This window comes from Saccostrea cucullata, unplaced genomic scaffold (genome assembly GCF_032062105.1).
Source record: "Saccostrea cucullata isolate Sc308-1 unplaced genomic scaffold, CSIRO_AGI_Scuc_v1 ctg280, whole genome shotgun sequence".
Classification (NCBI taxonomy): domain Eukaryota; kingdom Metazoa; phylum Mollusca; class Bivalvia; order Ostreida; family Ostreidae; genus Saccostrea; species Saccostrea cuccullata.
In genome coordinates, this window is record NW_026924102.1 from 54,331 (window position 1) to 126,419 (window position 72,089).

At 33.4% G+C, this 72,089-nt stretch overlaps 5 protein-coding genes across 5 annotated transcripts; 4 read left to right on the forward strand and 1 right to left on the reverse strand.

Moving 5' to 3' along the window:
* Nucleotides 1–5,244: 5,244 nt before the first annotated feature.
* Nucleotides 5,245–9,841, reverse strand: LOC134265709 (uncharacterized). The gene is made up of 5 exons (XM_062747930.1): nt 9,245–9,841; nt 8,403–8,546; nt 7,118–7,247; nt 5,733–5,990; nt 5,245–5,521 (listed from the first exon to the last, which is right to left on the reverse strand). The coding sequence occupies exons 1-5, from the start codon at nt 9,835–9,837 to the stop codon at nt 5,336–5,338; spliced, it is 1,311 nt and encodes a 436-aa protein (XP_062603914.1). The 5' UTR covers nt 9,838–9,841; the 3' UTR covers nt 5,245–5,335.
* A 2,827-nt stretch (nt 9,842–12,668) lies between these two features.
* LOC134265694 (titin homolog) lies at nt 12,669–30,412 on the forward strand. The gene is given in 9 exon segments (XM_062747915.1): nt 12,669–12,756; nt 13,795–13,842; nt 14,107–19,332; nt 28,191–28,195; nt 28,580–28,834; nt 29,236–29,254; nt 29,256–29,407; nt 29,850–30,086; nt 30,259–30,412. Coding segments are annotated over 9 exon segments (6,027 nt in total). The 5' UTR covers nt 12,669–12,738; the 3' UTR covers nt 30,326–30,412.
* Nucleotides 30,413–37,282: 6,870 nt separating this feature from the next.
* On the forward strand, nt 37,283–37,651 carry LOC134265698 (uncharacterized). Its single transcript, XM_062747918.1, has one exon. It carries the CDS (start codon nt 37,283–37,285, stop codon nt 37,649–37,651), a length of 369 nt encoding a protein of 122 aa, XP_062603902.1.
* A 25,615-nt stretch (nt 37,652–63,266) lies between these two features.
* On the forward strand, nt 63,267–64,409 carry LOC134265699 (uncharacterized). The gene is made up of 2 exons (XM_062747920.1): nt 63,267–63,872; nt 64,194–64,409. Exons 1-2 carry the CDS (start codon nt 63,267–63,269, stop codon nt 64,407–64,409), a joined length of 822 nt encoding a protein of 273 aa, XP_062603904.1.
* Nucleotides 64,410–66,906: 2,497 nt separating this feature from the next.
* Nucleotides 66,907–68,196, forward strand: LOC134265700 (uncharacterized). Its single transcript, XM_062747921.1, has 4 exons — nt 66,907–67,073; nt 67,171–67,223; nt 67,566–67,703; nt 68,072–68,196. Exons 1-4 carry the CDS (start codon nt 66,943–66,945, stop codon nt 68,194–68,196), a joined length of 447 nt encoding a protein of 148 aa, XP_062603905.1. The 5' UTR covers nt 66,907–66,942.
* The last annotated feature ends 3,893 nt before the right edge of the window (nt 68,197–72,089 follow it).

Genomic DNA, 72,089 nt, shown 5'->3' on the forward strand with positions numbered 1-72,089 from the left:
AAGGTCACCCTATGTTTTGAAAAATTAGTGAAGACGACAGCTTGTAAAAATATCTAAACAATTATTTTTAAAAAATCAAACGTGCCATCCACGTTTGTCTGAAATTCAAAAAGATAATGAGACTTGAATGCATTGCTTTAGACCCTCAAAACTATAATGTACAATAAAATGCACTTGACAAAACAGCAAACGCCTGAAAAGAGCAAAGAATTGCAAGGACAGAAAGACAAATTATATGCTATTTTCTGAAATATTAGTGGTCTTGGTGTTCAAATTCTTATATGGGAGGCAGTTCAATTTCTGGAGGAGTCTAAAAAACATTTGGAGATAAACAGGAAGTTAATGTTTTGTCACAGTGACACACCAACAATATTCGCCAGATCTTTCAACCTTTGACTTGTTTAAACTTTCAAGTACAGAAAATCATAGGATCTGCCATATTCCAGTATACGAAGGGACACACTCAACAATGTGTTCTAAAAACAATTAGAAATTAGATAAAAATATTACGGATATGTACGTATGCCTCTTAAAGATGAAAGATCAAACACCAACCGTTATGACCAAGGTTAATGTTTTTAAAGGTCAAAGTCAAAGATAAAATCAAACACACCTAAGAAAAGGACTTTTCACAAGAAACACACATGTAAAATATAAAAGCTCTGGCACCAACTGTTATATTATGGTCAAGGTTAAAGGGTGTTTTTTTTCAACAAAAAAGCCAAACTTTACGGTCAAACTCAAAATTGTTGATATTGAAAAGAAGGTTTAGTCACAAAAAAATTGACCTGCAAAATTCAAAAGCCCTAGCTCTTATTCTTCAAAAGTTACTGCCAAAGGATAAAGTGTTTTAAGTCTAGGTCAAAAGGTAAATAAATATTCAAGGAAAGGTCTTGTTTCAAGTATTAAGAATTAAAATGATAATAAACGCGTTGATGTCTCCCCCGCATTTCCATACATCCGTTTCCATGGCAACTGCCATAGAGTTACTATCACAAATATTTAAGATATTTTTTAATTTAAAATATTCAACAAGTGTCTTTATTCTCATTTGTAATTTTCAACCAATTTGACTTATAAATGAATGAAATATTAAGAAATTCCACGAACTTTTGGATCAACCCTCGTATTCATTGAAACAAGTCCTTTCGTTTGCAAACTTTTTTTTCGTTTTTTTTCCTTTGGAGATTAATTAAACTATATTCTTACTTCAGTGAAAATAGCAGGATTTCAAACATATTTAATCCTTACTAGTTGTTAATTCTTTTTTTTCAAGATCAACAAGCGTGATGAAAAAGAAGATAAATTATATGGTGAGCATTGTAAGTTGTATCTTAAGCATTTCAAACATCTACACAATATTGAATACGTTTTCATTGTTTGATGATATCCTTAGACAATGTTTTTTTTCATTTAAAAAAAAGTTGTTTGCACCTTTAGATAAAAAATCTATTTTTAAGTTTTAATTTATCAGACTTTATATTGTGTTTATTCTACAATTTAATTTCTTTTTGCTATCAGTTGAAAAATTGATTGATTTTGATCAGTTTTAATGCAAAGATGTAAATAACGGAAAATCCGTTTTAATGATCTTTCTTTAAATATTTTTTTTAAATCAAGACAAAATCAGATTTTTGTCTTGACCTCTATTTTTAAAAAATTCTACATAATGTTTCAATTCTTATAATAAATTTGGATTCTTTAATGCTAATTGAATTATATTCAATTAAATCCGCGTGATTAAAGTCCATACGGAAAACCTCTAGTGAGGAACTATATACCGGTATTTAGTGGCGGAAGGTGATTTTTAAGATAAAAAAAAAAAAAATCAATTTTCCTCTTTCAAAGTATTCAGTAATTGTTAATTTTGGATTCCTTTTTTTTCATGCAGCTTGTACACGGAATAATTTCAGAGTCCTATATATTGAATAAACTTTCATGAATTCTATCATGATATTTGGCAAATATATCAAACATATCGTGAAACATGTGAAAGTACTTGTAATAAATAACCCAATTTAAGCTTTAAATTTGCACTATTTTAGCAATACCTAAATATAAGACTATTAGTAATATTAATATATCCCCAACTTTATTTCATTTATATTTTCAACCACTCTGCTTAAAATGTCATAAATTTCAAATGATTTCAAAAATTTTTAACACTAGAAAAATAACATTTTTTGATTATAGAAAGGTCAAATAATTTACTATGTGAAGTAATTGGATAACATTTTTCTTGTCACAGTTTTTAAATGTGACTATTTTATGATAAAACAAGATGTGTTTGTAAAACATTATGTGCCCGGCGGCAACAAAGTCTGAAAAGCTATTTTTAGCATATAAGTCACAATCAAAGTTACAAGGTCATTGACTTTGATGTTATTTGAAAGAGCTTAATTGGTGGCGTATGAATACCAAATATGAAGTCTTTATCTTTCACGGTTCAAAACTTATGGAGAAGGTTACAGTTGACAAAAGACAGACAAGCAAACAAACAAACAGATAAACAGACAAACAAGCAAACAGACAGACAGGAAAACAAATTTACGCCCTCGATATATCGATCCAGCTCAAAAGACAGTGTTTGATCCAATAATTCATTTGAATAAAAAGGGTCATATAAATTATTCCGTAGTGCTAATAGAAGCGCACTATAACCCCCTTTTTATGCGCCTGGATCGATAGATCGGGGGTGCATATTGTTTTTGTGCTGTCTGTCTGTTTATCTGCCTGTTGTCAGCTTAAACCTTTGCCATAACTTTTGAACTATGAGAGACAAAGACTCCATGTTTGGTATGCTAACTTTACTAATTACATGTATAAGCTGATTCAAATGATACCAAGGTCAATGACTTTGTGACCTTGACTGTGACCTACTAGTATACGCTAAAAATAGCATTTCGGTGATAGAGACTTCATATTTGGTATGCATACTCCACTAATCAAGTTCTTTCAAATGACACAAGGTTAATGACCTTGTGACCTTGACTGTGACCTATATGCTAAAAATAGCTTTTTTCGAAATTTGTTGCCACCGGGTTCAGTGTTTCAAAGACATATCTTGTTTGTTTTGATTTTTTAATTAAGTTATGTGTGTAGATTCTGTTTTTGTATTCAGAATCAGATGACAGATAGCAATAAGACACCTGAGTTTACTCAAGTGACCTTAAAATACAATTTAGTTGGAAGCAGATATGTCAGATATTTTTTTATTTCAAGCTCACAGAGATATATTGTATAGGCATAAGAATGGAAATAACCATTGTTAATTGACAATGTGTCGTCCAGATATCTAAATGTCGAGTTGAAGGCCACAGCAAGTGTTTAATTCTTTTCTTCTATAAGATTTTGGACAAATTCTGCTTTGTATGTCTGAATACAAAAACAGATCTACTAATAACAGGGCACAATTGGTACCCATGAGAATTCCAATAGATTTTCAGATGACCTGGTCTCCAAAAACCACATAAATGTTGTCCATCAGAAACTTGGGCATCTTTCTAATATGAACTTCAGAGTACTTGTGTGTACAATCAGAAAGTTTTTAACAAAATAATTTTGCAAATGACCAATGACAAGGTAAGTAAATTTACAAATTCCATTTTTATTAAAAAAACAAAACAATTGTAAATGACATCAAATAGCTGAATCTATAATATCAGTATTATCACAGCATATATTCATGATGTTTGCAGCTGAATTTAATGTCGGTTGTAGTAGTAACTCCAGTGAAACTCTAACTCCAGAATTTTTTTCCATTTCATAAACATAGGTAATCAAAGATTACGAAGCTCACCTCGACGAATGTTATCAGTTTAAGTAATGCAAATCTCACATCATATTTTCTTAATATTTAGTATTCATCCCAACAACAATTTTCTTGCAAGTTGTGTTTAACCCCTTACATGGCATATACACATTTCTAAGCCTGTAGCGTGAAAAATATGTATATGTATAGTGTAAACAAATATTCATAACTATTAATAATGCAGATATCAAGGTCTTCAAGTTCATTCGGATTGATCTGTAGCCAAAACTTTAACCAAGTCTCTTGTATGGAAAATATAGATCAGATCCAGCATCCGAAGCAAGTCTGATAGTGTCCATCCTTAGATGCATCATCCATGCAAGTTTGGTTTAGCTAGGGCTTATAGTTACTTGGGAATGAAAATGTAGGTCAGATCCAGCATCCGAAGCAAGTCTGGTAGTGTCCATCCCTAGATACATCATCCATGCAAGTTTCGTTTAGCTAGGGCTTATAGATACTTGGGAATGAAAATATAGGTCAGATACAGCATCCGAAGCTAGTCTGGTAATGTCCATCCCTAGATGAATCATCCATGCAAGTCTGGTCCAAACAGGGCTTATAGTTACTTGGGAATGAAAATGTAGGTCAGATCCAGCATCCGAAGCAAGTCTGGTAGTGTACATCTCTAGATGCATCATCCATGCAAGTTTGGTCCAAATAGGGCTTATAGTTCCTGTGCAATGGACCTGCTCCAAAAACTTTAACCTGGTCACTCATCTGGAAAATGAAGGTCAGATCCAGCATCCGAAGCAAGTTTGGTAGTGTACATCCCTAGATGCATCATCCATGCAAGTTTGGTCCGAGTAGGGCTTATAGTTCCTTGGGAATGGACCTGCTCCAAAAACTTTAACCTGGTCACTCATCTGGAAAATGTAGGTCAGATCCAGCATCCGAAGCAAGTCTGGTTGTATACATCCCTAGATGCCTCATCCATGCAAGTTTGGTCTGGGTAGGGCTTATAATTCCTTGGGAATGGACCTACTCTAAAAACTTTAACCTGCTCCAAAAACTTTAACCAGGTCACTCATCTGGAAAATGTAGGTCAGATCCAGCATCCGAAGCAAGTCTGGTAGTGTACATCCCTAGATGCATCATCCATGCAAATTTGGTCCCGGTAGGGCTTATAGTTCTGTGGAAATGGACCTGCTCCAAAAACTTTAACCTGCTCCAAAAACTTTAACCAGATCACTCATCTAGAAAATGTAGATCAGATCCAGCATCCGAAGCAAGTCTGGTAGTGTACATCCCTAGATGAATCATCCATGCAAGTTTGGTTCAGGTAGGGCTTAAAGTTACTTGGGAATGGACTTGCTCCTAAAACTTTAACCTGGGACGCCAACGCTAACGCCGACGCCGACACCGACGCCGACGCCGACGCCAACGCCGGGGGTATAGCATAAGCTCATCTCGACTTCGTCGAGGTGAGCTAAAAAATCTTCACAAGAGTCCTGTATATTTCTTTGTCTGAAAGGAGACAAATGCCAAGGTGATAATCAAAACTTCCATTTTCAAAGGTTCCAAATCTCACTTATGCTGTTCTAGACCTAATCTTATCAATGGCTCTATCATGTTCTCCAAGTCTTCTATTTTTAGAAAATCATATGCTTTTGTAAAAGTGAAAGTAGGTCTATCCTTTTCTGAGCGATTGATGTTTCCATCTTTAATCCTCTGGAACTGGTCATCTGTCATTTTTAGTGCAGTAAATGTGACCTAAATAAGAGGGGAAAATAGGAAATTTAAAATTAAAAAAGGACTAGGATTATCTACTGCAATCAGATTTGCAAAGGAAATATTAGTAAAAAGATATAGATGGAAACAAATATATAATGAAGAATTTCAATAAATTTTATGGTCTCTTAAGATTTTTTCGAATTGCTCATACAAAAATCTCTTGAATTTGAAATCCAAAAAAAAAACTTACATGTGTCTCTTGGACAACCAAACCAAGTATCAAATTACATCTATTTGACTGCTTATAATTCACCAACAATTTTCCTGCATGTTGCCCAATAAGTTGATTTGACAGGGTTGGAAAATCTTTTTCCACTGTTGTAGAGCAAGAAGCTGATGATGAAGATACTTCTTCTGTTGAAAACCGCTTCCTCAATTTTTCTTGTGCTTTCCTGCTTGGAGATTGAGATTTTTGGTGGTCTTTTAACAAAGGTCTTTCTCTCTCCACCTGAAAATGTTACAAGTGAATGAAATTAAGTGGAAAATTATTTGACTTTTCATTTTAAATGGGTTTACGCAATATTTAAGGAGGGAAAGGGGTTGGATGTTTTTTATTCAAAAAAGTTTAAAATATTTTTTTTACATAGCAGTGTAAATTTCCAAACGAAATTTATAAGAAATTTACAACTTCCAACCCCCTGTAATCATTATAACACAGGAAGAACCTCGTCATGGGACAGAAGAATACACAATAAGGAATACTGGACGTGTACATAAATTGGCATATTAAAAATTTAGTGCAATCACTGGGTAGTGAGTGGTTAGTGCATTCATTAATCAGCGCTATGCCCATGTCCCCGCTTTATATTGTATGTACAAATTTATTAGAAATTTACAACTTCCAACCCCTTGTAACCATTATAACACAGGAAGAACCTTGTCATGGGACAGAATAAACAATAAGGAATACTGGACGTGTACATAAATTGGCACATTAAAAATTTAGCGCAATCACTGGGTAGTGGTTAGTGCATTCATAAATCAGCGCTATGCCCATGTCCCCGCTTTATATTGTATGTACAGATGATTTTTTAATGGTATTCATGAATTAGCACATTGTTGTCCACACCAAAGCTGCTAAAATATGAAGCCTGCATTTTAAGTACACATACAGTATCTTTAATCATTGAATCATATAATTGCTCCCATCAAATTTGAGGTAAGAAGATATAATTATACATGTATCTTAATATTTACATTTCCAATGTCTTTGTCTGAGATAAAATTACAAATTGTAAATGTACTTTATTTCCCCATCAATGTATTGGCGCGGTTCCAAAAAAAACACGTGCAGGGTGGAACAAACAGCTAGACAAAAGCAGGCCTTGGAGCATGTGGATTGGCGGAATCAAAGCATGTAAATATAAGGAATAACTGTCTTATTTTTCAATTTCATGACGATGATCAATCGATTGGCTTGCGTGGTAATTTCATGCATAAATGCCTTCGGCGTTTATGCAAATTATCACACAACCCAATCGATTGATCACATCATGAAATCGAAAAATAAGACAGTTATTCCTTAAATGAAGTAAAAAATTACCATAACCAATAAATAAACAAACTCTACAATACCTCACAAGTGGCCACTGTATGAGAATTTCTCATTTCATTCCAACAGTGACTAGAGTAAACAATATCTGGAGCCCCATAAACTTCAGTATCCTTGATATTCATTTTCTGCATCTCAGAGCAAGCCATTAAACTAATGAATAAAAAAAGATAATGAAACCTATTGTTAAGTTTTTAATATGGTTAATTGTAACTATGCAGTACAATACATGTACATGTATAATGATGGTTAGTTAAGTTTACAAATCATGGAAGATGATACATTAACAAAAGCAGCCATGCATTATTTTGGTGAATTTTTAATGACACATAAGACATGAATGTCCCACTCAGGGTTCAATGCAATGTAATAAAATTTGTATTACTGTGTTTATAAAGTTTCCTGAAAATAACTTGAACAGCTTTTTGACTTTATTATGCAATAAATTGTCATCAGGAAGATCAAGGTGAACAAAATTAGGACAAAGTCGATAAATTCTCTCTAAATAATGTAACAGTGATAAGTTTACATAAAAGTATATCTTGAATAGGTTCTTTTCATCTAACCTAAAAACACACTACGACAGGAGGATGGAATACCAACACAACAATCTACTAGAGGTACTGTGAACAACGAGCTCACTAAATGATACACCCCACCTCCCATAATGTCCATGTTTTGCTATATATATTGTTTTACGGTAACATGTAAGAGGAATAACTCATGGTATCTAATGTTATTCAGAAGCCACCACATCTCACATCATAGGTAAGAATATAATGGCAATGTCCATGTTTTGCTATGGTAAACCTAAAATACGTGCCGGATCAAAAAGTAAAATAGGAGGTGCACAATGGCAATATGTAATAAAGATTCTGTGAAAGTTTCATTAAATTTTACTCAGTGGTATAAGAGGAGTTGCGGATAAGAGATGGGTACCCCAACGTGTAACAGACAGACTGACCGACGTACAGCTAGACGGACGGACATACCGATTACAGTATACCATCCCACTTTTGAAGCGGGGGATATAATAATACATGTATACAGTAAAACACACTTATAGCAAATATGCTTATAATAAATTGAGGCTTGCAGTGAAGTGATTTTTCAAGGCATTAAAATATAATTGAGAACCTAACATATAATATAACATGTCAGAAGCAGAGTCTTCATCTCAGGCAGTTCGTTATAAGTGTGTTTTATATAATGTATGCCCCTGCTATATTGAAGATGTGGCATTAAAACATTTCTAAAATCATGTCTGTCATACAGACAAACATGATAAAAGCACCAAACAGAACATACCTTACAAAACTATACATTCCAAACATATTTGTTAATGTTTCAAATAGATGCTGGAAATGACATTGATGATTCTGAATGCCCTCCTCCTTGTTTTCAACCATCTTATGTAAAATGTGTGCAAACATTTTTCCATTTGTGTGAAATCTACCAAAAAAAAAAAAACTCAGAATGTTCACAATACAGTGGATTCCATTTAATCTGATAGCGGTTAAACGAATATTTCGGCTAATCTGATACAATATCAGAGCACAAAACCATTTCTTATATATTCATTAATAATTTCACCTGATATTCTGATAGGAAAATATTGGATTTTCGTTTTATCTGATACAAAAATTTCGCCTATCATAGTGATTTTCATAATAATTGTCTTGTTCACACCTCTACCTTCCGTATGTAAATCCTTTGTTTACACAAGTTTGACACTTTCACTCAAATTACGACAATGAGGGGATTAGTCACGGCTGAACGCATGCCAGCACCTTAAGTAATAGTTTAACTTTCTCATAGTTCATCTTTAGTTATTACACTGTTATCTAGAACTTGATGAAACCGACTTAAAACTTTGAGATAACTGAGTACGCTCAAGATTCAATGTAACTTCTACATATCTGTGCAGGTACTTCAAATATTCATGTAGATCACTATATTTTCGTGACAGCTTATTTTCGCATGTTAGTATTAGCAAGACAAATTTTCGTGAGCTCTGGTATCTGTTATATATTATCTTTTGAAACACAAACATAAGCGAGAATACAATTTTCACGAGCAGACAGTCTCATGTAATTATATTAAATTAAGTTTTCGCGATGCAAATATTAGGTTGGGGAAAAATTTTTTACCTGTAAAACCATAATTTAAGACTCTCTGGTACTTCATCAGGTATAAACGAACACTGGTATCTATCATCTGCATACATGTCTAAACCTCTCAAAGATTTCCTGCTTAGATCACCAAAAGTCACATAGTTTATTTTAGCTAACATCTCCATAAATTTACTTTGTTGGACATATTTAACTAAAGACGCAATTTTTTCCTCTCCTTCATCTGATGCCAGCCTTCGTACCTCACAGATTTGAAGCCCTGTTTTCTGAATCTTTCTGTGTATGAGGTCCAAAGGTGATATATCTGGTCGAAAAGATACGTTAATATTCAGGTTTTCAATGTGTTTCCTCTCCCAGTCACTAAGGTTTTGGGGAACCATTAAGTCATGACCAATATCACAACTGAGTTGCAATGAACCCTGCTGAATGGAGTTCGGTTTACTTCTTTCACTGTCAGTGTCGCTTTCTGGATTTGACAAGTTTGAAGCATCTTTACCTGCAGAGCTTCCTTCCCTAGAATTGAACTTTTGACAGCCTTCAATTTCATTGTAACAAAAGGTTTCTTCTGATTTTGAGCAAACTTGTTTACATCTCTTCGGTTCTGACGCCATCTTTGGTCACTATAACACATGAACAAACATCGGTAAATCCGGAATGAAATTTGATTTTAAAAAGAATGGGTGGACTTAACTGGCCAGAGAAAATGTCGTAAATTTAAGTTTCATGAAATCTTTATTTTTTCCATCATATAAACCCCCGATATCTTAACTGTGTATTCATGGTACGGACGTGAATTTAAAACGATCTTTTCGAAGTAAACTAAATAAATATCGAAGGCATGGTGCATGGAGATTTCTTGAATATCAATAGATAATCAGGGTCACGCGTTTTCCATTGTCTGAACACATAGTCAGCGCATGTTTGTCGGCTGTTCTTACGAAAACTGTAGTTGTATATTGAACAAAATAATGTTATATTTAAAGGAGAAGTTCCGACAAACGTGCGCTCACACTAAATTTTACAAAAAAACATGTTCAAAATAAACTTCTAGCTTCCATTGTTATGACTGCGATTGACCTGTTAAATATTACAATTCATCACGTGATGTCCACCTGCGAGTGTACTCGAGAAAACAGTTACATTGTATTCTTCAACCTGACCTCGATCTAACTCGTGTCTTTGAGCGTGTTTTGTTGCCTTTTTCAGAATTTAGCAAATTATATATTGTTTTAATTTTGCGTGTCATCACATTTTTAAAATATTTTCATATTGACATCGCTGTAATATGCCAAACACGTATTCGAATTTTTGGTTAGAGAGAAGGATAGAGAGAGAGATGTCAACAATGACGCCGATCGATAGCCCCGCCTCCTATAAATATTGATTGTGTGACATAAAAACCACTCCGGGTACATGTCGAATTCCGGAAGACGACACTCGTGTATCGTTGCTTCAATGTTGATACATGACAACAGGGCATTGTTTTAGCACAAATGTTCCACCCAGTATAACCAAGTATATGTAGCCCTTTCCATTGCTCGTAATATATTTGGGATTCACTTCATTTTAAGCTTGGTAGAGGAATCGCAAAAAGATCCAAAATAGGGCGTTAAGTCCACCCATTCTTTAGCAACCAATGAAGATTTTTAAAAAGAAATATTTTGGTAGTTATTGAATTTATTTCAAAATTAGCTAATCTGAGCCGAAAGCTCTGGTGAGCTTTTCTGATCACAATTTGTCTGTAGTACGTCCGTCTGCCTGTCAACTTTTAAATGTCAGAAGGGTCTCATCCTCTTTCAAGGGGAGATAATTATGAAAAAGGGAAAAACTGATGGTATGTTTTAAAAATCTTCTCAAGAACAACTGGGTCGGGAAAGATGTGAAATTTGGATTGTTAAGCGTAAACTTTCTGAACAAACGGTAGATTAAAAACTCAAAATGTTAAGTGCAAAGATTAGTTTTTGAAATTTGAAATTTGAACATTTAAGGTAAAAATCTAAAAATACTAAAATTTTAAAACCTGATTGTAAACCACTTTGAAAATTTAGATTTTTGTTCTAAAACATTACATTTTCAATATACACGTACCAAATGAATACAACTGAGTTTTTGAAATTTAGATATTTGAACTAATATACTAACATTCTAAAAATCAAAATCATTTTAGAAATTTGAATCGTCAAGCGTTTCACGGATCTGAAAAGAAAAGTTAACTTGCATTTTAAAAATTCATTTCTGACTTGAATTAAAATGATTATTTTTACGTGAGCACAAAACTTTTTAAAGAATGAATATAATTAAATAATTCAATCTCCTGACTAAAAACACCCGATAGAAGGTCAACTGCTATCGTTTTTAAGTGTTGTAATTCGCATTTCTTGAAAGAAAAAAAAGAAGAATGAATTTTTTAAAACGATGACAATTCCGTCCCAGAGATAATTTGCATGAATATTTCAGGTAATTTATTTCTCGGTGGACAGATTTGAATTTGAATCAATCTAGCTCTAAAAGTGTACTTGCATTATGTGAGTGCATTATATGTAGATGTATATATCTGACAGTGTTGATACCTCTGACCGAGAGACAATAATTCTCTCTACACAAGGGAATTTTTTTTACAGCCTAAATTCATTTCTGTGATCTGTTTTCAAATTAGACAAATAATTAAGGAATAGTTCATCATATATCCGATCTTCGACAAAATTAGTTTGTTAAAAATCTCATAAATGAACTAAAAGCACTGAGCTCATAAAATACACCCCCCGCCTTACATATTATGATTATAATGGCAAAGCACATGTTTTGCTCTTTGAGATCCGGAATTAATAAGTACCAGATCAAAAAGTAAAATAGGAGGTGCCCATGCAATGGCATTATGTGATAAAGAATCAAAGTATATCATTTAAATTTATTCAGTGGTATAAGAGGAGTTGCGGAAAGTAGTTGTGTATATCCTTCAATATTATAGAAAGAATGACAGTTTCCATGTTTTGTTGTGGGAACCTCAAAATGTGTGTTGGATCAAAAAGTAAAAAAAAAAAAAGAGGTGCACAAAGGTACTATGTAAAGATTCTGTGAATGTCCCATTAAATTTCACTCAGTGGTATATATACCCTCCCACTTTTCAAGCGCGGGGTGGAGGGGGGGGTTATAAAACACAGCATTTCATTGAAGATGATAAATAGAAAGATGTTGGAGTTTATGATTATCAATATCTATATACTATTTGGGGACGAAGTCTTCCTACAATCTGTTGGAATTCCGATGGACACTAATTGTGCCCCTGGCTTGTTTTTGTACTTTATTAAGAAACTTTAGAAATAATAAAAATTCACAAGGAGAAGGAGAGAAAACTTCCGATGCGTCACTGCATTGTGGCTTTATGGGAAACTCATGTGACGTTAACTTCATTGTGACGTCACAGTAGCATGACATCCATAGATAGCAACAAATGTTGGAGTCTTGTCTTGTGGTGACCGATTATTAATTGGTGGAAATATTTCCGAAACAGGATGAATGTTTGCAATCAGGTTAGTGGTTTAATATGTTTGATGAATAAATAATGTTTCCCATAATTAATTTAAAAGCATAAATTTCGGAAGGTGGCGTTTTAGTATAATAATTATTTCTTTTTGGAATAAGTTAAATATTAATGTTTATCAATGAATATATTATAAGTGCGAACGTGCAGATGCAAGAAATTTGCACCCACATTCAAGTACTTAAACTTATCTTTATTAGTATATATGTTACATTTATTTGATTACTCGCGACTTTCCGAATAAAAGTGCTATAATTTTTAAGCATATTTGTCTCTGTGTAAATCAGAAAAATAAAAAAGGACTTCGTTATATAGAGAGATTAATTGGATTTAAGTGTTAGTTTATTTTCTTTGCAATCAAAATTTGATTAATTTTGTTTGAAAGACTGTGAATATGCATTATTACATGTACATGCATATATTGCTACTCAGTTAAGAAACCATAAAAGTATTAACAGACTTTAATGAAGAAAAGTAAGATACCTACAAGCAAATAAGTTGATAACAAAGAAATTTATGGACATCCAATGCCTCCAATATTTTTTGGGGGTGGAGTGGGGAATTCACTTTGCATCTCTAAATTACTAGTACTTACTCATTAGATACTATTACATGTATTTCAAATTTTAAAATCAATTTTGATAGAAAATCACTGATAACTGATTAATCACAATACTTTCAACGTCACAATATCAATTATGACGTCAGAATATTAACACTTATAACAACGAATGGCGGAAAATTGTTGTCTTATAGTGATTCAAGAGTTCTAAGTTGAAAAGCGCACAGGAAAAATATGACAAGTCTTAAACAGGTTAGTTAACAGACAAATCAGAAACAAAGTTTGCTTTTCAAATTTGGTGGGTTAGAGCCAGGATTCATGTACATGACATCTACCAGTAAATATTTTCTAAATAAAATTTGCAGGAAATATTAGATTTACTAACCCACCAAGCCCCTAGCTACCGACACCGAGAAAGCGGCAAACTTTTATTTTATATAATTGATGCATGTCTCTTTTTTGCAGAACGAAAGGGAAAAACTGAATTTGGGGAAAAGGGCTGTTAAAAGTGTGGTAAGTAAATACAAAGGATTTAAACGTGGTTATTATTATATTGGTTATTATATTAAGCCTTTAATTTAATAAACGCAAAAATTCTAATTGGGAATTAGTAACTAAAATTAGTATTATTGTAAAGATGTAGTAACACACCTAAAATTCGGTCAAAGTTAACTTTATAATCAAAATCTATATTAACATACACGTTTTACAGTTTCTCAATATTTGCACGAGACTTGCACGATGACATTCAGTGATTTTCGATGGGTTAAATTTCAGGAAGAACATATGGGGTCTCTCAAGTCAAAGGATGAGATGCTAAAAAAGAAGGCTGATAAAATAAACACAAAATCAGACAAAATCGTAGACCCGAAAGAAGATAGACCGAGGATGAAGAGGACACAATTCAGAATGGATAAAGAGGAGGAAAACAAAAGGAAAAGAATACTGAAGAGACAGGTCGAGATGTTGAAAGTAGAGGTTGAGAAGAGGTTAATGTCGGATTTGAAAACCAAGGAAAAAAGAAGACAGAAATTCGAGAGAGAAGAAGTGAAAAGGGCAGGTATAGAACAAGAGGTGGAGAAATTAGAAACAAGAAAGAAAACAGACACAAAAAGCAAAGAGAGAGTGAGGAAAATGTCAAATTACAAAAAAGAACGAGCAGTGGAGGACATGAAGGACAACAAAGAGAAAGATGTTAACACACAGATGGCAGTAGAGGAAGGGAAGGATACTCCTGAGAAAGATGTTAACTCACAGATAGCAGTAGGGGAAGGGAAGGATACTCCTGAGAAAGATGTTAACACACAGATGACAGTAGAGGAAGGGAAGGATACTTCTGAGAAAGATGTTAACACACAGATGGCAGTAGAGGAAGGGAAGGATACTCCTGAGAAAGATGTTAACTCACAGATAGCAGTAGGGGAAGGGAAGGATACTCCTGAGAAAGATGTTAACACACAGATGACAGTAGAGGAAGGGAAGGGTACGTCTGACAAAGATGTCAACACACAGACGGCAGTAGAGGAATGGAAGGATACTTCTGAGAAAGATATTAACACACAGATGACAGTAGAGGAAGGGAAGGATACTTGTGAGAAAGATGTTAACACACAGATGACAGTAGAGGAAGGGAAGGGTACGTCTGAGAAAGATGTAAACACACAGATGGCAGTAGAGGAAGGGAAGAATACTTCTGAGAAAGATGTAAACACACAGATGACAGTAGAGGAAGGGAAGGATAGTTCTGAGAAAGATGTTAACTCACAGATAGCAGTAGAGGAAGGGAAGGATACTTCTGAAAAAGATGTAAACACACAGATGACAGTAGAGGAAGGGAAGGATACTTCTGAGAAAGATGTTAACACACAGATGGCAGTAGAGGAAGGGAAGAATACTTCTGAGAAAGATGTAAACACACAGATGACAGTAGAGGAAGGGAAGGATACTTCTGAGAAAGATGTTAAGACACAGATATCAGTAGGGGAAGGGAAGGATACGTCTGAGAAAGATGTTAACACAGAGATGGCAGTAGAGGAAGGGAAGGATACTCCTGAGAAAGATGTTAAGACACAGATATCAGTAGGGGAAGGGAAGGATACGTCTGAGAAAGATGTTAACACAGAGATGGCAGTAGAGGAAGGGAAGAATACTTCTGAGAAAGATGTCAACACACTGATTGCAGTGGAGGAAGGGAAGGATACATTTGAAAACGATGTAAACACGCAGATGGCAGAAGGCAAAGGGAAGGATACATTTGAAAAAGATGTAAACACGCAGATGGCAGAAGAGGAATGGAAGGATACTTCTGTAAAAGATGTTAACACACTGATGGCAGTAGAGGATGAAAAAGATACTTCTGAGAAAGATGTTTATACGCAGATGGCAGTAGAGGAAGGGAAGGATTCTTCTGAGAAAGATGTTAACACACAGATTGCGGTAGAGAAAGGGAAGGATACTCCTGAGAAAGTTGTTAACACACAGATGGCAGTAGAGGAAGGGAAGGATACTTCTGAGAAAAATGTTAACACACAGATGGCAGTGGAGGAAGGGAAGGATACTTCTGAGAAAGATGTTAACACACAGATGGCAGAAGAGGAATGGAAGGATACTTCTGAGAAAGATGTTTACACGCAGATGGCAGTAGAGGTAGGGAGGGATACTTCTGAGAAAGATGTTAATACACAGATGGCAGTAGAGGAAGAAAAGGATACTTCTGAGAAAGATGTAAACACACAGATGGCAGTGGAGGAAGGGAAGGATACTTCTGAGAAAGATGTTAATACACAGATGGCAGTAGAGGAAGGGAAGGATACTTCTGAGAAAGATGTTAACTCACAGATAGCAGTAGTGGAAGGGAAGAATACTTCAGAGAAAGATGTCAACACACAGATGGCAGTGGAGGAAGGGAAGGATACTTCTAAGAAAGATGTTAACACACAGATGGTAGTGGAGGAAGGGAAGGATACTTCTGAGAAAGATGTTAACACACAGATGGCAGAAGAGGAAGGAAAGGATACTTCTGAAAAAGATGTTTACACACAGATCGCAGTAGGGGAAGGGATTGATAAATCTGAGATAGATGTTAACACGCAGATGGCAGTAAAGGAAGGGAAGAATACTTCTGAGAAAGATGTTAACACACAGATGGCAGCAAAGGAAGGGAAGGATACTCCTGAGAAAGATGTTAACATATCAATGGCAGTAGAGGAAGGGAAGGATACTTCTGAGAAAGATGTTAACACACAAATGGCAGTAGAGGAAGGGAAGGATACTACTTCTGAGAAAGATGTTAATACACAGATGGTAGTGGAGGAAGGGAAGGATACTTCTGAGAAAGATGTTAAAACACAGATGGCAGTAGAGGAAGGGAAGGATACTTCTGAGAAAGATGTTAACACGCAGATGGCAGTAGAGGAAGAAAAGGATACTTCTGAGAGAGATGTTAACACACAGATGGCAGTGGAGGAAGGGAAGGATACTTCTGAGAAAGATGTTAACACACAGATGGCAGAAGAGGAATGGAAGGATACTTCTGAGAAAGATGTTTACACGCAGATGGCAGTAGAGGAAGGGAGGGATACTTCTGAGAAAGATGTTAATACACAGATGGCAGTAGAGGAAGAAAAGGATACTTCTGAGAAAGATGTAAACACACAGATGGCAGTGGAGGAAGGGAAGGATACTTCTGAGAAAGATGTTAATACACAGATGGCAGTAGAGGAAGGGAAGGATACTTCTGAGAAAGATGTTAACTCACAGAAAGCAGTAGTGGAAGGGAAGGATACTTCAGAGAAAGTTGTCAACACACAGATGGCAGTGGAGGAAGGGAAGGATACTTCTAAGAAAGATGTTAACACACAGATGGTAGTGGAGGAAGGGAAGGATACTTCTGAGAAAGATGTTAACACACAGATGGCAGAAGAGGAAGGAAAGGATACTTCTGAAAAAGATGTTTACACACAGATCGCAGTAGGGGAAGGGAAGGATACATCTGAGATAGATGTTAACACGCAGATGGCAGTAAAGGAAGGGAAGAATACTTCTGAGAAAGATGTTAACACACAGATGGCAGCAAAGGAAGGGAAGGATACTCCTGAGAAAGATGTTAACATATCAATGGCAGTAGAGGAAGGGAAGGATACTTCTGAGAAAGATGTTAACACACAAATGGCAGTAGAGGAAGGGAAGGATACTATTTCTGAGAAAGATGTTAACACACAGATGGTAGTGGAGGAAGGGAAGGATACTTCTGAGAAAGATGTTAACACACAGATGGCAGTAGAGGAAGGGAAGGATACTTCTGAGAAAGATGTTAACACGCAGATGGCAGTAGAGGAAGGGAAGGATACTTCTGAAAAAGATGTTAACACACAGATGGCAGTAGAGGAAGGGAAGGATACTTCTGAGAAAGATGTTAACACGCAGATGGTAGTAGAGGAAGGGAAGGATACTTCTGAGAAAGATGTTAACACGCAGATGGCAGTAGAGGAAGAAAAGGATACTTCTGAGAGAGATGTTAACACACAGATGGCAGTAAAGGAAGGGAAGGATACTTCTGAGAAAGATGTTAACACACATATGGCAGAAGAGGAATGGAAGGATACTTCTGAGAAAGATGTTAATACACAGATGGCAGTTGAGGAAGAAAAGGATACTTCTGAGAAAGATGTAAACACACAGATGGCAGTGGAGGAAGGGAAGGATACTTCTGAGAAAGATGTTAATACACAGATGGCAGTAGAGGAAGGGAAGGATACTTCTGAGAAAGATGTTAACTCACAGATAGCCGTAGTGGAAGGGAAGGATACTTCAGAGAAAGATGTCAACACACAGATGGCAGTGGAGGAAGGGAAGGATACTTCTAAGAAAGATGTTAACACACAGATGGTAGTGGAGGAAGGGAAGGATACTTCTGAGAAAGATGTTAACACACAGATGGCAGCAAAGGAAGGGAAGGATACTCCTGAGAAAGATGTTAACATACAGATGGCAGTAGAGAAAGGGAAGGATACTTCTGAAATAGATGTTAACACACATATGGCAGTAGAGGAAGAGAAGGATACTTCTGAGAAAGATGCTAACACGCAGATGGCAGTAGAGGAAGGGAAGGATACTCATACGAAAGATGTTAACACACAGATGTTAGTAAGGGAAGGGAAGGATACGTGTGAGAAAGATGTCAACACACAGATGGCAGAAGAGGAATGGAATGATACTTCTGAGAAAGATGTTAACACACAGATGGCAGTAGAGGAAGAAAAGGATACTTCTGAGAAAGATGTTAACTTACAGTTGGCAGTAGAGGAAGAAAAGGATACTTCTGAGAAAGATGTTAACACACAGATGGCAGTAGAGGAAGGGAAGGATACTTCTGAGAAAGATGTTAATACGCAGATGGCAGTAGAGGAAGGGAAGGATACTTCTGAGAAAGATGTTTATACGCAGATGGCAGTAGAGGAAGGGAAGGATAAAGATGTTAACACACAGATGGCAATGGAGGAAGGGAGGGATACTTCTGAGAAAGATGTTGACACGCAGATGACAGTGGAGGAAGGGAAGAATACTTCTGAGAAAGATGTTAACACACAGATGGCAGTGGAGGAAGGGAAGGATACTTCTGAGAAAGATGTAAACACAGAGATGGCAGTGGAGGAAGGGAAGAATACTTCTGAGAAAGATGTTAACACACAGATGACAGTAGAGGAAGGGAAGGATAATTCTGAGAAAGATATCAACACGCAGATGGCAGTAGAGGAAGGGAAGGATACTTGTGAGAAAGATGTAAACACACAGATGACAGTAGAGGAAGGGAAGGAAACCCTAGGAAAATATATTAACATACAGATGGAAGTGGAGAACGAAGCTTACCAGAAGAATGTGCAAGAGAAAGAAAGAATGAATGGAATAAGGGAAGAGACAAATGTTGATTTCGATGATGACAATATAATCAAAGGCAAACGACCTGTCTGGTACAGATTCCTGTGTGGATCATCCTGTTTATCCGTGAGTACATTTTTCGCTATATAAAACATGTGACTTGATGTGGTGCCTTTGATTTATAAAATATATACTTGTAGTTTAATTTTTAAACACATTTTTTTTTCAGAAGAAGAAAATTCAGAAGAAAAACAAAAAAATGAAGAATAAATCAGAGAAAACTGGACTTCTGCAGAGAATGAGGTTTTTTTTTAGAATTAATTTTTGACAAATTATAACCAAAGGCAGAATTATATATTTTTAATAATGAACTTTGTCAATTTGAAGTGTTGGATTTGTTTGACTATTTTAAGTATTTTTACATCTGTGTTAATTTAATTTTTATTTATTGCTATAAAGTTATTTCATTAATTTTTCTTTTACGTTTTTTTATAACGACAATAACTTATTACTATATCCGATATTCTTCATATACTAATGTACTTAATAAAGAATTAAAAAATGAATATATTTTCCTTTTTTAGTGGATATCTCTTAGTTCTATAACCATCTTGCAACCAAATTGACGAATTAATTATACTTAAGGACGTTCGATCCTGAGCTTTTGAAGGGATTTTTGGTCCTCTCCTTTATTTATAAAATTCTGGATCATTTAAAAATTCTAACATTAAATCTGAATTCTACAATGCAGATTGAACTATATTCAATAAAAAAAAAAACGCGATTAAATTCCATTCAAGAAAAATTAAGCTAGGGACTACATTTTTTGGCGGAAAAATTTTTTTTTTTAGAAGAAAATGATCAGTTTTTTCCATTTTGAACTATAACAGTACTGTTAATTTAAGATTCTTATTTTTCCATGCTGGTTGCACACAAAGCTGTTTTTTTTTGCAGTGAAATGTGTTATGCTGGTTCTGAAATATCTATTAAATTATTTTTTATGAATTCTTTCAGAGAAGTGTGACAAATATAGTCAATATATTTTGAAAATCCGGGGAAAAAATGAGCCAACTTTAACGTAAAATTGACACTTTTTTTTAGTGATATCTGAAAATTTACATCATATACCCCGAACTCTTGATGTAATTTCTGAATATTTAAGATAACTTTGACTTATTTGCTTAAATTCAGAAAAAGTTTAAGACTTTAAAATATTTTTTTGCTTATTGAATTTTCAGTGCCAGAAAAATCACATTTTATTAGTACGAAAGATCAAATACTTGATTATGCGAAGCAATTTAAAAATGTTTCTTAGTCACAATTTAAAAAGTGTTTTTTTAAAAATAGACTTAGAGTTCACTTTTCATGCTTTAATTGGATAAAAATATTCGGGGGAAAACGTCGAAGATGTAATATTTAATTAAGACACAAATTTCGGTGCAAAAAGGTCATATTAAATGTACTGTAGCGCCAAAAGAAACATACTGACCCCCATTTTTTGATTTGAATTTTAATAAAGCTATGTATGTAGAAGCTAAAAATATACTTGGCAACATAAGTTTAAGACTTTAAATATCAGGATCGACCGTCGTTAGAGAATTTACATGTAAGGACGATGTTTCGTTTTTAAGAAGTTTGGGGGGAGCGTTGGGGGGGGGGGGGGGAGGCAGAGAACAAATTTTAACTTATCTGGAAAAAACATGACAAGCAATGAAACGGGATGGGGAATTGTTCAAACTTAAAATTCTATTTCGTGCAGGGTAGGATAGGTTGGGTTATAATCCAACTTCCGTAAGTAACGAATTTATTCATAAACTACTACTGTAAACCAAGTATTATACGCGTGTGATAAATATCCGCGAGTTCCGCAAGTAACCTCTGCTCGCGGATATTTATCGTCGCGAACCAGTTGTTCATTAAAATTCCCAAGTTATGATTAGAGTTACCAACCCCTTTTTGAATACCGATCCTGACACTTCAAATCACAGATATGGAAGAACTTTATTGCACTAGAAGCAGATAAAATTTAAATTACAAACATTCAGTAAAAAAAAATAAAAACGAAAAAAAAAAACGCAAATCTAAAACAACTTGTCGAAAAATGATTAAAAATGTCAATTATATCAGCTTTTGTCATTATTCATGTGTTGTCACAGACGATTTAGAGAGCCTTGTTACGGTAATCATGTTAATTACGGCCAATTATGGCCAAGCCCTGCTCTGTCCCAACCATTTTTAATAATTGCCCTTTGGCTTTCTAGATCACGGAAAGCGTCGATCACCCAGTTGGCATAAGGCACTTTTACATTTGAGAAATACTTGTGGAGATGAAAAAAATGTGACCTCTTGTTCGCGGAAATAAATCGTCGCGGATTAGTTCTCTAACGGTCAGACGCGAATAAAAAATGACGCGTATAATAATTGGTTTACAGTACATTACTCGTACTAGTAACTGACTATGCTGAAAAGTGGGGGACAGCCGGTGTAACGTTGAATTTTGACCCGGGTTGAAAATTGACCCGGGGGTCATTTTTCAACGTTGAATACTGAGACCAAAGGTGTTGAATTTAGACCCTAATCCGTTGAAAACTGAGCCGGGTCGTGGAATTTTGATCATGAAACCGGTTCAAAATTCAACAGCATAAAAACACATATTTATGATTGGGTTTTCACTATTGTGATTTAATTCATAGGTATGAGTCCCCGTTTTGGTATTTACTGCAAAAAGTAATATCCCCTATTTGAATAAGTGATATCACCTGTTCCAATAAATGATATAACCTATTTGATTTGAATTTGTGATATCACCAATTCGAAAAGGTGATATCACTTATTCGAATTGGTGATATCGCCTATTCGGTTGGGTGATATCACCTTTTCCCGTCGAACAGCTGTATTTTTTTTCTTACAAATTAATTTATTTCACTTATATATCATGTATACAAGAAAATCGTAGAAAATGCATGAAAACTGGGTAGTCCGAATTTTCTTCGTTCCAGTGTAGCATAACATATACAATGTATTATAGGGAGCATTCATTAATGACTGTTGTAAGAAACTCAATTAGGTAATATCACCTTTTCGAATAGGTGATACACAGTGTACCACTTATTCAAATAGGTGATAGCACCTATTTAGCACGAAAAGGTGAGATCACCTTTTATTCTAAGCTCTCTGATTGGCTCAAACTTGATCACATGATTAAGTATATAACAGCATAAAGACTTGAGTTACTATTTATAGAATCTGAAATGCATATTGACTTCATGTTTTTTTATTGTGATCATATAGTTTACTATATTGCAGGAGTCCTTTTAGAAAATTTCATTAAAGTGAGTGACACCCCCCCCCCTCCCTGCCTCGAGATAATTTTTTGTAAAACAGAAATAGTATTAATTTCTCAATTAAAGGAAATACAGAGTATGACTTGATGTTTCTAAAAATAAATTACTACAACTTGTATATAATATTTTTTAATGTTCCGTAATTGATGAGACGTAACAATGCCTTAAAGTCTTGAAATAGGATCAAAATGTACTTTATATTAAAACGTATTAGATATCTTTGTCAAAAATTGATACAAGACATTATCAATTAAATAAATTAGTATTCTGAATAACTTAATTCTCTATAATTACTCCATCAATGTATAAAACGAAACACATTTATTTAATATTAAATAGCAACAGCTTAATTTATGCTGCTCTCTAGTCTCTAAGTCTTGAAGAGAGAAAACTTGTGCATTATTCCCATTATTTTCAAATTTTGTTTTGTCAATCTATGTGATAAAATGTTTTATATTCGATAATAATGTTAAACTTTACATTCCTATTTAATTGAGTTTACAACCAATTCTAGATTATTTTGTCATATTTCCCAGAATGCAATCTTGGCAATTATTGAAAAAGAATTAAAAAAAACATCGCATAGGAGGTCATAGAGATAAAATTATGTAATAAGATGAGAAGTTTATCGAATAGGAATCGTATTTTTTTCGAATAGAAATGATGGTAGTTTGTTTTCGAACAACAACTTTATTGCATATAAACCAAATAATTATCGAATAAAAAAGATAAAATTATCGAAAAGGAATGACAAAATTAGCGACTAGCAACCGATTGTTTTAAATATTAATGACAGCGAATAATAAACGTACGACGGCGTATTCGCGCCATTTTAACAATGTAGAATTTAAAAAAAAAAAAAAATTAACGGTTTCCTAAATTGTTCAAACGATTTATAAAAAACGTACAAACTATTTTGTTAAAATCGTTTGTACAATTTAATAAATCGTTTGTACAATTTAATAAATCGTTTGTACAATTTAATAAGTCGTTTGCACGATTTAATAAGTCGTTTGTACGATTTAATAAATCGTTTGTACGATTTAATAAATTGTTTGTACAATTTAGTAAATCGTTTGTACAATTTAATAAATCGTTTGTACAATTTGTTTGTTAAATCGTTTGTACAATTTATTAAATTGTTTGTACAATTTATTAAATCGTACAAACAATTTTTTAAATCGTACAAACGTTTTCTTAAATCGTAAAAACGGTTTCCTAAATTGTTCAAACGATTTATAAAAAACGTACAAACTATTTTGTTAAAATCGTATGAACGATTTTATAAATTGTACAAACGATTTAACAAACAAATTGTACAAACGATTTATTAAATTGTACAAACGATTTATTAAATTGTACAAACGTACAAACAATTTATTAAATCGTTCAAACGATTTAATAAAAAATTCTACATTGTTAAAATGGCACGAATACGCCGTCGTACCTATTCGTTGTTTTGTAGTAATTTATGGATGCCATGGATTTTGGAAAGTATTTTCAAAAATAAAGTTGTCATGCTTGAAGCAGTGGCGTAGCATCGTTTCGGAAAGTGGGGGGGGGGGGAGCAGCCGGAGAATTTTTTTTTACTTACCTGAAAAAGTTGACAAGCAATAAAAAAAAGAAAAGGGGGAAAAGTTGAAAGTTGCCCAAAGTCGAAAATCCTATTTCTTGAAGGGGGGGGGGGGGGGGTAGAGGCTAACTTTTTTCAGTGTCAACTACTTTCAGTACCAATTCTAATACTTCATTTTCGACACATCACTAAAACTGGGGGGCCAACCAATTCAATTAATCAATTTGCTATAGATACTAGGTAAGGTTGAGTAAAAAAGTGGGGGGGGGGGCTGCCCCCCTGTTGCTACGCCCCTGCGAAGATAACTGAAATCGTGCACTGATCAAAATGTACATATATACACGGGGTGATACTATATGTTTATTTCTATTATTCTTTAAAAGGGAAAAATTGAAACCGAAATATAAATAAAGTGATACTGATAAATCCCGTAAAACAACTTCCCAGCTAAAAAAAAATGTTCAAACTTTGAGGTGGGATCAATATTCAACAGGGTCAATTTTCAACTTGTTGACGTCATCAGGTGTAAGAAAAAAAATTATCAAGCTGTTGAAAAATGACCCCGGGTATAAATTCAACGACTTTTAGTCTCAATATTCAACGTTGAAAAATGACCCCGGTTCAATATTCAACGTTGAAAAATGAACCCCGGGTCAATTTTTAACTCGGGTCAATATTCAACGTTACACCGGCCTTTCAATTAACATTTTCAAAAGTAATGTTTGAAAAAAGGGGGTCCAGCCCCCACACCCCTGATTCTATAAGTGTATGTACCCGACACGTATGTACAGTTTATTCGTATAATAATTATAAGATTTGGGAGAACAGTCATAGGAAAAGTACAACTAAAGACAACACTAGACGAAAAAAGCAAAAAGACAGAAAACGTTAAGAATTTGCAACTGAGAATTAAAAGCCATTTTTAAATTGTTGTTCAACAGACCTAATCACCCCTACTAATGGTCCCCTGCTTTCGTGAAAGCGAGGGAACATTAAAACTCATGAATTCGTCTGTCCTTCTGTCCGTCTGTCACAAAAACTTTAATCTTGGTCATATCTTTTGAATGAGAAAAGATAAGACTTTAATATTAAAAATGTGTATTACCTGTGACAAGACCTTTCTATATGCACTATGATTTTGACCTCGTGACCTTGAAGTCTGACGTACTTTTCAAAAATTTTAACATTACTAAATTGGCCATAACTTTTGAATAAAAAGAGATTGTAAGACTTACATATTAAAAATGTTTACGACCTGTGACACGATCTTTCTAAATACGCAATGAAGTTTTACTCCGTGCCTTATAACCTTAACGTTTGACCTGCTAATTTTATTTCTTCCTTATAACTTTTATTGAGAAGAGATAAAGTTTTCAGATTTGACATGTGCATTACCTGTGACAAAATATTTCCGAGCATGCCAAGCTTTTTAACCCCTGGCCTTTACCTTCATGTTTGATCTAATTTTAAAAAAAATCAACTTTGGTGATAACCGTTGAATGACATGATAGGATGTTCATATTTGTCACAATATTCCATGACATGTCACCCACAAAGGCACCGAAAGCGGGGGACCACAATTCTTTGATAAGCTTGTTTTCATCACAGGGCTTTCGATCGCTTAAAATCGAACTTTAAAAAATGGGGTGGATAAAAGATATTTATAATTTTTGTACACCTCAAATTCTTTTGTAAGCGATCTAAAGACCAATGAATTTCACTAATGATAATTAACACAGTGTATAATTTATTTATATACTAATAACTAAATCATGTAATAAATACTAAACATATCCGTTTAAATAAGTTCAAATTCAATACAATTTTGACGGATATAGATTTATACATGTACTGAGTATACTTCTCATAAACCTGGAGCATTACTGAATGAGTCGTTAACTCCTAGCGGTCAATTTAATCAGAGGAAAAAAGGTAAATATTTTGGTTTTTTTACTTTTGACCAAATTAAGTTTTTTTTTTTTTTGTTTTTTTTTTGCCTATTACCGACCGGGTACTTTTACATGTATAAGTTTTTAAATATAATTTTTTTGGGGAAAGCCGTGAATTCATAGTTACAATTAGGGGAAATTTTAATACTTTCATTCAAGATATCATTTAACTTGAGTTCTTCTTTTCAAAAAAATATCTCAAATACCATAAATACTGACATTGAAAGAACAATTGAACAATTCTAAAAGTTGCCATAAACGTCTTTCTTTAACAAAGGCATTCGGCACATTGCTGCTATATTATTTGTTTTCTTTTTCAGTGAATTATAATGGTTCGTTGGTTTCTTCTAGTTCTTCATTTTGTTTTGCTTGGTCACCCAGGGTTTTGCAAGGAAGCTTTTTCGTGCCTTGTTTTTGTTTACTGATATAGAAAATATAATATTTATTACATTACAAGATTTAGTAAGTCACTAGAAACTGTCTAAAAGTATTTAGAATTAAGTTTATTTTTATTGAAAAATCTGCTTTGAAAGAACATATATTAATAAATTTAATCTATGTAAACTAGAGGGACTGTGAGCAATGAGCTCACTAAATGACACACACCGCCTCCCATATGAATATAATGGCAGTGTCCATGTTTTAATTTGCTGTGGGAAATCCAAAATATGTGAACGGATCAAAAAGTAAAATAGGAGGTGCACAATGGCAAGATGTTATAAAGATTCTCTCAAAGTTTCATCGAATTTCATTCAGTGGTATGAGAGGAGTTCAGATAAAGACATACCTCAAAGCGGTAGAGAGAGAGAGAGATGGACATAGACGGACGGACGGAAGACGGAGGTACAGAACAACTGATTACTATATACACTTCCGCTTTTCAAGCGGGGGGTATAACAAAAACATGACACTAGTCTAGTTTACATAACAAAGGTTCTGAGCTCTAAATCTGTCTTGTAAACGACAACTGAAATTCAAGCTTTTGATAATCATTAAAAATATATATTTGCAATCATAAAAAAAAATAAATGCAACTGAAAGCCACAGCAAGTGGTTTCTTCTTTTCAGGTAAAAATTTTTGAAAAAAAATTCTGCTTTCTATAGAATTCAAAAATAGGTGTGCTAATAACGGGATACAAATGGCGCCCATGGGAAATCCAACAGATTGTTGAGAAACCTGGTCTCAAAAATCAATCAAAAATTTGAGCATTTTTAGATACTGTGAAATCACAAATTTTCTAATGTCCACCTTGAAATGAAATTTTTCACATATCTTATTACTGAAAAATTCTTCAACCACGAAATCAAATCCCCATTACCACTATATTTTCCTTAAACAACGAAAATTTGACCCCTTGAAATATGTTTTTTACAGTATTAACTCTTGAGTACATGTACTTGTTTCTACAGCTATTTAATCAATCACAATTTGTTTTTATTCTAAAAAAAATTAAACATAAACCACAAAATACGTCTTGTATGCACGTCTTCCATGCAGAAATTTATTACTGATGTAAAGGGCAATGGAGCTCTACCGGTACTTAGTGTATTCCTCCACCAAATTTCAATTCTTTTTTTTTCAAAGTAGATATTTACACAAGATTGTTTTTTTCTCATTCGTGTATTCTGATATGTCTGATATGTATAATTATATGATTTTAAAATATCTTTTACGGGTTGGGGGGGGTTTTATAAAAAAGCCTGCGAGGAGCTCAAATATTGCTATGAGTATTATGCATCCATGTGAAATGACGTGGATTTTACCACATGTAACAATGTTGATTCTGATCTCAAAGTCCCGACTTTTATATTGATTTATTGATGCAAGAAAGAAACACCACGTCCATGCATATCTTGGTTATTAACGACTGTACTTTTTCGACACACACAGGCCTGGAAATGAAACAAGGAATTCTGCAAAATTATCCATAGGCCTATAATGGAACTATTTCACAGTTAAATACATTGAGAGAGGGGGAAAGGGCGAGAAAGAGGGACTGAGAGATTATTCATCGCTCCACAGTTCATTAATTCAAACACATTGAGGGAGAGAGAGAGAGAGATTATTCATCGCTCCGAAGTTCATTTATGAACAAAAAAGTATATCCTGTATCTCAGAGGGGGTAAATTAAGACTCATAGTCTGCAGATTCATAAATAGGAAATAAGAACCAAAACAAACACAACAAATTTCTATAGAGAATTTATTTATCGTTGTGGTTATGAAATAACACCCTGAATCACTTAGGCTAGCCGAATCAGAGTCCTTATCTCAGAATAAACAATCGGGCAGCGGGAGGGAGTGACGTCATCCATTTTCAAAATCTTAATAAAATGCGACTCGCACACCAGCTAAATGACACTCAAAAATCCTAAGTTTAATGCAATACTTAATTGTGAAATAAAGTGTCGTTATTTTTCTCCACTTTTTGAAAGAAAAAAATTTAAGGAAGTAAGATATGACCTTAATATTGGGACAAGTTGACCGCGTGTTTCCGATTCGTTGAGATTTGTTTCTGGTCTGATGGTTTTGTGGGGGATTTTTAATTTAGTCACGCTTCAGTTCACCACGGCCCCTTACGGCAGATACACCCGTCCCGGGTGGGGATGCCTCCTGCCTGCCAAGCTCGCCTGGTTCCTACAGGAGTTACCGTCCTTTGTTGTGCCGCTTATAATTCTCTCAAGGTGGCGTTATGATGAATTAGTGAATATTCATGGGAACACATGATTTTGTGGATGCTTTCTGTTACACTACTTTCACAGGTGAGATCTTAGTAGCCTTTTTTGTCAGTCCGTTGTTTATGGTTTTAAAAAAAGTTCAATATAAAAGAATACTGAAGATTATTCAAGAGAACTTTTTTTTACTGAATTACGAATTTCTTATTGCAAACTTTTAACACGTCATGGTATTACACATATCAATTGATCATGCGTTCACGAAGAAATTGTCAGTGTTTTATTTTTTTTATTTAACTTTTTTTTCAAACGGGGATGTCACAAAAACATTTTGGAGAATATGTTTCTTTGGTGTTAAGGTCTTTTGAAATCTTCAATTGAAACAGGTATATGTTCCTAGTTTTTTGGGTGTCCAAGGTCATTTTCTTAAATGAAATAACATTAATCATTAATTTTTGTTAAAAAAATAATATATAACTTGATTTCAGGACTTTCATTTTCCCGCTTCAGGATTGTGGGAGGTAAACCCATTCCTTTGTTTCCTTTCATGGCCGCCTTTTTCTTCTGTTCAGTAAATGGTGCTCTACAGACGTACGGGATACTCCTACCGAACAACCAGATCCGCCACTGGTTCCAGGAAGCAAGATTCTGTCTTGGTGTGTAAAACAAAAAGACTTGAATAAAAGATTCTTATGAGTGTTTGTTTTAACTTTTTTAAATGACTCATAAAAGGGAACGAACTATTTTTCAATTTCTAAAGTTTTCATACGCAAAAACCTCCACAGAAACACTTTTTTGAAAAATTAATTTTATTTCACTTCTGATTTGCGTAGGTATATATGTTAATTTGCATTTAAGAAAAGTGCAAACATTGGCTGACGTTTGCCTACGGGGTCATCAGAGAGAGATAGAAGGCACATTCGTTCCTTTAAACTTTTGATTGAGAAGAGATAGGGCTTTCATATTTGACATGTGCATTACCTATTACAAGATATTTCTGAGCTTGCTATTACATGTATTTCTGCGTATCTCTCTTGGCCTTCACGAACTTTGAATTTTTCCAACTTTGAACTTTTTGTTGTCACTAGGATTTCTATTCGAGTACGTCTCTGGTGTTAACTTTTATTTTTATCCCTAAGATTTCTATTCGAGCAAGCGTCTATGTTGCTAACCTCATTTTTTCCCCAGGATTCCTATTCGAGTACGTCTCTGGTGCTAACTTCCTGGGAGAAATCGTGGAGTGGATCGGCTTTTCTGTGGCGTGTTGTAACCTCCCCTCTTTGGCCTTCGCTGTATTTACTCTGTGTAATATCGGCCCTAGGGCTTTCCATCATCACAGGTAATATACTGACTATAGCTACACTTCATTTCAAAAAGAATATAGAAGTTTAAATTTTTTTATGACATTGAGCTCACTTATAACATTTTTCATCGGCAATAAAAGCAATGTACCAATTCACCTTACTCACATAAGTGATTGATTGATTTATTCAATTTTATTTATTTTGTAGATTTTATCGGGAGAAATTTGAGGATTATCCAAAAGACAGAAAGGCTCTGATTCCGTTTCTTCTTTAGGACGGGGTTTTAAACACTAAATCACGGGGATCATGCAATAAATACAATTACATTTGTATATATTTTCCATGAATTTCTAAAGTTATGAAAAAACTAGTTTTAATTGTAACGGGGACCGTTACAGATGTTCCCCAATTCCTGTAAGACATTTTTTAAAGTATGAACAATATCGAAGAAATTCATCAAAGAATTATAAAAGCTACAATGATATAAATTATATGTTATTTTAACGCATTGTACGCGACCTCATGCATATGCAAGATGATCATGACATGTTGTCAAAACCATTAACATATTTATATATCGTGAGAATCAATAAAAAAAATCTTTAAATTATACATGCAACTGATTTTCAAATATATTGGTCATTTTGAGTATTTCGCGCGCACGTGGATGCATACATGTTCTTGCATTCAATCTTGACAGTAATGTAGAAAATTATTATACCTATACATATTCTAAATTTCATCCCGTTTTGTTGAAAACTAAGAAAGTTATAAGCATTTAAAGTTTCAGCCAATCAGATTGAAATACACGTGCTTGCGCATGCTTTCATGAAAATTCCTATATATCATGCTGTAGATCTTCATAATGTACGACTAACTTCAAAATTTCAAAGGATTATGACAAAAAACAAGAAAGACATTGTTTCAGCCAATCAGAGCCAAACGCACGTGCATGCGCGTGAGATCTTGCTATTTTGACTATGTCATCTTACCAATACTACCAATGTATCCTTACATTATGAGTTTCAAAAATTCATCAAAAAATAGAAAAGTTACGACAATATCCGTTATATTAGTCATTTCACGTGTTCCACGCGCGCGCTCTTGCAAGCACGTGCGCGCAAAATTCCGTTCGTTCGGCAAATGAAATCTACATTACATGCCTACTGACCCTTAAAAGGTTTTACCTAAGCGGATGTGTAGTTTACAAGATCATTCGTGAAAAAAAATTTCCCAGGAAGAAGAAAAATAATAACTAGAGAGTTTGCTATTGCAAGCAATAGCGTATGTCGCCCCGAACTGGACAAGACTTTCATTTTTTCATCACTAAAACAATACCCATAAATTAGCTAAGCTTGGACAACAATCAACTCGTATAAGTACTTTCAGTACTTTGATTTAAGAATCAAAGTTAAAGAACTTTCACTTTTCCCCTGTTTCCATGGAAACTATTGATGATTTGTAATTTTTAAATCTAATGAGCACAATTACAGATACTAATCATTACACCATTAAAATTTCATGAAGAGTGTTCAAGGGACCAGAGAGAACACTCGCGGACAAAATCCGTCGCTTTTTGCAGGTTTCCATGGCAACGGTAGCCATTTTGAAACTGAATGACCACACAACACAACTACAACCAGTGATCCTCCTTTGAGGAAAGCTTCAGAAGATTGTTCCAGCCATCTCCGAGAAACAGCCTGGAGAACAAAAACATGCGTACAATCGCAGTATGTCGCCCTACTTCGTTCGGAGCGACATAATAACTAGAAAGTTTGCTGTTGCAAGCAATAGCGTATGTCGCCCCGAACTGGACAAGACTTTCCTTTCATTTGTTCATCACTATAACAATATCCATTAGCTAAGCTTGGACAACCATCAACTCGCATCAGTACTTTCAGTACTTTGATTTAAAAATCAAAGTTAAAGAATTTTCACTTTTCCCCTGATTCCATGACAATTATTGACAATTTGCATATTTTAAATGCAACACACACAATGACAAATACTAATCATTAAATCATTAAAGTTTCATGATGAATGTCCTAGGGACGAGAGAGAACACTCTCGGACAAAATTCGTCGCTTTTTGCAGGTTTCCATGGCAACGGTAGCCATTTTGAAACTGAGTGACCACACAACACAACTACAACCAGTGATCCTCCTTTGAGGAAAGTTTCAGGAAGATTGTCCCAGCCATCTCCGAGAAACAGCCCGTAGAAAAAAAACATGCGTGCAATCGCAATATGTCGACCGTCTTTGTTCTGGGCGACATAATATAATAAGAAACAGAGTAAAAACAATATGTCCCCCAACTTCGTTTGGGGAATATAATAAGGAGAAAAAACTATACTGGCGGACTTGATCTGTCTCAATGAAAAGTCTTATTTTTTCTTAGGTAAACTATATTCCTCAACACTTTTCACGGTTGATTAATAGTATGCAGGGTGTTTTACGCCAAGTTGGCTGTGCATTTACATGTAACCAATTTGGTTTTAACTTTCATTTACTGCAATTTCATTAAACAAGAAACCTATAGACCACATCCTTCACCTTAGCACATTATCTGACAACAAGAGGCCCATGGGCCACATCACTCACCTGAGTATATTGGCTAGAAAACGGCACACATCAGTTAAGTATTGAAAGTAGGGCTTGAAATTTAAATTATTTGAGAATACTTCCATATCAATAACAATGACTTCGATGTTCTTAAACAGATTTTTCCCTATACATTCCTTTGTAAAAAAATTCATCCATATTGTGCCCCCCCCCCTCCCGTATCCCTGGAATCCTGATTTGAATAGATGTGAATCTACACAATCTAGTGATGCTTCCATCTCAATATAACTAAACTATGGCGTTTCCTTTCTACAGAAGAGGATTTTTCCAATAGTTTCATATAAGAAGACTTTGATCGCTTATTATGGCCCAGCCCTACCCCCTATACCCTTCATAATACGAACAAAGTTGATTCTAAGCTACCCGAGGAAACTTCCATTTAAATATGACCAATCATGACTTTGCTATTTTCCAAAAGATTATTTAAAAAAAAAATTCCTATATATTCTATGTAAACTTTACATAGAATGTTGTGGTCCTGCTCTACCCCAAGGGGTCATGATTTGAACAAACTTGATTCTACACTACCTTAGGATGGTTCCACATAAGTATTATTTTTCCTAGCCCGGAGGTTCTTGAGGAAAGGTTTTTAAAGAGTTTTCCTATATATTCCTTGTTAAACTTTTATTTTCGTTCTACACTACCAGGATGCATACATCTTCGCTACCTAGATGATTCAACATAAGTTTTATCTTTCCTGGCCCAATGGTTCTTAAGGAGAAGATTTTAAAAAGACTCTTCCTATGTATTTCTATGTTCAAATTTGATCCCCAATTGTGACCCCACCCTACCCCCGAGGTCATGATTTGAACTTGAATATGGACTACCTGGGGATGCTTCCACATGAGTTTCATCTTTCCTGGCCCAGTGGTTCTTGAGAAGAAGATTTTTAAAAGATGCCATTACTTTTTCACTAATTCATTATTATCTCCCCTTGGAGGAGAGCGCGGCACTTCATTTGAAAAAAAGACTACTTCCCTTCACCTATACTTTGTGGCAAGTTTGGTTGAAATTGGTCCAGTGGTTCTTGAGAAGAAGATGAAAATGTGAAAAGTTTACAACGACAACAACAACAACGACAGACAATGGCCAGATTTTGATCAGAAAAGCTCACTGAAAGCACAAATCAATACAGAAATGAAAAGTTTATATAAGAGAGGGACAAACTTAAATTTTACCTTTTTAGGATGTTTCAATATCGATATCAGTAATGGTTTTGCTGTTCTTGAACAGAAATTTTTCAAAGAATTTTCAAAATGACTTATTCCTCTACATTTTCTTAAAAAAACATGTTTAAAAGGTTTTCTATGATTTTTCTATATATTTTTGCCAAGGTTTTTTTTTTTTGAGAAGATATTACCACATTTTCACTATTTCTGAATTATCGCCTCTTGAACGAGGACGTGACCAAACTTTTGTTAGTTTGTTTTTTAATTCAGGATTCAGGAAAAGCACATAGAACACACGTTGATACATGAAATCTAGACAAATTATAAAATACAAGTAAAATTTCATACATATAGGTTCTTTAAGGTGCTTAGCCACGGATGGAACATAATATTTTCTCAAATTTTTTGTATAATATCACGAGGTATATGTTGATAAAGCATTCCACAGAAAAAAAATCCCTGGAAATTATTTTAATCTACGAATTTCGGGACGCTTTAGATTAACATATCCTTGCACTTTCACAAATTTTAACTTTATTCTTAATACTTCAGAAAAGGAGCAATTTCGTATAAGTTTTGTTTAAGTTGCATATTTGAATTACAAACTATCTACTAAATGGATATACAACTAGCAATCTGATCATACAAAATTCAAGCCGAACAAGTGATGTTTATGAAACAGTAACCCCTCTTCCCCAGCGATTGGAATTTTTCTAAATTGAAAAAGCATAACGCTGACAGCAATTGCTTCTTCTTACCTAAAAGAGAATTTGATCTAGATATTGTTATGATGAATCTGTATACTGAATCTCATAATGAAATGAACGGAAACTGCAAATAATTGGAATTTTCATAAATCCAAGAGACATAACTCTGTCAAAGATCGTACCCAAACAAAACATGATAAATCTTTGTTACAAATTTCATTCAGTATGTGCAACCTCTGCGAAGAAAATGAACGGAAATTGTAAATAATTGGAAATTTTCTAAGTCCAAGAGGAATAATTCTGTCAAAAATTGGTCGACAGTACCCCAGTTAGAACTTGACCTGGGTGCTTGTATGATAAATCTTTATACCAAATTATTTGTCAGTAAAAGCAACCTCTGTGAAGAAACAGAACGGAAACTGTTGGTGAATAGACCGCCTAACAAATCAGCAAAGCATTATGCCTTCCCTTCTTCGATAGAGTACATGAAAAAAAGAAGAAGAAAAGTTTTAAAATTCGCAGCACAGTTAAGGTTACAGTAAGGAGGCGGGCCTAATTTATACGGGAAATATTTACTATGACGTCACACAAAATAAGGTCTTCAAATTGCCACAAAATGAGCTAATTTGCTATTTTAAACTGCTGCATAGCTCTAGACTACATCAAAACTTAATATTGAATGTAGTTTTGTCGTTTGTTAAATCCCACACAACAAAATACAAGAAACATTGATGTACATGTAACCATCAATTGTCGCCCGGGAAAAAAATTTAAAGTAAATGGAAATGAGTCTTGATCATCAAACAGCTTCGATTTGTGTGAAAAAGGCATGCGTCTAAATGATGGAGACAATAGTCGAAAATATTTTGAAAACCTATAGTCAGATGAAAATAGAACAAAAACTATACCCTTTTAAACCTCATCAATTTCTGAATAAATGTTGGCTGCATAAAATATAAATTGAAACCAGACATATGCATCACCTATTTTCAAAAATGTATTTCACTTTAAGAATATTAAACTGTGTATAGAGTACGCCGGTTTTTATGCGATGAGTAAAATTCAATGTTCTAAAAAAAGGGACCTGTCCTTTTTTCGATACTAAATGATAAGCAACTTTATATATTAAATATGAAAAACATACATATTTTTACAGATTCACTTTCTGTAAGTAGGGTAATGTGTATCTCTTAATTTATAAAGGGAAAGAACATTCCGATTAAAAATCTTTTTCATATTTAGAAAACCTTTAATTCTGAATAACTTCTCCCACCTCAGTCCCCATTTACCAACACTTAAACTTATATGTATAGAGCAGCCCGGTCCTCCGGGCTGCAATAAACGACTCATCGATCGCAATGTATGGCGCGCCAAATTCACAAAAATGAGCTAAACCTAGTTTCACAATTGATAAACTAGGTTTATCGACTGTAAACTATAGTTTACAAACCGTAAACTATAGTTAACGATTCGTTAAGTATAGTTTTCATCTGTAAAACTATATTTAACGGTTGTTAACTAAGGTTTACGAATGCTAATCTAAGTTTATCTGTCTGTAATAAAACGTTAACAATAGATTTTGTTGATAAACATAGATTCACGTTTATAAACTATAATTTACGATCGTTAACTATAGTTAAGAGTTGTAAACCATAGTTTACAAATCGTGAAACTGTATTTATCAGATAATCTATGTTTTGCGATCGCAAATGATTGTTTTTGGTGTTAAGTATAATTTATGGTTGTGAAACATAGATTATCGCGTTAACTATAGTTTACAAATGTAAAATATAGATTAACGTTGTAAACTTTAGTTAATAGTCCGTAAACTATAGTTTACAACCGATAAACCTAGTTTATCGACTGTGAAACTATGATTAGCTCATTTTTGTGAATTTGGCGTGCTAAACATAGCGACTGTAAACTATAGTTTACAAATCGTGAACTATAGTTTACAATTCGTTAAGTATAGTTTTCATCTGTAAAACTATATTTAACGGTTATTAACTAAGGTTTACGAATGCTAATCTTAGTTTATCTGTCTGTAATAAAACGTTAACAATAGATTTTGTTGATAAACATAGATTCACGTCTGTAAACTATAATTTACGATCGTTAACTATAGTTAAGAGTTGTAAACCATAGTTTACAATCATGAAACTGTATTTATCAGATAAACTATGTTTTGCAGTCGCACATGATTGTTTTTGGTGTTAAGTATGGTTTACGGTTGTGAAACATAGATTTTCGTTGTTAACTATAGTTTACATCCGTAAACTATAGTTTAGAACCGATAAACCTAGTTTATCGACTGTGAAACTATGATTAGTTCATTTTTGTGAATTTGGCGTGCCATAGCAATTCACTTGTCAATGTGACGTCATTTCGCAAAAATGACGCAGTTTGTACACAATGATATGTTGATCAAGTCACATTTTGTACAATGAAAAATATCTATTATTTGCATTTATGAAGAAGGTCGTTAACCTAATTGGATGCGATGTTTACATTGTATTTTTTACTATTTTATTTACATGCTGTCCGTATATTCTCCAGATAAGTGATACTGTCGCGTATTTGTATGTAGATTTATTATAGAAGTAAAAGAAGGGCCATAATAAATCTATGTATCTTGCCAAGTTTTTACACATGAACTCAAGAAGCATTAAGATATTTGTAAAGCGCTGCAGAAGGCAAAGGGAAGGATACGTTTGAAAAAGATGTAAACACGCAGATGGCAGAAGAGGAATGGAAGGATACTTCTGAAAAAGATGTTAACACACAGATGGCAGTAGAGAAAGGGAAGGATACTTCTGAGAAAGATGGTAACACGCAGATAGCAGTAGAGGAAGGGAAGGGTACTTCTGAGAAAGATGTTTATACGCAGATGGCAGAAGAGGAAGGGAAGGATTCTTCTGAGAAAGATGTTAACACACAGATGGCAGTAGAGGAAGGGAAAAATACTTCTGAGAAAGATGTTAACACTCAGATGGCAGTAGAGGAAAGGAAGGATACTTCTGAGAAAGATGATAACACGGAGATGGCAGTGGAGGAAGGGAAGAATACCTCTGAGAAAGATGTCAACACACAGATGGCAGTATAGGAAGGGAAGGAAACCCTAGGAAAATATATTAATATACAGATGGAAGTGGAGAACGGAGATGCTTACCCTGAGAAAGGAATTAATGGGCGGACTACAAAGGAGAAAGAGAAGGATGAGCACGAGAAAGAAAGAATGAATGTAATAAGGGAAGAGACAAATTTTGATTTCGATGATGACAATATAATCCAAGGCAGACGACCTGTCTGGTACAGATTCCTCTGTGGATCATCCTGTTTACCCGTGAGTACCTTTTTCGCTATATAAAACATGTGATTTGATGTAGTGCCTTTGATTTATATTAATAAAATATATACTTGTAGTTTCATTTTTAAACACATTTTTTTTCAGAAGAAGAAAATTCTGCAGAAAAACAAAAAGAATAAATCAGAGAGAACTGGCCTTCTGGAGAGAATGAGGGTTTTTTTAAAAGAATTAATTTTTGACAAATTATAACCAAAGGCAGAATTATTTATTTTTAAAAATGAACTTTGTTAATTTGAAGTGTTATATTTGTTTGCCTATTTTAAGTATTTTAACATCTGTGTTAATTTAATTTTTATTCATTATTATAAAGTTATTTCATTAATATTTCTTTTACTTTTTTTATAACGACAATAACTTACTGCTTTATCCGATATTCTTCATATACCATCTTCATATTCTTCATATACTAATGTGCTTAATAAAGAATAAAAAAATGAACATATTTTTCTTTTTTAGTGGATATCTCTTAGTTCTTAGTTCAAATCGACTAATTAATTATACTTAAGGACGTTCGATCCTGAGCTTTTTAGGGGATTTTTGGTCCTGTCCTTCATTTATAAAATTCTGCATCATTTAAAAATTCTAACATTAAATCTGAATTCTACAATGCAAATTGTACTCTATTCAATGAAAAAAATTCCATTCAAGAACAATTAAGCTAGGGACTACAGTTTTTGGCGGAATTTTTTTTTAGAAGAAAATGATCAGTTTTTTCTTTTGAACTATAACAGTACTGTTAATTTAAGATTCTTATTTTTCCATGCTGGTTGCACACAAAGCTGTTTTTTTGCAGTGAAATGTGTTATGCTGGTTCTGAAATATTTATTAAATTATTTTTTTGTGAATTTTTTCAGCGAAGTGTGACAAATATAGTCAATATATTTTGAAAATCCTCGAAAGAAATGAGCCAACTTTAACGTAAAATTGACACTTTTTTAAAGTAATATCTGAAAATTCACATCATATACCCCCAACTCTTGATGTAATTTCTAAATATTTAAGATAACTTTGACTTATTTGCTTAAATTCAGAAAAAGTTTAAGACTTTAAAAATATTTTCTTGCTTATTAAAATTTTAACTTACCTGGAAAAAACATGACAAGACATGAAAAGGGATGGGGAATTGTTCAAACTTAAAATTCTATTTCGTGCAGGGTAGGGTGGGTTGGGTTAGACCCCAACTTCCGTAAGTAACGAATTTATTCATAAACTACTACATTACTCGTACTAGTAACTGACTATGCTGCAGCAAAAGTGGGGGACAACCGGTCTTTCAATGAACATTTTCAAAAGTAATGTTTGAAAAAAGGGGGTCCAGCCCTCACAACCCTGATTCTATAAGTGTATGTACCCGACACGTATGTACAGTTTATTCGTATAATAATTATAAGATTTTGGAGAACAGTCATAGGAAAGGTACAACTTAAGACAACACTAGACGAAAAAAGGAAGCAAAAAGACAGAAAACGTTAACAATTTGCAACTGAGAATTAAAAGCCATTTTTAAATTGTTGTTCAACAGACCTAACCACCCCTACTAATGTTATTGTCCCCTGCTTTCGTGAAAGCGAGGGAACATTAAAACTCATGAATTCGTCTGTCCTTCTGTACGTCTGTGACAAAAAAAAATTTAATCTTGGTCATATCTTTTGAATGAGAATAGATAAGACTTTAATATTAAAAAAGTGTATTACCTGTGACAAGACCTTTCTATATGCACTATGATTTTGACCTCATGGCCTTGAAGTCTGACGTACTTTTCAAAAATTTTAACATTACTAAATTGGCCATAACTTTTGAATAAAAAGAGATAGGACTTACATATGAAAAATGTTTACGACCTGTGACACGGCCTTTCTAAATACACATTGAAGTTTTACTTCGTGACTTATAACCTTAACGTTTGACCTACTAATTTTATTTCTTCCTTATAACTTTTATTGAGAAGAGATAAAGTTTTCAGATTTGATATGTGCATTACCTGTGACAAAATATTTCCGAGCATGCCAAGCTTTTTAACCCTTGGCCTTTACCTTTATGTTTGATCTAATTTTAAAAAAATCAATTTTGATGATAACCGTTGAATGACATGATAGGATGTTCATATTTGTCACAATAGTCCATGACATCTCACTCACAAAGGCACCGAAAGCGGGGGACCACAATTCTTTAATAAGCTTGTTTTCATCACAGGGCTTTCGATCGCTTAAAACCGACCTTTAAAAAATGGGGTGGATAAAAAGATATTTATTATAATTTTTGTACACCTAAAATTCTTTTGTAAGCGATCTAAAGACCAGTGAATTTCACTTATGATAATTAACACAGTGTATAATTTATTTATATACTAATAACTAAATCATGTAATAAATACTAAACAGATCCGTTTAAATAAGTTCAAATTCAATACAATTTTGACGGATATAGATCTATACATGTACTGAGTATACCTCTTATAAACCTGGAGCATTGACTGAATGAGACGTTAACTCCTAGCGGTCAATTTAATGAAAGGAATAAAAGGTAAATATTTTGTTTTTTTACTTTTGACCAAATTAAGGTTTTTTTTATTGTTTTGGGTTTTTTTTCCTATTACCGACCGGGTACTTTTACATGTATAAGTTTTTAAATATGATTTTTTTGGGAATGCCGAGAATTCATAGTTTCAATCAAGGGAAATTTTAATACATTCATTCAAGATATCTTTCACTTGAGTTCTTCTTTTCAAAAAATTATCTCCAATACCATAAATACTGACATTGAAAGAACAATTGAACAATTGAACAATTTTAAAAGTTGTCATAAACGTCTTTCTTTAACAAAGGCATTCGGCATATTGCTGCTATATTATTTGTTTTCTTTTTCAGTGAATTATAATGGTTCGTTGGTTTCTTCTAGATCTTCATTTTGTTATTTTTGGTCACCCTGGGTTTTGCAAGGAAGCTTTTTTGCAAAAATATTCCAGGTAAGAATCGTTAAGTAATCATAGGTGTCGGGAGGGGAGGGGGGGGGGGGGGGGGGGTGCGCTAAGCCCAACTTTTTTGAGCATGTGGTGCTAAGGCTTTCATATTTCACAATTGTATTTCTTGTAAGAAGACCTTACGTTGGGTACCAACATATTTAATTTTCACTTACAAAAAGTTTAATCTTTGCTATGTTGCTATACGGGGGCATCTGTGTTAACAACCATTAAATATAGTTTTACAGATGAAAACTATAGTTAATGAATTGTTAACTATTGTTCACGGTTTGAAAACTATAGTTTACAGTCGATAAACCTAGTTTATCAACTATGATACTATATATTTAGCTCATTTTGTGAATTTGGCGTACCATAAACCTCCATATGCAGGTGATAATGGTATACTCCCACACAAGTAAAGAAAATAGATAATAGAAAAGTTAAAGTCATTACTTGTGCATGCATCATAAAGTTTTGTTGTTAGGATATCTTTAAAGGAACATGGACACAGTTTCAATCAATTTGTTTACAGTGCCTAATTAAGGTAATTCAGATGATCAGCAAAAATTAAACATCATTTGTTGATTTACAAAGAAGAGAGTTACAGAACTTAAAAATCTTCATAATGTAAACAAGGCTCGTGCCTTGTTTTTGCTTACATATAGAAGATATCATATTTATTACATTAATTTACAAGATTCAGTAAGTCACTAGAAACTGTCTAAAAGTATTTAGAATTAAGTTTATTTTTATTGAAAAATATGCTTTGAACGAAAATATACACATTTATTAATAAATTTAACCTATGTAAACTAGAGGTACTGTGAGCAATGAGCTCACTAAATGATACCCCCGCCTCTGATACGGCGATAATAGCAAAGTCCATGTTTTGCTATGGAAAACCCAAAATATGTGTCGGATCAAAAAGTAAAATAGGAGGTGCATAATGGCAATATGTTATGAAGATTCTCAAAGCGTAACGCGTAACAGACAGACGGACGGACGGACAAGGCCCCCATGAAAATCCAACAGATTTTTGAGATACCTGGTCTGGGGGCCATAAAACTAAGACGAGCTCACTTTTTATCTCAGTCTTACTTTTCCACTATTAATTCCTTTGGAAAAAGTGAGACTGAGATCAAAAGTGAGCTAAGTTTTATGGCCCCCAGGCCAGGTCTCAAAAACTACATAAATATTGTCAATAAAATATTTGAACATCTTTTAAATACTGTGAAATCACAGATTTTCTAATGTCCACCACAAAATGAAATTTTTCACATATCTTATTACTGAAAAATTCTTCAACCACAAAATCAAATCCTCATTAACAACTATATTTTCCTAAACTAAGAAAACTGACCCCTTGAAATATATAATTTTACAGCATTAACTCTTAAGTACATGTACTTGTTTCTACAGTTATTTAATCAATCACAATTTTTTTATTCAATAAAAAACATTAAACATAAACCACAAAACACGTCTAGCATAAATTAACCTTAAAAATTTTATTTAAATTACGCAGTCACTCATAATCTAAGAAATTTATTGAGTTCACTGAGCACCACTTCTTTATATAACGCTTGGTATACACAATCTACATCTCCTTGAAGATATGAATTCGATGGGCTATATGTTCTCCATACACGCTAGTGGTTACAACCAATGTTATTGAAATGCACTCTCAACCACTTTTGAAATAATTATTTCAATGGTGGTTGCAACAACGCTATACAAGATATACACAACCACTGATACTAATAACTAAATGTTAACATGCTCAATCAATTTCTAATATCCAATGCCAAGCTTAGCATCAGATGATTGACAGGGGTTCACAGAAAAAAAAGGCGGTGCTTATTTTCATACCAATTTAGGCTAATTCCCGTTGATCGTTAACATTGATTTTATTTCAGTTCTCAGTTCCTCCATATGGAAACAATATATGATAGGGTTTAAAATTGAATTCAATGTCACACCACAAGCAAGAACGAAAAAGGTCACACGCGAAAAAGAAAAACCAATGCCCCAGAGCGCCATAGGACCCGATAAAATAAAAAGTGTTACAGTAATAATGGTTACAAGCTTCATAGATTTTCTAATTCGCGTTTGCTTGATACGCATCATCTGCTCTTGTCTAGAATCAGTCGCATCTTCTCGGGTCTTTCCGGGAAGCTTGCTTGTCGAAGATGCGATTGGTCTAGAATCTGTGTTATTTGGAAAGGTGGACATCTGGTTCATTCTTTTGTATCTTTTATGTATGTTCCACACTGCGAGCACATAAAATAGAATTGTAATACACAAAAGTAGCGAATTAACAGAATAGTAAACTTGTTGGAATAGGGACAAGTTATCACCATATACATGTTTCAAATTGCATTTATGTCCATAATGGGAAATCAGAGAAAAATCCAAGATTACAATTCCAATCCAGGATATACTGTACATTATATATTTACGTTTTCCTTTCCATAAAATGTGGTTTAATTTTCTCTCCGAGATAACGAGATATCGATTAAGACTGATACAAAATGTTTGTAATAAAGAGATTTGTGTTGTTGCACACCAACTGCATAAGTTAACGACACAAATTATACGAAACATCTCGGCACTGTTGGTTTGTTTGATCATAATTCCATAAAGGACCATATTCATTCCAACAAAAAAATCAGCAAATGACAAAGACAGAACAAGATTATGATGTATGCTGTCCCTTAATTTCCGACTTCGTGTGGCGGCTACTAGAATGAGCAAATTCTCTACCAGAATTACGATTCCTAAACTCAAAATGACATACAACTGCCATTCTATCTTCCACGTATTTCTATCTGTATCCTCAACATTAATTGGTTGTGAGACATTGGATGTATTTTCTTCGTGTGAGTTGTTTTCACTGAACATTATGAAGAGTTGTATCGCTTTTGTGAAGGTTGATCTGCTGACTGGCAAATATGAAAATCTACATTAAAAAATTCATGCCGTATATATGTTTATTGCTGTGTTTCTCAAAATTTATATCAATACAAGCTATATGAAAAGTTGAAAATTTTAAACCCGCCATACTAATGTACATGCACGTTTACCCTTGTGGTATTTTAGCGCGATCCTCAACGTCAAATCGCGAGAATAATAATTCACGGTCGATCAAGAAAGTAAAGTATATCATTTATTCTTTAAAATTTTCATAGAGAATTCTTCAATCCTTTTTTTATTATCGGAGAGCACTACCTGAAAAATGTCGAAAAATTTTAAAATGTCGGAAATGAAAACTAAAAATGTCGGAACTGAAAAGTTGAAAATTTCAACCAAAAAAAAAAAAATTCCGGAAATGAAATGCAGGGCTCCCGACATTATTTAGCGGTTTCATGTTAAATACAGCTCATGGGTATATATTGTCGGAAGAGACTCCCCCACTTTTCCCCAAACATAACTTTTTACTATTGATAATGTTCATTAAATGCTTATTGCGTCCCACTCTTTGTTGAATAATAAGTAAACTAAGGTAATTTGGTACAGAATTAAAATAAACGAATGTGAAAGGAAGTTGGAAACTAAGCCATCCACCCTAAGAAAATTATTAGTTTTTTAAAAAATTGAACAAATTTCTTTCTTTCCTTTTTAGTTGAGGAATTTTTTTTGCTTACAATTACATGTGTGCGTGTTTTCTTTTCACGATAGAATTGTCAAGGTTAATTAAATTTTTACAGCTCTTGAAATATTTTTAGCGCTAAATGACCACCTTTGACAAAAACCTCGGGTAAATTTTTGCACCGTACTGCCATTTAGTACTTCGTTATTAAAAAAAAAGATTGATGAGTTGGACATTTTGATTAATTTGAAAAGGATTTATTTTAAAAAAAAACAATACAAATTTATAGCCACATTGAGATATAGATTATAATAATATAATAATATCATGTTTCAAGTTTTTTTTTAAGATTTGACGGACATGAATTAAAAAATAAAATCTGAATGATTTCAATAATATTTCTAATATACTTGATCTTGATTTAGCTAAACTACATGTACACAAAATATTTAGCCTTACCTGATATGACCAGGAAAAATACTGCTATAAAGAGAAAACAATCAATGGATGCTTTATAAAAGTATACCATATACATTTCTGAGGAAAAACGTCTATAAAAGCAGAAAAAAGATAATGAAATTATGGGATTAATTCTGCTGAATAGTTATTTCCCTTCTTCACCAATATTTCTCGCCACAACACTGAAATAATTATAAAACTCATCAGTCTGAACTAATTGAAAAAAGTGGGATCTATCACTTGTCATAAAATGACGGAAATAAAAAAGCTTTTGTTATAAAAAAAAAAAAGAAACCCCTGAACGGACACAGCCGCCGTGTGTTCCTTGTAATGGGCAGAACAACGGAAGAATCAAACATTCAATGTGTAAATAATGACTTTCTAAGATAAAGTTCTAAATAAAAGACAGTGTCATTAAGGATGCTGACAGGAATATAAAAAAACTACACACAGCTAAATTTAGGGTACGACTACTTCTAATCTGCGAAAAGAAAAGAAATGGTAGAAAACATCACATAAAGACTAGAGGCATTGCGAGCTTTGGGTTCACTAAATAATACCCCCACCCTCCCATATGATTGATTGACTGATTGTATATTGTTTTACGTCGCATTCGAGAATTTTTCACTCAAATAGAAACGTCACTATACGCTAGAGAAGGGCTTCAAATTTTGACCTTTACTCAGCACTTAGGGCCATTGAGCAGTGACGGATCTTTATCGTGCCAACGCATGCCGTGACAGGGAACCTCGTTTTTTTAGGTCTCATCCGAAGGACCCGGCAACTTTCACTTCAAAGTATTGAGCGAAGGCTAAAGATTGAGCAACCGTGAACTGTTCTCTCCGATATGATTCTAACGGTAAAGTTAATGTTTTGCTCTGGGAGATCCGAAATAAGTGTCAGATCAAAATGTAAAATAGGAGGTGCATTGTTGCATATAATGTTATGAAGAATCCATGAAAGTATCCTTAAATATTATTCAGGGTTATAGGAGGAGTTCCGTATAAGGGATGGGTACCCTTCAGTATTATAAAGAGAATGGGAGTGTCCATGTTTTGCTATGGGAAGCCCGAAATATGTGTCCGATCAAAACGTAAAAAATAGGTGAACAATGGAACTATATAACAGATTCTGCGAAAGTCTCATTAAATTTCATTATTGATATTTTTCAAAACAAAATCTTGCCTCAAAACAAGCCAACGGCGTTTTCCCTATATGATTCGATAGAATAACGTAAAAAAATATTAAAACTCACAACAATGACATCTTTGAGATTTAATTACACACACAAAAAAAAAATACGACGCACAGGAATTATATAAAATTTTCAGGGAATGTAAAACGAATGTAGAGGATTCATACAACTTACTAAGTTTTTTTGGTTTGCTTTCGGGCATCTTTAATAGGCCTGCAAACCCGCGACCTGCATTAAAACGTCAGTCAACATTTGGACTTAGTGATATACAACAGATATTGCAGAGCCTAACACTGATTTTGCAAAATGTTGACTTGAAACGAAACGGTTGATATACTTGTTTCGACTTATTTGTCAAGAACTTGCCTTAATTTAGGAAATTGTCGTATGAAGACATGCTCTTGGGTATCGGATCAAGTGGGGCGCATAAGCTACATTTGCAGGTAATACGAAGGTTGTTCAATACATAATGTCCTGGTCTCCATGACCTACAATAAATTACAATATAGAAATCATATGACATTAAGCTTGAGTTTCTCTTGTGATTTGACTCAATGAATAGATTGCAGCTCATGTGACCACTTTTCATCACATAGTTTCATTGTGAGAAACTGACAAACAAGGATTATCGAGACACTGCATTAAAAATGAATGGTAAGGATCAGTATACTAGAGTGAAATTATACGCTTCATTAAAGCTACTGTGAAACTCGTTAAGAATTCCAAAGAAATATTCACTGAAATATGTGAAATTTACAGCAATGTCTGTTTTATAGACACATAAGCAGGCGAATTTTAATGAACAAAAATGATGTGATACATGTAGGCATCAAAAATGGGTACCGTTCTGGGCGACAAGGACTTACAACCAATGTTTTGCCAAATCAACAAATTATCACTGATGATGTTTGATTGAATTTAAGACACATGGAATAATTGATAGGCATTATTTTGGGGGTAGTTTACACTGTCTAAAGACCCATTTGACACTATGGACACCTTATATTTTGAAAAATGAATGAAAACGACAGTGTGTAAGAGTATCTAAACAATCCTTTTTAAAAATCAAAAATTGTAGTTATTCACCTTTGTCTGAAATTCAAACGGAGGATAAAAAAGCTTGAATGCACTGCTTTAAACCCCAAAGTAAATTTACAATAAGATACTCATGACAACCAGAAGTCTCTGTCGAGACTGAAGCTCTACTGGCTTGTACTTATAGCAAAGGAAGAGAAAAGATCTTAAGATGTTGGGAATTGAAACTTTACAACAGCAATAAAAAGAATAATGATCCTTGATTAAGTCTCTTTATGTTCTTAGTATAGTCTACTTGCATGCCACATGCCACATTGTATTATAATCAGACTTAAACTGTAGGAGGAGTAGCATTTTGAGATTTTTTAACAGAAATTTCTATTTTTAGTTACCATGGCAACACCGTTCATCGAAATCAAAAACCAATACACAGAATTACATATCTTAGTGTAGTCTACTTGAGTGCCAAGTTATATTGAAATCAGACCAAAACTGTAGGAGGAGTAGCATTTTGAAAGAATTTCACAGAAATTTCTATTTTTAGTAACAAGGCAACCCCGTTCATCGAAATCAAAAACTGATAAACAGAATTATGTATCTTAGTGTAGTCTACTTGTATGCCAAGTTATATTGAAATCAGACCAAAACTGTAGGAGAAGTAGCATTTTGAAAGAATTTCATAGAAATTTCTATTTTTAGTAACAACGGCAACACCGTTAATCGAAATCAAAAACCGATACACAGAATTATGTATCTTAGTGTAAACTACTTATGTGCCAAGTTATATTGAAATTAGACCAAAACTGAAGGAGGAGTAGCATTTTGAAAGAATTTCACAGAAATTTCTATTTTTAGCAACAACGGCAACACCGTTCATTGAAATCAAAAATCGATACATAGAATTATGTATCTTAGTGTAGTCTACTTGTATGCCAAGTTATATTGAAATCAGACCAAAACTGTAGGAGGAGTAGCATTTTGAAAGAATTTCACAGAAATTTCTATTTTTAGCAACAACGGCAACAACGTTAATCAAAATCAAAAACCGATACACAGAATTATGTATCTTAGTATAGTCTACTTGTGTGCGAAGTTATATTGAAATCAGACCATAACTGTAGGAGGAGTAGCATTTTGAAAGATTGTTTACAGACAGACAGACAGACAGACGGACAGACAGACGGACGGACGACGGACGCATTACTATCGCATAAGCTCTTCTGGTCTCTGACCAGTAGAGCTAAAAACGACCGAGATCTGAGACGAGAAAGGAATTCCAAAAGCCCCCAAACAGATTTATATGCCATTTTCTTAAACATTAGTGGTCTTGTTGTTCAAATTCTTATTCGGGGAGGCAGTTCAATTTCTGGAGAAGTCTAAAAATCATGTTTTTGCAAAAAAATCAAAAGATTTATGAGACGATGGAACCAGAATCAGGAATCCACATAAAAGCGACGTCGACGATAGAAAAATGGAAGTCATCATGTTTATCATAGTTTATCATAAGATTTTATTGTTAGGACTACTGTAAAACCCTTTATTATCACAATATTCAAATATAAAATAGATGTCACAGTGTCAGATTCAACGGTAACTTTATTTCGATTTCAACTAGATATGATATTATCAACTTAGGAATGAAAATGAATACTGTTAAACGTCGTCGATAAAGTAAAATGTTGAAGGCCACTGCTAGAAACGTATTCTTTTAAGTTTTAATAATTTTTCCTACAAATGAATATAACAATGTATCTACTTCAGAGGTAGAATTGCATATGTTCGGCAAATGTTTGATTATAACATACATTGAATCGAACAAATGTTCGCCATAGCAAACGAGCATAGTAATTAATTCCAACATATGTTTTGAGTATAACATATGCTCAACATATATTTCAAACATATGTTCAACATACCGTGGAAAAAATATGTTCAGCATATTTTCAACATCTATGTCCAACATATATTATTCGAAGCATATGCTACCCGTGTGATAATGGGATGCAATCCTGGTCATGGAAATTGTTGTACAGTATTCATGAATTTCTTCACTGCAGTCAATAGTTTAGTGTGGAATAAAGAAAGTTGCTTGAGAGAGCCGAGTTGGCTTGGTAGAACATTTACTGAAACCCGACATGTATTTTCTTTTCGTTGAGATATATTTAGTTCTTCAAACTCAATTTGATTGTATTGAAAAAAAAACTGACATAAATTTGAAGAATTTCCGTCTTAGAAAGGGGACCACGACTATTCATTAGATTACTTTTAGCAGAATTAAACCCAAGTTTAACTGAAATACAATTAAAATGAAGAGCCTTACAAACTAAGGCATCTTGCATCGTTCCATGCTTTGAAAATTAAATTACTTTTACTTATCAAAAACACTATAAAAGTTGAAAATGATTGAAAAAACATTACTGCAATGACCTGTGAAAAACTTAAAGTTCGATTTTTTTCTGAAAAGACATTGTGATTATGTATTCAAAGTTTAATTAGTCTGGATTGATTTCTTTGGAAATTTCTTACCTTGTTTGTTGATAATTAAAGGTTTTCTAATTCATACATTTTACAAGCTTAAAATCTCTTTAGTCACAAATCGTTTTATTATTATTTGATGAAGTGATTTGATGATCAAGGACCATCTTCAATAGTAAGATATCTCTTTCGGCATTCATGACAATGATTTAAAAAAAATATATTGTGAAAAATCGAAAAATACATGTAATGAAAACTTATATAACCTTGCCGTATTTCTCTTTTCTGGTGATTTGAATTCAAGTTTTCTTTTTATCAGGATGTGGAAAGCAATTGTAATTTTGCTTGGAAATGTATGTTTTTGTCATAGAAAGGATGATATTCAAGCACTATCAGAAGGTAAAAATTAAAACGCACAGACCTAAAAGTCTGCACTTCTTAATTCCAGAACACAATGCAATTTTTTATGATAAACCTTTATTACACGTTCAGTGAATATATCTTCCATATAGATTTTTTTTCAAATAAAAGTTTAAAAAATTTAAGGCTTCAGTTTATTTTGTCATTGTCTACGTAATAACAAGCATTAATTCAATGTTAAATGTACTTGTGCATATACGAGGAATGATCAAAAAGTTCGCAAGCTATCTCTATATCTACAAAACCACAATTCAGATTAGAATGAAATTCGGTACACACATAGCCATACACAAGGTCTATAAATAGCATATGCTGAATAAAGTTTATCTCCTTGTTTGTGACGTCACAATGTGAAAATGACGTCACTATTTAGGTCACTTGTGACGAAAAATGGTTGTCTCAGTCGAACTCGTTCAACAAACGACTGTACAATTTATTGTAATACAATACAGTATCATATAATAATTTTTTTATTGAGATAAAACCTTAATGATTGGATTAATCGTTCTAGTGAAGGAAGGCTGATGGTTAAAAAATATATCTTGCCCAGTGAAAGCAAGTTTGAAAAGATATGTATTTTTAATTAAGCAATTTGCTATCAAAGACCTCCAATTAGCACTTTGAAAAATAGTTGAATATTTGAACAATGATATAAGTATTCAATACCTAAGATTCGTTTACTTTAGATTTTAAACATATTAGATATGATAAAAAGGATGCACCCATTTTATCCACCTTTAAAGGTCTCTCCTCAGAAGATTTGTGTTTTAATGGTCGCCATGCTTATTTTTGGAAAGGAACAAACAAATTAACTGTTCTTGTCATAAAAATTAACTCACATGGAAAGAAATATAAAACTCGGAAAAATCTTTTAACTTTTGTGCATATATATGATTCGCGTATGCGCAGAACGGTGTTTGATGTGCATTAAAATCGGGGAGGATTAATTTAAAATATAATCAACATTAAAACCAAATATTGTTTCTTGTATGGAAGTTATTCAATTAGTTTGCGAACTTTTTGATCACCCCTCGTATATTTGAAACTCACTTGATTCTCAAAAGAGAAAAAAAGTCACATGGCAAAGAATTTCTGTCAATGATGAAGACTTAAAACTTAAAAGCAGATCTTTTGATTATTTTTTTTCCTGAATTTTGATGTAAGATTTATTATGAAACCTGTAGAGTTAGAAAATCGCCCCTCACTCCAGTCAACACTTTTATTCTATCAGGCATGCTGTAAACAAAGTCTATGTAATTTGTCTTCACTTAGTACCTTCTACCACTTAATGTCTTTCTTCTTTAAGGGAATTTTCTTGAACAGCTTTATATTTTACCCATCAAGCCTTTAACAATTCAAAATTCTATGTTTTATGAGACCAGTGTTTAATTCAGCCAAGGGACATGATGATTGTTCTTTAATTTAAAGAAAGTTTTGAAATGTTATTGAAATACGTAGGATCTTAGGATTACCGAAACGACAATTTTAAGACTGCTGCTAATATCTTTATGGTATTTAGTTGAGTTTTGTGCTTTCTTATTTTGTTCCCTCAACTTCCTAACTTCGTTTACTCTCCAAATATATTATTAAGCAGAATATATTATTAAACACGAAGTAATTTCACTCAGGGTATTGAAATAACCCCTCCGAAATAACCCCTGATTATGGGACCATGATTGATTTCACTGAAAAAAAACCCAAGTAAAAGTCACTAAGAAGACTAATAAAACTTTCAATACAATCATTACCTTAAAAAGTAGTTTTACTAGGTAGTGGGTAGATTACTAGATAACATTAGTAAATCTATACTTTATAAGTATTTTTTTTATTACCGTATAAGTAGAAATTTTAGCGAGACGCAAATTTAGCGATTTGTCCTGAAAAACTGGTAATTTATTTTTAGCGAGATGTTATTTTAGCCATTTTAAAATGCACGTTAAAGAAGTTATAACAAATAAAATGCAATTAATTTTTAGCGATATTCAATTTTAGCGATCTCGGCACCCTCGCTAATAAGGCCTAAAAAAAAAATAAGTTTGTTTCCTGTAACCCGACCGACCCATTCAAATTATCCCCGGGTGGATTTTTTTTTCTGACAAATGGCAAAACTTCGTTTGATCAATCAGCTGATTCCATTTATTAAAAAAAAAAACCAAGACATAAAAAGTCACCAAGTTTACATTTACCTTAAATATAAATCTGTAACAACATACAACTTTCACGTTTTCTGCCGCTGGCAGCCATTTTGGATGCCAAGTGTCCACTGTAAATATAACACCTGTTATTTTCAGTCCGGGGATGTTTCACCATTAATAAGCAAAAAAAAAAAAAAAAAAAAAGAATTTCCGACCTACCGACCCTTGATTTTTTGGGAATGTTACAGGAAACAAACAATTTTTTTTTTAAGCCTAATGCAAAAATTAAATCCTCGCTAAAAATTCTACTTATACGGTATTTATTTTCTACAGCTGTATAGGTATCAATACGACACCCGCTCCATGTGACACCCTCTAAACATTTTTTAGTGAAACATATGGAGATAACGAACAGTGTTTAAGATCAAAAGTCCATTAAAAAATACAAAGTAGGAGTAGAGCAAACACGGACCTCCAAAACATCAGAGGTGGGATCAAGTTCCATGGAGGAATGAGCATCCCCTGCCGACCGGCCATACCCGTCGTGTGCTCCTTGTCATGATCGGGAAATAAAAGATAAATCCGTGGTCAATTCAATGCATGAATAACAGACTAACAATTAGTATGAAAAACGTCAGTCAGCATTTGACTCAACGATAAATTGTATTTGCTGACAAGGTCATTGTATCTTAGCCAAAACTAGTAAACAGAATGATTACTAACCACGACGAAGGCTTTACGAGGCACTCTAGTTAAATTAACTAGGTATTTCTTTCAGTTTTTGGGAAAAGACACCGTTGAGCATTAAAAACATTTAATTAGTATACTGGCGATAGAGTTCCATCACAATTCCAGCTCAGGGACCCGAAGTATGGATATCACAAGGTTGGAAAAGGGACACATTTGTTATCAGAACTGTTTTTTTTTTAATATGCAAAATACCAATGGAAAGAACAAAATAAAAGATTTTCAACGGAATAATGCATGTCACACATTCAACAGACCTTGTATACTAGAATCCCTCACTCTTGAGGGGGAAAAATCTACTACATAATGTGTACTAAGTTTGGAAGGGAAACTTTTGTTATTATAATTATGCACTAAGATTGCGCTGTACCCAGGAGTTGAGTAGATTTTCAAATACATCAATATAGAGCCCCTCCTTTTTTTCAACCAGGGACCACAAATGCACAGTTTTAAAAGACGCACCCTTGATAGGGTAAAAAGAAGGTTTTTAAGGAATTCATGTATGTTTACTATATAATCATTAGGTCCTTCGGATGAGACTGTATTAATTGAGGTAGGTGCTGGCACGGCAATTTATCCTTCAGTGCTCAATATCCCTGTGCGCCTAGCATAGGGAACAATTTGCAACTCTCCCACAGATATAGGTGGCGTTTTCATATGAGTGATTTTTTTTTTCGAGAGGGACTTTAAACAAAACACAAACAAACTATATAATCATTAGAGTTCTAAATTGAGAAATTTGACTCTGTGAATATGAAATAAATTATTTTGATAGAAGGATCAATGCATATTACAATCATGCCAATAGTGTGACTGCTTGCATGATGTCAATGTTCTAATAGCACTATTTTTTTTGGTTTTCAGTCCCTTTTTAGGATTCCAGGGGCAGGGACAACGAATTTCACACTGTTTCCCTTTACTTGTAGATTTTCTTTTGCCAAAATTCGTTAAAATTTGCACAGTTATTCTTGACAAAAATTAAAGCTAAAAATCAGTTTGATCAGTTAAAAGAAAGTATGAATAGACAAGTTACTGCAACATGAGATATGAATTCTGATTAATATTGTTTTAAGATTTGATTTATATATTGTTCTAATTTAAAAGAAATTCTGTTTGATTTCGATAATTTTTTAAGGAACATATTCTAACTTTAATTAAACTTTTCAAGAAATGTGGGTCTTACCTCATATGGCACAAATAAATCTGTTAAAAATACCACTCAAAGAAAATAATCAATGAACATTCTTAAACAGTTGCCTTATTTCTCTCACTGAGATAAAATTTCTAAGCAGGAAGGCAAGGTATTAATGAAACGAGGGATTAATTCTGGTGTACCAGGCATATTGAATGAATTCAATAAAATTAGAATATTAGAAATATTTAAAATCGGCATATGCTTTTGAAGAATTTCCTCTTTTGGAGAGAAAGTTGGGATATTATTATAACTTACATAAAATTAAACCCATGTTTGTCTAAAATAAAATTGAAATATAAAATTGAGCCTTTGAAACAAAGACAATGTTGTTTCCTGTACCTGATTTGAAAGATAACCTGAAAATAATCTTATAATAAACAATGACACTATACACGTTAAAAAAATGATTAAAGCATTAATGCAGTGAGTGTGAAGAACTGAAAGTTTAAAGAGTTCTTTCTGTAAAGACATTAAGTAGTCACGCATTCATAGTTTTATTATCTAAATTGATTTCTCTTAAGAGATTTTTCACTTTGTTCCGTGATAATCAAATGTTTTCTAAATCATAAATTTTACAAAACATCTTATTATCATTTGATGGTATTTTCTGATAAAGGATTATCTTCAGTGTTTAGATATTTCATGACAATAAATTTGCTTTTTTAAAAAATCAAAGCATAGAAAAATTCTCAATGATCAATAAATACTTACAGTCACTATTCAGTGTATAATCAGTGAAATCAGTCATAGTCTGTGCAGACAGACGTAAACTACACAGCATTTGGTAGCGACAAAAATAACTGTGTTTTGTTATACCTTTAGAAATTTGTTCCTAGACAAATCTATACGAAAAAAATCTAACATTTCTAATGTTTTGCTGAGCGGACATAATAAATCGATGTTTCACCGCTGAGTGAGATGCTGGACCTGTCGATGAAATGTTGGACCGTTTACGTCACACAATGGACGGAGCTTAAATTCATGTTAAACAGTGACGAAGCTAAGATTTAAATTACGGAAGACAGTACAACATACATGCATGTCAAAAAAATATTGAAGTATTAACTAAAAAGGTAACAACAAAACATTTATTGACTGTGTTCTCGGGCAAAATGCGTTTTGTCAACGTTCGAACCAAGCTGTCTGCCTTTAGCCTAACAACTCCAGGCAAGCAGTTTAGTTCTTGGGTCCGACAAAACTACTTATTGCCCTTAAAATCAGTCAATAAATGTTTACTATGCATTTCTTCTTGGAGAGTAACATACCAAAGAAACTTGCAACAGTTGCACATGTCAGTACAGCATACAAACAATTCACACAGATAAACGTAACTACAATAAAAATAAACAAAGGTAGTATAAGATAAGCAGCACAAACATTTGTCGCCGTTCCACGTCGACACAAGTGAGAATAAAACATTCAGGTGTAACGAGAAGTGTATACCTCGGTGCTCAAATCGAAGAAGGTATTATCGAATATGGCGTGTTTCTATTTACGAGTCGTATTCAGCTTTAAATGATAATGATATGTAAGATACAGCACAAACACTTACACGAATAAGTGAATTTTGGTATTTAAGGTCAAACGACACGTTCCGCAAAAGTATACATTATTTCCTAAGAAATTGTCATTAAAGTATAGGTACTTAAAACAAGTTTCCTCACAAAACATTAGGATACCTTACCAGGCAAGATACCACAGGGCCATATTTCTTACATAACCCTTATTTATGGATAATCTTATGAATGGCCTATATCATATCTTTTAGTGTACTTATATTTAAAAACAGTCAGCAGAGAATGACAAATATGAATAATTTTTTTATATAATACTAAGAGATAAAAACATACATGTATACATGTATGTGAGGAACGTGTCGTAGGAGTTGGTATGCATTCATTCGAGACAATGAAGATTCTAAGATGTCTCCTTAAAGTCATTTTATCCCATCATCTGATTCAATCTTCTATTTACGTAATGGACTTTATTTGCATAATATTCCCATAAAGGGGTTATGGCGTTGTTACAGACAGTTATACCACTCCTGCCCTTTTTTGTCTTCATTTTGCCAGAATGTGGAAAGTTATCTTATTTTTGCTGGATTTATGTTTCTGTTTTGATGAGGATTATACCCAATCACTGCCAGAAGGTAAAAATAAAACGCACACAACCAAAAGTCTCCGAGAAAATCTGCACTTCTTATATAAAAATAAATATAAGTTTTATGATATAAATTGTATTATACTTACAATGAATATATCTTCCAAATAGATTTTTCCAAACAAGGGATAAATTTAAATCAGGTACGTTTAAGCTCTACTTATTATTATCTATGTAACTAGATCTTGATCATTTCCGTAAAGAAAAAAACTAGATATCATTGAGATGGTGGCCACCTCAAAGGACCCCGTTTTTAGCAATGAACATGAAAATGTAAGGTAGCTGAAAAAGGTATTTTGAAGTTGTTTGAGATTAAAGGGGACAAAAAGTAAGTACTCCCTGAAAAATAATACAATTAAAAAACTTTAAGAAATGTATCCTCTATAAAAATTGCTGCATATCCTCTACCAAAATATGGGAGGAAAATCACAAAAATTCCGTACCCAATCAATTTGTTTGAGGCTGAGTGGACTTAAGGGAAAGAAATAATGCACCGAACAAAGATTTTAAATAGAGAGGCTATTTTTGACCTTGACCTGGAAACTTTGTTCAAGGTCACTGCACATCCACTGACCACTGGCACTCCGTGAGTTAAGTAGGAGACACATTGGACAAAGGCAAGAGAAGACATGCTCTGGACAAGGATTTTTCATGTAATTCTGCTATGACCTTAACTTTTGTCCTAAAAACAGGGTTCAAGGTCATTGCACACCCTTTACCCAAAGGCACTCTGTGGGTGAAGTAAGGGTCAGCTTAGGAAACAGAAAATCTGCTCCAGACAAGAATTTAAACAGAAAGGCTATTTTTGACCTTGACCCTTGATCTAAAAATTTTGCTTAAGGTCACTGCATATTCATTGACCACTGGCACTCTGTGAGTGAAGTATGAGCCATGTTTGACAAAGGGGAGAGAAGATATGCTCTGAACAAGGATTTTTCATATAACCCTGCTATGACCTTAACCTTTGACCTAGAAAGATGGTTCAAGGTCACTGCACATCCTTTACCCAAAGGCACTTTGTGGGTGATGTATGAGCCAGATTGGGCCAAGATATACTCCGGACAAAAGATCTCGGACGGACAGCTAGACGGACGGACAGACTGATTACTATAGGGCGCCCGGCGTGAAGAGGATCTTTTAATTCAGTTAATCTTTATTTTTATGAAAATTATATTTTATTATTTTATGATTATTTGGAAGGTCGCCTCTAACTTTAATCACAGCAAAACGAGGCCAGTGTGAAAGACCTGGCTTTACCTTTTCTGAAGCAATATTGTTTTCTTTGTTATTATGTACTGGAGTATGTTGTACTGAATACTTTTGTATTGAAATCTAGAGAATGTGTGTATTATATTTTGTTTTTGTTCCATTTTAGAATCAAATAATTTTTTCATAGTAAAAGTTAGAGAAAAAAAAATATTTGTCTTCAGGATTTCACTTTTCTTATTTTGACATTGAACTGTTTAGTTTTAATTGTAAAAATTTGAAAAGAATGAAAAAAATACCTGGTACCACCGATTTGATTGGGGAAATAATGTGAAATAGATTTTCTTTTTATATTTAGTAAAACCTATTCTTCCAAAGCATATTTTGAAATTCCATTACGTTTAATAACATTTTTTTCTTTGTTTCTATGAATAAATTTTTTTTTTTACAGAATCCAGGGGATTTGATCTAAAGATGTCTTATGATAATTCTGAAATATTTGTTGGAGAGAAAGGAACTGTCCTCCTTAATATTACTCTTCCCAATACAACTTTACAAAATCTATCCGTGGTGCTGGAAAGGAATATCAGCAATATTGATTTCGGAATAAGTCATGTGACAGGAGGACAGAGAGAGGAATATTTTACGACACCAGATTTCAAAGTACGTAAAATGCACATGGATGACTAGATAAGAATTTTTGCGTGAGTCATTCAACCCCCCCCCCCCCCAATGTAATCCGACATAGTCTTGCGTCACAAAAAAGTCAATGTTTTGCAATAAAAAAGGCTGGTGAAATCTATGGTTCACTAGTTGCTTTTTTCCAACTTAATACTTCGTTTAAGTCACTTTATTTTCTCCTCGTGTTTAAAAATTTATACTTCCGTAACAAAACATAAGAAGGTTATTTATTGTTAATGTACGATGTGCTTTTTGCTGATTGGGATCAATTGGGTTAAAACTAAAATCACGACATGAAAATGCCTTATCTAAGCTACTGGCAAATTAAGTATTGAAACAAGGATATCAAGTCTCGTTTCATGTCAATTTTTTTTTTTTTTTTTTGCAAATTCTTCTGTAAATATAATTCTAAATGAGCTTATTGGCGATTCGTTCAAGAAACAAATGAAAGTTTTCGTTAATGATCTCGTAATCTACTCGTCCAATGTGAGGTGAAACATTTTTAGGGTCAGTAGGCATATTATGTAGATTTGCGGAATCAAGGTCATTTTACGCGCACGTGCTTGCAAGAACGTGCACATGCAACAAGTGAAATGACCAACACAATAGATATCGCTATAACTTTTTTTATTTTTAGGATGAAATGCTTTGAAACTCCTGATATAAGGATATATTATTAGTGACTGTGTAGACAAGATGGCATGGTCAAAATAGCAAGATCTCAATGGCTTTTTTGCCTTGTCTGTTGAAATTTTGAACATAGTCATGCATTATGAAAATCTACAGTATGATATATAAGAATTATCATGAAAGTTGCACGTGTGCTGCAAAAACTTAAATAATCTTTGCCATAACTTTTGAATATGAATAGGTATTATAATAATGGATTTGGGGCTGTGACATGCAGTATAAAATCCTATATGAAGAACGGTAACATTTATCTTTGTATGATTTTTTTATTGATTCTCGAGATATAAAGATATGTTAATGGTTGCGCGTGCAAGGCAATTAATGACATATAGTTGCTATCATTGTAGCTTTCATAATTCTTTTATGAATTCCTTCGATACTGAGCATATTAAAGAAAAGTTTTATAGGAAGATATAGCATAGAAAAGGGATCTTTTTTTATAGTTGCAATTAAAATGCTATGTTAAATCGATTATGTACGTTAGCATTTTTCTTTGACTTAGAAATATATTTCATTACATTTTAGGTTGCATTTTGGAGAATCACCAATCTGACAATAAAATTTACGGATATCAATAGTACGTCACTACGTTGTGACGTGGGAATTTATCTACATAATGGAAAGGGTCTAAATGATAAAGAAATTTTCAGCATATCCGCTTTTTTACTTTTGAATGAGCAATCTATGGTTGACGACACAGTTTTAATCGAAGCGAGAACTTCTATGAAAGTAAGTAGAAACAATTTTCTTCATTATGTCATATGCTTATTATTATATTTAAACTTTATAAAAAAAAAAGTAGAAGAGAATTACCAATAAATATTTAAATACATCAAGCTATTCACAGAATATACATTACACTGGACAAAAAATATTTGAAATTGAACACATCATATTAAAAATTTGTAATCAATTGTGCTATGTCTTTTTATAAAATAATACTGTAAATCAAACATATACCCCCTCAGCAAATATAATTTATCATTGAATCAAATGCTGACTGACGTTTTCACATTTAATTGTTTAGTCCATTATTTAAGTCCATTAAAAAACACTGAATTGACAATGTTTTATTTCCCGATCATGACAAGGAGCACACGGCGGATGTAACCGGTCGGCAGAGGATGCTCACTCCTTCATGGCACCTGATCCCATACATCTCAGATGTTTTGGAGCTCCGTGTTTGCTATGATCCTTATTTTGTATTGTTTTATGATTTTTTTGATCTTGAATGCTGTTCGTTATTTTCATATATTTCATTTCTAGAAGGAGATGTTCAAGATTTCGAGAGCTGAAGTATCTAAGCCCCGGAAAGTCGCTTCCTTAACGGAAACCGCTTTGGCGATATCTTTTAAGGCCTGGATTCCAATTTATAACCCAGTGATAACCGTAAATGTTACCAAGAAGATTAATGGTGTCAGCGAGAATAAGTTAAGCTCTATTGACAATCTTTTCAAGATAATTTATGTGAAAGTAACACGTGTTGGTGAAAACTTTAAACCCGTGAGTAAAACCATTTATTGTTTTTACTGATCATTAATATAATATATATTTGTTTTGGGAAATGACTGTCTATGGGAAGCAAAACTTTTATTTTTATCATTTATTTTTGGCTACAAAATGATATTTGGTAAAACAGACTAGGTTAATATACATCTATATGTAATTGATTCATTAGTAAATTGAATATGTTATATCAGAAGGGGTAACTTTTAGAGGAATCAATCTTAGGGGACAAGCATGAAATCTCTGAAAAGGTATATTTAGTAAATTGAATATGTTATATCAGAAGTCGGTATGAAATGAGCTTTCTTGAATCAAACATAATTTAGAAAAGTGTCTTACTATTTTGTTCTGGTTTGCATGATAGACACAAAGTCAATTAATATTTTATTAGAAAATGTCGTTCATTGTAGCTTGGCAACAAATCTTTATGATAAACGTGATGGTAACAACATACCCTTTAATTTTTTCTTGAAAAGCGGGAGGGTATATAGTAATCGTTAATTCCGTCCGTCCGTCCGTCTGTACGTCTGTCCGTCCGTCCGTCTGTTACGCTTTTAATTTTCCTTTTAAACCACTGAGTGAAATTTAATGAAACTTTGAATCTTTATTACAACACACCCTATTTTATTTTTTGTAATCCCGGCCACCGCAAAACATGGTGCCATTATAATCATATGGGAGGCGGGGGGTATCATTTAGTGAGCTCATTTTTTTTTACGATAAGGAAGAACATGCTCTAAGTATGAGCACTTTCTGAAACGAAATAAGTCATTGAAAAAACAATTTGTTGAAACAAGGATATCAATCGCGAGTGAGTCGCGTATGATCATCATATTGCACATGAAAGCTTTAAACCCTGGTTTTGTTATTTATAAAAGAATAATTAGTTGTCTCATTTTAAAAGATTTTATCCAACATAACGGAAATGGTTTATGTTACTTTTAAAATTTAAAAATAACACGAAAAATTAAGTCAAATGCTTATTTCAACTTATAAAATGTTAAATATTTAGACGTATAATATAAGTTGAAATAAACTTCATTCCTTAAATAATTAGTTGTCTCATTTTCAGAATGAACACGGAAATGGTTTATGAAAAATAACACGAATTAAGCCATATGAATGACATTTTAAATATGTAGACGATGAACTATACTGTAACTTTGGCTAGAAACCAGAAACTATTTTAAATGCTTAAAACCTTTATTGAAATAAAAAATATATACTTAATCTTTTTTTTTTTTTTTTTTACATTTTTACATGGAAGCAAGGATAGAACGCAATATCACACAAAAAGATTAAGAAAGATAAGCAAGGAAAAACCGAAATTAGAGATATATTTTTGAGTTATTTTAAAATGTTGAGAACTAGAACGATGGGAAAAAATAATATTTTATATATTTTATATTATACATGTACTTGTTTTATGCTTCTCTTTCCCACAGGAAGCCAAGGTAAACCTTCTTTCCTCCTTAAACTGTTCGGGGATGAATTCCATTAAACTCAGGTTTCCGATTGACTGGGTAAATAGAGGTAAGCTCAGCTGATTTTTGAAATAGGTTTAGAATACGAATGTTAAATAATTCAAAATGTGTGAATTATAATATATGTATCAATATATCTTTGAATCAGGTGCTGTTCGTTTTCTCCATATATTTCATACCATATATCACGTGTATATGATTATGTTTAAAAGTATTTCAACTATGATTAATAGATATGTCCAGCATTTGTTAGTATTTTTATTAACAGATATAAAACTGGTCCAATTTCCATTAACTGTTTCAAATTAATGTATTTTTTTTGGGAGACGGGAAATTTAGCGATTCTACTTTAAAAATCTGTATTTAATTTTAGCAAGAATCGAGTAACTTTTGCGATTTTGTGATGTCTTGAAAGTAACATTTCAGATTCATTATACAGCACAGGCATGCTTCTCTTTTTTACACCGTAGGATATTACCAATCAGAATATACAACAGACGATGACGTCATAGAATTTGAAACTTTATTAAGTTTTACAAATTTCTCGGAAGTGGCATCTACATCTCTTGTAAATATCGATATTTGGTTGAATGGATCCAGTATTTGGAAGAGATTTGATCTTAACTTAACAGACTTTATGAAGAGCGAAGACATTTCTAATTCTTCCCTCCAAGGAGATTCTGACTCCGCTACCCATTCGGTAAATAAAATTTGTCTGCCATATTATATACTCAGTACAATACAAATGATATTCGTGTATTTTGTGGGTTAAATTAAGAAAATCCATTTTATTTATTCATTCTTAAATATTTTCAATAAATTTTTACCGATGGAATTTTTTTATGAGGACCCTGCCTTTTTCTTTGGATCTGAAAATGTGATGAGCTTACATTTTTCATTGTTGGAAAAGATTCTTATTATTTTCTTTAAAAAGGAACAGTAAAAAATGTACTATTTGATTCCAAAATGAGATATGAAAATAATGTCTGTCAGACTAATCATACTAAAGATACTAAGTATACAGTTCCCCACGGTAGTTTTTAAAGTAATGCTGAAGCATATTTTATTTGACACACACACACACACCCTCTCTCTCTCACACACACACACCCTCTCACACACACAAACACACACACATACACACACACAATTAAGGTTTGGAATAAAGTACAGTTATTTGTAATGAGAAATGGTTCTATTTTCATTGATAAATAAAATATATAAAAATTACATAATGTATTAAAAATACTGCATTAATACAAGACTCTCATTTTTTTCTTCTATATTCTCTCTGGTAATCTACAATCACAACTCTCGTTTGTAGGCCAAACTTTCAATCAAAAGTGCAGAAAATTTCTCGGATGAAAAAGAGGACTCGCCTTTTAACACAAAAAGGTTATTGCTCTACCTTGATGTCCAAAACCAGGAAAGTTTTGAAGAGGAGACAACTTCTAGTGGACGTCGCTTTTACGAACGTCTTAAAACACCAAAAACCATCGGTTTCATTGCGTTCAATTAACATTAGTTTCAATGAAGCAACAGACAACATTCATTGTATTGGAGTTAATATCACCTACAGCAAAACGGATTACGTTTTGTCTGAAAATGATGCTGAAATCAAAATCAATTATCTAAAAAATGTTTTGGAAAATTCCAAACCAGCTTGGATGTCCTTTGAAATCATCGTAGAATTTATATGTAAAAATAGATGTATAGGAATTTCCGAGTACAGAATATCGGCCTCGATTTCAAAACAAAACAACACTATTACGTATAACAAAACCATCCAGCAACCAGAAATCTTTCATGACGTCAATAATACGTTATTATCACAACTCTATTCTATTTTGGATAACGATTCAACAAGCTGTATTTCTTTACCAAAAAATGGTCACATACCACCCGTCTTCTGGATTAGAATTCAGACCTACTGGTTTGATATTTTACCGAAGAGATTTATTTTGACCTTATTTGGCGAAAACCTGTCGTGTTCTGGTTACAATGAAAGATCAATTCAGGTAAGAATGCATTCTTACTTTTAATTACTGTACGTCATACATATTTTTTTGAAAACAGGTCAAAGTTTTTTTGCTTTTATATCGTTAGAACTTGTTGAAGTACAAGGGTGTCCGATGCATGGTGAATTCACCCTACCTTTTTAACTAAAATGAAAAAGCCAGTCAATAATTGAAACTTTGAAAATAGCAATTAAAAAATAACTGTCATACATTTTAAGAGTTAATGCCAAAACAAACAAAGTGTATAGCACTCATTCGTTCAGTGTAAATTACAATGGACTTAGATTGGTTTATTTTTATTTATTCATTTTTTTTGTCTAGGTTTCATATCCCACTTCCAGCTCAAAAGGTCGTTTTCATGGTGAATTACGTCACTGTCAATTATCCGGAACACAAAGTCCCCCCAATTCGGGAGCACAGTGTACTTTTTTGTGCCCGTGTACTAATCCTGTTGAATGTAGTGAAGTGTTTGCATTCATGGCAGCCGAGAGACAGGTTAAATGGAAGTTATGCGAAATGTCTGCAATCTCGCTTTGAAATTATAATTTATCTGGATTGTAAACATGTTTTTTTTTAAGTTTTAAAGTGAAGGCTGTATAAAAGTTGCGAACGTTGGCTTGTGTTTTCTTTCATTATTAAGACAACGATTGATTTGTACAAAAAAGATTTAAAGCATGGTTAAAATACCCGTCTGCATTTCAAACTGTAAAATGACCAGAGACTCAAAATACATTAGGCAACAACATATATAACTTTTTAAAGAATCCTTTTCAAAAAAAAGAGACAAGAGATTCTTTAGTAAAAGGATGTTAAACTAGTGATGGCGGAAAAATGAGAAGTTATATCGTTTGCCCATCTTTTCAACATGAGAAAAAATTACACCTGAAGCAAATCAAAAATGACATACATTGCAATACTGGTCCAGATTAAAGGATTTTATAAAATTTCATGTTATAATTTTAGCGGACCCAATTTAATTACAATTTTTCACATTTGATTTTATGTTCCTGAAACAAATTAAAATGATGGCTATTTTGAAATGTTGGCTGACACTCGAATATAGACAGACATGCAGTTTTTATAAACCTTCAGAGGAACAAAATTAAAAATAAAGATATAAATCCAATTCTCTATTTTGGCTGACATGTACCATACCAGTTATTAAGCTTTTTTTAATACTGAATTTGACTATGGGAAGTTTCGTGTACCCGATTAAATCATAGGGATCACGGCTTATGTGACCAGGGCCCGCCGTTAAAAAACATACTTAAGTCTGAGAATGCTCTCAAGTCTGAGAATTTTCTCAAATTCAAAATTCTTAGACTCAGCGGCCTTCATAAAAAAGTTGAGAAAAATAAAAATTCCTTAAACTCTGTTTTATTCTCAAATTCTCAGCTGAGTAATTCTCAAGACTTGAGTTGAGTTTTTTTTGAGAATTCTCAAAGATTTATGACGGCGAACCCAGTTTACAGGGGATGGTTCTCCTTCTTGGCACCTGATCCCATCATCCCATATCTATATTGTTAATAGATCTCTTGCGATCGCTCACTGTTCGTTATCTTTACCTTAAACATTTTCCAAAGAACCAGTGAAAAAAGCTTGTACAATCAATTGAGTTTTTTGGGAATGCAGTTTGACCTGATACATGATAGAATTCTTTATTGTTTGAATCGGTGGAGAAATATGATCGAATTCTCCAAGTCACTTGCATGAACTCCTACGGCAAATATATTTGGGATAAAGACAATAAGTGTGACAAAATATTGAAGTGTAAAAAGTTAGATATCATGGCCGAAATTTAAGTTCGAAAAAGGAATGGAGCGTTAATAAAGTGTTTAGTACATTTCTGGTCCGTCCGACTGTCTGTCATATTGTCTTCAAACAATTCTTAGGTTTTAAGTAGTAACTAACTCATCTTTTGGAAACTGTGATTGGTGGTGCCTTGAAAATGGGCAGAAAAAGTTTGAAATTTTCATTGGATGTGCATTTTATTTTCCAATTTTCACCCAGGGAGGCGGAGTTTTTTTTTTGTTTCTTTGTTGTTTAACGTCCCTCTCGAGAGAATTTTTCACTCATAAGGAAACACCACCATTTGCCGATTGAGAGCTGCAATTTTTGTCCTAAACTCTGCACCCAAGGTCATTGAGCGGTGAGGAATATTTTTTCGTGCCTACTGCAACACGGGAGCTCGATGTCATCCAAAGGATCGGTTTCCACGCCCGACAGTGGCATTGAGATTGGTTTGCTGAAACGGTTAATTTTGTAAATTATAGAATAACTGTGGTTTCTTCCCCTGTTTTCCGAAGGTGAGTGTACATTAAAAGGCAAACATCTATACGGTACGTTTTACTGACTTATGCATGTTATGAGAGCTTAGAAACCAGTATAAACTTCAATATGCATACATGTTATTATACTTCAAAATTGTTCAATAATATTTCGGACTAATAGTTTGATCATTACTACTCGTAGATTAGGTAAAATTAGTTGTTACTCGTTTAAAAATATATGTTTCCATATTTGATGAGGAAACAAATTCTCTTGTTAATGTAGGTTTTCTCATCGTGTTCTAGATAATATGTACATTTAAAATATTAGAAAACTACTTACATATACATTGGAAATTTGAGGATTAAGTAATAGTTAGATCATATTAAGTAAAATTTTAGTGGTTAAGAAGGGGCGGAGGGAGCGAAGCGACCGAGCCCTTCTTAACCACTAAAATTTTACTTAATATGATCTAACTTACTTAGAACCTATTTTCATTGGCTAATAAGTCAGCGCGCGGTGTTACTGCATAGACATAAAATCTTAACAATTAAGTGATCAACTTAATAGAAAATTTAGCAGCTGCTGATTGGAGGAAAAAGCGGGTTAGGTTCTAAGTGCAAAGAGGAACTAATATATCTACTATCTATACTTAGATTTGAATTTTGTTTAATCACATTATTATTGCATTCAACTAGGAAATCTTGACTGAACAATTTTTTCCGGGTTAGCGATTCAGTTGCCTTCCAGTTGAGATAAAATTTTACTATATATAGATTAATATACCCTACATATTATAAGGATGAGGATTTGTCTTTTGGAAATGGATCATTTGGAATTTTTTACATTAATAATTCTTCTGAGGATTTTATACACCTCTGCCGTGATACATGTTACTCCAATAGAACCACGATGCCAAAATTTTAATAAAATGTGAGTAGCTGCTCAAATAGTTTTGCCTTTGTTTCAACCATGTTTTACATATTCTTCCTGTTAAAAAATTTCCTTTAAAATTAATTTGTAATTTTAGGGGGGAATACCGATGTTGTATTGGGTTCAGAACTATTGGAGGAAAATGTTATCGTGAGTTTTCTTAATGTTAAAGGCACAATTTAAAACGCATAATTTTTGGAATATAGTAAACGTAATAAGCAGTTTAAAAACTGAAAAAAATAAGACAGCTCTTTTTTTCTAAATTCGTAATAAAGACTTTACAATACATGAGACCATCATAAGTTTATCCACATCATAATCTTTTTTTTTTTCATTTTGTGATTGCTCATGCTTAAGGCATGCGCAGAAACTAGTATGGGAATTTCATCTTGTTGATGATGATTTCTATTGAATGTACATCAATGAAGTCACCCCTTCTTTTACTTGAATATACTAGTAATCAGGTTGTTTGCTGATTTATTGTCTCTTCAGCTTGCGTTGGATCGTTCGGGCTAGAATGCAGCATGCCCTGTCCAGTGGGCTATTTCGGAATCCAGTGCACCGCAAAATGTTCATGTGACAAATGTAACGCAACAAGTGGGGAATGCTATGGCGAAACAACGGCAAAAGGTATGTCGTTTTAGCACAACACTACAAAAATTTTTTCTTGCACGACAAACAACACTGTTTGGGATGCTTTTCAACATGTTCAAAAGAGACATGGAGAAACCAAAGAGCACCCAAGCTCAAAACTCCATTCAACCAATATAAATCATGCAGAATAAAAGTACACCTGTACGTATCCTTTTACTGATTGTAACTGGATTAAATATGACGCTATTTATTTCTCCTGCATAATCGGTCAATATTCTTATGATATTCAGAATATAAGTAAATATCCTTAATTTTCTTACATGTATTTAGATTGAAGGTGATGCTATTTGTGATAGCCACCGTTGTAAATATGCATTTGTCTTCAAATCAGTTTCTTTTAAAAGAAACTCTGGACAAAGCTGAGGATTCCAGTTCCACTCTCGAAAGTTTACCCCTTATTTTGGGTGGTGTGATAGGAGGGTTGGTGTTGATAATTTCCTGTTTCCTGTTGTGGAGGAGAGTAGTATAACCGACATATAGGGGGGGTAAACAATGGGTCTATTGTTAGGGAGAACAATGGGGAGAACAATGGGAGGATGATCCGGATTATCCCCCCTCTATTGTAAGGGGGGACAATGGAGGGGGTAAACAAGGGGATTTATTGTTGGGGAGAACAAGGGGGAGGACAATGGGAGGATGATCCGGATTATCCCCCTCTATTGTAAGGCGAGGGGGGGAAGAACAAGGAAGCAAGGTTATGGACGACTTCACCGTGACCCGGAGGAGACATGATCGTGTTAGAGACACGACAATTGAACGGGATAATCCTTATTTGTAAACAAGACCAGAAACATTGTATATCTCTAGTAGTATAATGGCCAGACGATGAGTGATTATGACGTGGATGTAATACATTGTAAAATGCACTTAAAGATTGGGTATTAAATATCGGAAAACGTATATACAAATAAAACTAAAAGTACATCCTTAGTGTGACCACAGCGTGTCCGAGCCAAAAATAATACCTTGAACGAGAGAGCAAGGTGTTGACCCACAAAGGATCGATAATGTTCACATGTAGTCATAACATTTACACAGCAGTAAGACGTACATACCGAAGACCGAATGTTAAATGACTGATTATGACAAATGGTGTATTTTTTTTTTTTAAAAATACAGGATGTCTAACAATCACGTAACTTTCAATCATCGGCATGTTTTAGTCTCAGATACCCCCAGTTTTATCAATGAAACTTTTTATGTGAATAACTTGTTTTTAAAATTCGGACATACCAAAGTTCAGATGTTAAATGACTGATTACGAAAACGTGTGTATTTTTTTTTTAAAATACACACGTTATCTAACAATCAAATAAAGTCCTAACATGGGCATGTTTTATTCAAGATACTTTATTTTTTTTTTAATAAAATCCTTTAAATGATGAAACTGAATTTTGTTGCGTTCCTGTACATTCCTTCTTCAATGAAATCAATAACATCACACCCATACAAAGTAATGATTTTTTTTATTTGAACATGATCTGTGATCCATTCGCTCATTCCATGAGAATGCTGTAAAGAGAACCGATATAAAAAATTAATATAGCCTCAAATATGTCCATACAATACAGTAATACTGGAATACTAAACTAAGCGCTTCGTTCTTCCTACTTCCGTTGACCCTCCCGATCATAGAAAAGAAAGAAATTAAAAATACTTACGTTTCGTCTGCGTCTTTGGATTCCGGGCTGAAATAAAAGATACAGTTTTATAAAAGTAACGATATACAAACATTATTTCTAGTCAGCGGAACGTATATTTATTTCAAAATTTAAATACATACGGAGGTGTCCCCACATAAGAGTGGAGAGAGTAAGTTCAAGTAAATTGTAATTTTCAACCACAGTACTAACGAAATGTCAGATATGCTTACGTGCTTTGGGTCAACCGTTGACTGAAAGAGAGATTATTGTGATGGTCAAAATAAGACACAAAACAAGTACACCACAACCATCAAAAATATGAAATATTTTACTGTAATAAAAAAGATTGAGTAAAGTGATTAACCTTTCAACTAATTCCCCGATTGACACATCGTTCAGGGAATCCCCCAGTTCTTCTGTTTCTCTTCTGCTGACCGTACTTAAAGCAGAGAAAAATAAATATGAATTATACAGGTCATGAATGTCTATGAAGAACAAATTTAAATACTTAAAAAATACTAACTGAGGTCTCTTCGGCGCATTAGGTGGTACACTGTAAATGAAAGACTATAACGTTAAAATTGAAAATAAGAAGATAAATGAATAAATACATGTGTATCTTACAAGGAGTATTTCATTAAATAAAATGAAGAGATGAAACTGATGGGATTTCTGTTTATCTATGTCATATATTTCACTGACCCCAATGAACTAGTATTCTCCAATTCACCATCCCCGTCTCTAAAACGTTTAGAAATAATTGCATGAACAAAATATATAAATATTATATTTAAGGAATGGTAAATAAAACTATTAAAAAAAAATTTTTTAAATACTAACTTTTGTCTTTTGGGTGCATTAGGAGTCGCACTGTAAATGAAAGACTATAACTTTAAAATTATAAATAAAAAGATCAATGAATAAATAAATGTGTATTTTACAAGTAGTATTAAATTTTATCTCTTTAACTAAATTAAAAATTTTGATAATTAGTACTCATGGTTTTTTTTAATTTGAAAATGAAAAGATAAATGAATAAATACACGCGTATCGTACAAGGAGTATTAAATTTTATCTATTAATTAATTAAATAAAATGAAGAGTGGAAACTGATGGAATATTTGTTTATCTATGTCATGTATTTCACTGACCCATCTTCTTCACCATCCCCGTTTCTGAAACGTTTAGAAATGAATGTGAACAAAATATGCTTAAATGTTACATTTAAGGAATGATAAATGAGGAGGGTTAATAAGACTTATTCTACTTACTCTTTACGGGGGGTCCCGATTGGCGTGCTAATTAATGTGTAGAAAAAAAATGCATAGTAATTAATGGTAAGAAATAGAAAAGAGAAAAAAAAACGAAAGAAAATGAATTCCAGTCTTTTAAAACCAATTTTCAGTAAAAGATTGAATTAGAGCCAGGCATTACTGACGGTCAATGCAGATGAGGATGATAAATTCATTAATAGATATGATTTTTAAAATTATTATGTTTCTTAAATACTTGTCAAGCGAAATAAAGTTAAAGAATGAAAATATTTTCTTTTTACCTCGTCCTCTTCCCATAAGACACTTCAAATCTACCAATTAAAAAAGAAATACAATAGCACAATCACTTACCAAAAATGACATAATTCTCAAGTTTTAAAAATGATGAAAGAGGACTTACGGACAGGGAACATTGTCTACTTTGTCAATTAGAGCGACCAAGTCCCCGATGATTTCTGTAATTACACCGCAAATACAAACAGGCGTTTTTGATGCCATGACTGGTAAGATTTCAAGGGAAAGTTTTCCTCTTTTTATTTGAAAAATGTATCATGTGATATGAGTACCAAATTTGAATAATAAAAACTAAGTCTTATGTACAGTGAATCTAGTGAAAAAGAGAAAATGAAAAATTTGTACTGGTCATCCTCCCTGTCAATCAAAGAGGAGCCCAAAAAAGAAGGAAATCCCTGCGTGTGAAATTATACAATTCTGTCAGTCTTAATTAAAGATGACTCTAAATTAATGAACATACAATAAACAAGACTGAAAAAAAAATGCTAGTCTAGTAACGAAAACATTTTAACAGAGAAATCATCATGTTGTCATTTTTACCATTACCATCTGTTCTGAACGGTGATTTATCGTTTTGAAAAATGTGGTCAGACATTTTTATTATGATTAGAAAGTGTTGTAAAGTAAATTTCCATCAGTGTCATCACTCACTGTGTAATTAAAGATATAAATATGGACAGGGTCATCAGTGCACTGGTCAGATTATAGGACATTCCGTTCCCCCAATACCTACGGTGACGAGAAGATCAACAGTTCATCCTACTCCCACATTACAACACCCGTCGCTACGGACACTTCAACGAGGGACACGATCCTTAATACCCATGAGAGTTCAGACAAGGGTATCAGAAATGAGCTTGACTATTTGTTCATAACTATCCTTATACCCTTATTATTTATAATGTGTGTCTGTGTTTTGAAGCTAAAACGTAGGAAAAAATCTAATCTTGTAAATAATTCAATTGAGATGGAATGTGTTGATGAAGGTGAGACGATATTATACAAAGCCACAGATAAATAAATGCATGATCAAAATCAAATTTCCTTTTATCATATCAACTGAAAGTTAAAAAAAAAGAATGTTTAACAGAATCAAGATCCGTGATTTGTATGAATAGTTCTGTACTAATATATATCTTGTTTGCTACTAA

What these genes read in the sequence shown, in the direction of transcription:
- LOC134265700 (XM_062747921.1), top strand. Translation starts at nt 66,943, where the DNA reads ATGAGGATTTGTCTTTTGGAAATGGATCATTTGGAATTTTTTACATTA. An exon ending in TATTGGAGGAAAATGTTATC is followed by an intron (nt 67,224 to 67,565) that starts GTGAGTTTTCTT and finishes TTGTCTCTTCAG; the next exon opens with CTTGCGTTGGATCGTTCGGG. An exon ending in TGGCGAAACAACGGCAAAAG is followed by an intron (nt 67,704 to 68,071) that starts GTATGTCGTTTT and finishes TTCTTTTAAAAG; the next exon opens with AAACTCTGGACAAAGCTGAG.
- LOC134265709 (XM_062747930.1), bottom strand. Translation starts at nt 9,837, where the DNA reads ATGGCGTCAGAACCGAAGAGATGTAAACAAGTTTGCTCAAAATCAGAA. An exon ending in CTTAAATTATGGTTTTACAG is followed by an intron (nt 8,547 to 9,244) that starts GTAAAAAATTTT and finishes TTTTTTTGGTAG; the next exon opens with ATTTCACACAAATGGAAAAA. An exon ending in GGAATGTATAGTTTTGTAAG is followed by an intron (nt 7,248 to 8,402) that starts GTATGTTCTGTT and finishes TTTATTCATTAG; the next exon opens with TTTAATGGCTTGCTCTGAGA.
- LOC134265699 (XM_062747920.1), top strand. Translation starts at nt 63,267, where the DNA reads ATGTCCAAAACCAGGAAAGTTTTGAAGAGGAGACAACTTCTAGTGGAC. An exon ending in ACAATGAAAGATCAATTCAG is followed by an intron (nt 63,873 to 64,193) that starts GTAAGAATGCAT and finishes TTTTTTGTCTAG; the next exon opens with GTTTCATATCCCACTTCCAG.
- LOC134265698 (XM_062747918.1), top strand. Translation starts at nt 37,283, where the DNA reads ATGGCAGAAGAGGAATGGAAGGATACTTCTGAAAAAGATGTTAACACA.